Source organism: Prosopis cineraria, unplaced genomic scaffold (assembly GCF_029017545.1).
Source record: "Prosopis cineraria cultivar Desert tree isolate PC_DT_omini unplaced genomic scaffold, ASM2901754v1 PC6, whole genome shotgun sequence".
NCBI lineage: Eukaryota > Viridiplantae > Streptophyta > Magnoliopsida > Fabales > Fabaceae > Prosopis > Prosopis cineraria.
In genome coordinates this window covers 40,617,239-40,689,327 of record NW_026555337.1, presented here as the reverse complement: position 1 = coordinate 40,689,327, position 72,089 = coordinate 40,617,239, and the positions used below count along the sequence as shown (strand labels likewise).

General features: G+C 31.5%; 3 protein-coding genes across 5 annotated transcripts; 1 reads left to right on the top strand and 2 right to left on the bottom strand.

Moving 5' to 3' along the window:
* Window positions 1-25,547: 25,547 nt before the first annotated feature.
* On the bottom strand, window positions 25,548-32,298 carry LOC129312495 (uncharacterized). 3 transcript variants are annotated; one of them, XM_054955137.1, is made up of 13 exons: window positions 32,207-32,298; window positions 31,355-31,532; window positions 30,791-30,841; window positions 30,346-30,476; window positions 30,142-30,258; window positions 29,938-30,057; window positions 29,136-29,209; window positions 28,479-28,651; window positions 28,299-28,352; window positions 27,689-27,798; window positions 27,143-27,256; window positions 25,968-26,093; window positions 25,548-25,864 (listed from the first exon to the last, which is right to left on the bottom strand). In XM_054955137.1, the coding sequence occupies exons 2-13, from the start codon at window positions 31,529-31,531 to the stop codon at window positions 25,837-25,839; spliced, it is 1,275 nt and encodes a 424-aa protein (XP_054811112.1). In that variant the 5' UTR covers window position 31,532; window positions 32,207-32,298; the 3' UTR covers window positions 25,548-25,836. The 3 variants fall into 3 exon arrangements, with proteins under 3 accessions (XP_054811112.1, XP_054811113.1, XP_054811114.1); XM_054955138.1 differs by having other exon boundaries at window positions 31,355-31,550; window positions 32,207-32,262; XM_054955139.1 differs by lacking the exon at window positions 30,791-30,841.
* An 8,001-nt stretch (window positions 32,299-40,299) lies between these two features.
* LOC129314289 (glyceraldehyde-3-phosphate dehydrogenase GAPCP1, chloroplastic-like) lies at window positions 40,300-46,020 on the top strand. Its single transcript, XM_054957687.1, has 14 exons — window positions 40,300-40,538; window positions 41,258-41,352; window positions 41,481-41,548; window positions 41,631-41,669; window positions 42,191-42,291; window positions 43,158-43,270; window positions 43,395-43,494; window positions 43,621-43,767; window positions 44,041-44,101; window positions 44,203-44,300; window positions 44,402-44,544; window positions 44,658-44,741; window positions 45,121-45,210; window positions 45,627-46,020. Exons 1-14 carry the CDS (start codon window positions 40,476-40,478, stop codon window positions 45,679-45,681), a joined length of 1,257 nt encoding a protein of 418 aa, XP_054813662.1. The 5' UTR covers window positions 40,300-40,475; the 3' UTR covers window positions 45,682-46,020.
* Window positions 46,021-63,964: 17,944 nt separating this feature from the next.
* Window positions 63,965-71,062, bottom strand: LOC129313618 (uncharacterized). Its single transcript, XM_054956886.1, has 11 exons — window positions 70,823-71,062; window positions 69,980-70,041; window positions 69,458-69,594; window positions 68,507-68,565; window positions 68,272-68,295; window positions 67,745-67,827; window positions 67,592-67,656; window positions 67,398-67,447; window positions 66,352-66,453; window positions 66,191-66,250; window positions 63,965-64,395 (listed from the first exon to the last, which is right to left on the bottom strand). Exons 1-11 carry the CDS (start codon window positions 70,823-70,825, stop codon window positions 64,261-64,263), a joined length of 780 nt encoding a protein of 259 aa, XP_054812861.1. The 5' UTR covers window positions 70,826-71,062; the 3' UTR covers window positions 63,965-64,260.
* Between the last annotated feature and the right edge of the window lie 1,027 nt (window positions 71,063-72,089).

Below are 72,089 nucleotides of genomic sequence, written 5' to 3'. Positions count from 1 at the left end.
TTTAGATGCGAATGTTTTCCCTATCTGAAGCTTTACAACTCTCATAAGATGCAATTTCATACTAAGCACTGTATATTTCTTGGTTACAGTAGTAGTCATAAAGGTTTCAAATGCATGAATTCCAAGGGCTACATTTTTATCTCTTGTCATATGATTTTTAATGAAAATTCCTTCCCTTTTTCTATTAATTGTTCTATAGAAACTTCAATCACTCTTGTTGTTCAATCCATTAATAATCTAGCTGAGTCGTTTGAAATTTTAGAGTTTACTTAAACCCCATTATGCACTAATGATCTAGCTCCATCTTCATCCTCGAGGAGTGCCTTCTAGTTTCAACCCTTATTTCTTCTGATGTTATCTTGCCTAATCCCTCTCCATCTCCATCTTCATCTTTGCCTGCACCTCCTACACTTCTAACTCATTCTATGGTTATTCAGGCTAAAAATGGAATCTTCAAACTAAAACATCCATTTACTAGTGTTGCTATTCATAATGATAATGTAGAGCCTCGTTCTGTTAATGATGCTCTTCAGTGACCTTTTTGAAAACAAGAAATGTAAAAGGAATATGATGCTCTGCTTCGTAAGAATACATGGGTTCTAATTCCTCCCCAACCTCATTATAATATAGTGGGATGTAAATGGGTCTGGCATATGAAGTATAATCTAGATGGTTCTCTTCTCACTCACAAGGCCAGTTTAGTTGTAAAAGGATTTCATAAAGAACTGGGTATTGATTTTGGTGAAACATTTAGTCTAGTTGTCAACTTGATATTAATAATGCATTCCTCAATGGTATGCTTAATGAGACTATTTATATGACTCATTCAAAAGGTTTCATTGATCCTCTGTAACCTCATCATGTTTGCAAGCTAGTTAAGGCTCTTTACAGTTTAAAGCAAGCGCCACATGCTTGGTATGATAATCTCAAATCAACTTCACTTGACTGGGGGTTTTGACGTAGCAACAGTGACTCTTGACCTTTTATATTTCTTAATCAGTTTCAAATTTTATTCGTATTAGTTTATGTTAATGACATTCTTATTACAGGCAATAATGGTGATAGTATTTCTCAATTGGTGTCTCAGCTTCATTCTCTCTATTTTCTCAAGGATTTAGGCCTTGTTCATTATTGCCTTGCATTTGAAGCTTACAGAGACTCTACTGGGTTTTATCTCGCTCAATGCATGTATACTTTTAAGTTGCTTCAACACTTTGATATGCTTCACTATAAGCCTACTTTGTCTACAATGAGTTCTACATCCAGTTTGTCTACTTATAGTGGTTTTGCCTTATCTACTCCATCTCATTATCGATAAGTTGTTAGTACACTATAATACCTTTATTATACTCATCCTAACTTGAGTTTTACTGTTAATAAACTTAGTCAGTTTATGCAAGCTCCAATTAATGCTTATTGGCAAGCTCTCAAACATCTTTTCTGATATCTTAAGGGCACTCCTAATTATGGGATTCATCTTAAATGAGCTACTCCTTTGTCTCTCATAGCTTATTCTGATGTTGATTGGGCTTCTTGTCCTGATGATTGAGCTACTCCATTGTCCATCAATTGGTGCTTATCTTGTCTTCTTTGGTGATTCTCTTATTAGTTGGTCCTCAAAAAAGTCAAAATACTATTGCACAATTAAGTACAGAGTCTGAGTATCACTCTCTCTCTCTCTACTACTTCTGCTAAGCTTCTGTGGCTTCATTCTTTGCTGTCTAAAATGAAGATTTCCAGTCATTTACCTTTTGTTTTCTAGTGTGATAACACTAGTGCAACTGCTCTTGCCTCAAATGCTATCTTACATACTTAAACGAAGCATATCGAGATTGATGCCTACTTTATGTGTGATCATGTTCGTGCTAGCTAAATTGTTATTCATTATATTCCGTTTGTTGATCAGCTCACTAATTGTCTTACCAAGCTACTTGGTTTTGCTCGATTTATTGCTCTACATGACAAACTCAAGTTAGTTGTACCTCCCTCTCGTTTGAAGGGGGATGATAAGATAATAAACAAAGCTCAAGTGGATCTATCGACATCCAAAACCAAGCCTAATGTCAAGTCCAAATATTCTAAATCTAAGAAGTGCAGTTGAAGTTGTTATGCAACACAAGGGCTTGATAGTTTTTTAGTTAGAACTAATTAGTTGTATTATTATTAATATGTTATTTACGTGTATAAGCTGGCGGTCTCTCATTTGTTCATTGGCACTTATCTTTATCTATATAAGAAGAGTGCGTACTCTGATATGAATATGATCAGAATGTAATTCTCACTCACATTCTCTATGTTACTTTTCTCTCTCTCTCTCTCTCTCAGTTTTGATTATACAATATTCCACCTCGCTCCCTTTCTCATTTATTTTTCTCTCTTTTACTTTTCACTCGCCATACCATTTGAGGTAAATATGACTTTCCAAATGATTTATTTATAGTGGGAGAGAAAGTGCGCTTACTACTTAATCCTTGTGAGGTGAGCTTTTTCTATAGTTCTATTGGCTACTACTATGTGATGGTACTGGTTAGATTTTGATGTTTTATGTCTCAATATTTTGTGTGTTTTGATTTGTATATTGTATTTCTTTTATGGGAACTTTTGATATCTTGAAGTTTTATGTATTAATTTTTTTTTATTTTAATACAAGTTTGATTGATGTTTAAAAAAACTCAAGTTTTGGAAGCTTCATTTCCTTAACAAAAAAGGCATGCATTGTCTTAGGACTTATTTGTTTGTGTTTTCATTTAAAAAAAACTATTTTACAATATAATTTTTTAAAAATTTTTTAAAAAAATAAAAAAAAATCTTTTTGATGTATTAATTTAAAAGAATTTTAAGAATTGAAAAATTGTAGAACCAATAATTCAGGTCAGTCTGAACTTGCCTAAAAAATTATGGCCAAGCTTGATTATATGGACTTTTTAAAAAAAGTAAGATAGTTTAAATCTGATTTAAATAAGCTTGACTCGAATTGATCCCGACTGCCAAAATTACTAGCTCTATGTGTATGTAAAGTAGGTAATTTAGGCTAAACTTGACTCGCCAACCCAAACCCACTCGAAAAAAGTTAGAGCCAAGCTTGACTATACAGGCTTTTTAAAAGTTAGGATATTTTAAATCCAATCTGAATAAGCCCAACTCAAATTAATCCCGACCCGCCTGAATTGCCAACTCTAAAAAATTGGTGGATAATGATTGTCATCGGCAATTAATGATAATGGCTTATAATAGTGATTAGTTAAAGTAACTATAATTTTTAATAATAAAATGTAATATATTTTGATAACAAGAAGAATAAAACAAAAACAATTTTAAGATGTTTCTGTTTTTTTAAAAAAAATAAAAATAAAAACAATTTTAAAAACAATTAAATTCAAAAAAACTCCACCAAACAAGTTTTTTATTTTTTTGTTTTTAAAATAAAAATTATTCTTAAAAACAGAAACCAAACGGGACCTTGTGTAACACCTTAAATTTTCACATTTATTTTTCACAAATTAATTGTAACGACTCAGAAATTTAAATAAAAAATAAAAATTTACGGTCAGATATTTTAACTATATTTTTATATAATTTGGGGAAGCTTTACAAGAGTGAAATAATGTCCTAATGGTAATGGCTTTGGATCTTAGGAAAATGACAGTTAAGTTCTAAAGGGACTAATTAAATCCAATCAAGTCCCAAGTAATTTTAAAAGGCCAATTAAATCCCATGCTTTTTTTACAAATCTAAGTTATAGTAAAAATGATTAAAATACCCTTATGATTAAATATAACATCAACACTCATCATATCAACCCCAACATTTTCCTCCTGAGCAAACTCCTTGTAATAACCCTAACAAAATTTAAATAAATAAATAAATAAATAAATAAATATATATATATATAATATATATATATATATATATATAGGGTAACTTGCTTAAATATAACAAGTTAGAGACTTGGTCTAGTGGCAGCTGAGCAACCTCCCATACATAAGGTCCCAAGTTCGAATCTGGAAAAGACCAAAAGAAAGTTAAATTTTTTCTTTTTCTAGCTGTGCAAAATTACTAAACTGCCCTTAGCTTCATCAGATATTTTAACTCTTCCTTCTTTTCTCGGTCATTCTAGAGCAAAAGCTCCGTGAGAGAGAGAGAGTTTCATCGTTCCTTTTCCCTCTGTGTTCGTTGGCCGGTGACCATAGGTGTGCCTCTCGCCGTCATCGCTGGAGATTGAAGAGAAAAAGGAGATCTGAGGTTGGACGAATTTTTGCTTAGCCTTTCATGGGTCACTGCTTTCTTCCCTTTCCACTATAGCTGGTACTGCGTTCGTGTAACTTATCGTCGTCGGTGTGCTCGTGGCTGGTCCTTCCATTTTGGTTAGAATTCTCCCTGTTTCTGCGTCATTCTCCCTTGTACGAGCTCAGCGTTCCATCATGTTAACTCGTCAAAAAATGGGTGCTGCTGGTTTTGAGCTGAGGCGACGCTGACACTAGTTTCCTTTTCTTCTGAATAGTGCTACGTCTCCCTCTGTTTCTTGCATCAACTGGAGAGTTTCATTTTTCTCCCCTGTTTTGCTATAGATTCTGCCTTCTTTGCTGCCTTTGCCATTACTGGTGTTTAAGGTGAGAAATTTAAGGACTTTTCTTACTGAATTTATGCAGAGAGAGAGAGAGAGAGAGAGAGTTCTAATTGAGGACTGAAATTATAAAAATTTTTTATGGGTGTTTTGTTGTTGCCTTGACCGAAAAATATATATATATATATATATATCTGGACTGAAATCGAAAGAGACAAACTTAGATATATGGTTGCTACCTATAAGATGTCATTGAAGGGCTTGTATGAGGAAATAAAAAAAAATTATTCCTAAATATTGATGGAAATTATTGGTTTAGGGATTCACTTGTAGCTTTGTAAAGGAATTTAATTATGGGCTTGCACACAATCATGTGTATATTTGGAGTTTGATTGATTTTTGGTGAATGGTCAAAGGCTTAAAATTGAAGAGGTAGAAGTAATGCACATAAGGTAAGTGGTGCAAAGATTGGGAGAAAACTCCTATTCCAAGAAAATAGTATGGTATGGCTAAAGTTTTATGAAGGATGTTAGAGGAATAAATAATAATGCTTGAACTCCCTTTAAATCATAAATTTGGTTGTTGAAATTTAGATGGTGACTAATAAAAATTGTGTTATAAATTAAAAAGTTATTAAAATTATATATATTTATATTTTATAGGGTGTGTGGAAGAACAAGGCCCTGAAAAGATTTAAAAGAAGAATACTTCCGGGAATTTAGAACTTCAACAGGTAAGTGAATAGCATTTTCTTTAATTTATTTTTATTTTTATTGGTACTTTTATTTTTTTATAAATTTTCATTGAGATATTTTATTTTTGTGAATTACATTAGTTTTGAAATTTCGTAATATTGATGCGAGACGTTTAAAGGAGGATATATGCATTTATTTCCTTAGGGAATATGTTTTAAAGATTTATGGAATTATTTGGTTTATTAAACTCTTCAAATCCTTGATTATTTAGATAATGCAAGCTCGTATATTATTTTATGAAAGACTATTTTCAATAGGTTTTAAATTAAAATTTAAAGTGATACATGCGAGTTTGGCATTGGAAACGTTGACTATATTTCAAAAATAATTATTTTCTCGCATGTTTGAAACACAATTTTTGAGAGGACTCCAAACAGAACACTGTTGCTAACGGCAGTTCTGTTAGCCTGTAGCGCGCTGTGGTTAAATACTAGCTAGTTTGTTTCGTAAGTTTTATTCTCACGTTTGGTATTCGTGGGCTTCGTACCCACATTTGATTCTGTGGCCTGAGCCGTATTTGGTTACTTACCCTCATGGGCTGTGTGTCCATGTTTGTTTCGTAGCTTTGGCTGTATTTGGTTACTTACCCTCATGGACTGGTGTGTCCACGTTTGTTTTCATGGCATAAGCCACGTTTGGTTATTTACCCTCGTGGACTATGTGTCCACGTTTATAACATGTTCTGTTGAGTTCTCGAAATTTTAAATGTTGATTAATATATGTTTTCAAAATTTACCCGATTTTTTTAGTAAATTGTATCACTTCAAGTTTTATGAGAGCAGATTGTTTTTTTAAACATGATAACATAAAATGTTTTCAACTTATTTTATTTTCTAAATATGATTATGCCTTACGTGCATTATAAATCTTGGTAGAATTACTTCCAACTATCTGACACCATTATTATAAATTGTCAATTTAAATTTAAGAATTTTTCCATAGGAATGCTATTCACTGGAAAAATTATTTGGTCTCAGATTGATTATTGACGCCGATTTCACCAATGACCTTAAAAAGGGCAACTAACTACAGTGGGTGGACATTTTGATTGGTATTATTACTTTAATGTAAATATATACGTTGTATGTCTTTTTGATTTAAAAGAAAGATTAGATGTTCCACATAGGTTGTTGATGAAACTTATTTTTGTCTGAATATTGGTTGCTGGCTGGAAAGAGCTACGCTCTGATTTATGCTATTATTTGTAAAAAATTTGTTGTAGAATTTTTGAGAGATCCTAATTACAGGGGAGGTTCTGCCAAAATTTCTACAAAAACGTTGACACTTCCTTATAATAATGAATTTACAGAAGTTATTTAATTCTCATGTGATTTGATTGAATTTTGTTCTTTTTTTTCAAAAAAAAGAGAGAAATAAACATTCACTTGGAGGCTTATAGGAAGGTGAGAATGGTTTACACCCGTGCTGGTCACCCTCTATTTTGGGGCGTGACACTCCTTCCCGTCATTAATGAGACTTACATGTAAGTGGAGTAGAGACACAATGAAGAATACCTGACTAAGAATAAAGTTGCGCATGGAAGAGGTGGACTTGCCATAATTATTGACTCAAGTAAGCTCTAATTTTTTGTGTATGTGAGTTTTTTTGGCTAGTACATTCATATAGTTTTTTCTTTTTTGTAAATCCCTATAGTTTATTCCTCATTATAGCTTTCTTCTTGCAAAATGACAGTCATGAATAAAAAGATAGAATGGTTTTTTGCAACTGAACATGAAAGGTTTTTTACTTCACATTTCTAAAGATTTGGCATGACGATTTGACATTTTACAATTAAAAGTGTAAGAATTTATCATCGAGTGTCCACATTTTAAGATGGAACGTTGTCACTGTCTCACTGATGCAAAAATCACTAATGCCAGAAGTATCTTGTTTCTAAGTCATATATTATGACATTTTATTTTGCTTATTATAGGTTGATGTTAATAGGTATGATGAAAAGTAGTTGTTTAAAGATATTTTTTTTTATTTTCATTTCAATAAAAATATTGCAAAAGATATACATGGGATGATGTATTATGTTAGGAGGAGTTGTAATGGAAGAATGATCAAAGAAGAAATATCTCTTGAAGGATTAGATTGATTTCATCATGCTTGAATTGTGATTTAAATGGAATAAAGTTGAAGTTGTAATGCACTTTTAGACCTTAAAGATAATAAAGGGATAAATCAATTAATGAAGTTGAATGATAATTTTGCTCATGTATATTTCATTGGGAAGATATAGCAAAGTATAGAGGCAACAAGAGATCTAATTGATAGGTAAGTTTTGTTAATAGTTACTTAAATTTAATTATTATGCTGATATGAATATGAATGGTAGTAATAAACATGATCTGAATGGAAATGCAAAGTAGGAAGTTTGACTAAGAACTCATATGCTACACAGGATCTTGAAATTCTACCATGTGTAATATAAAGTATCCTGACACCAATACAAAGTTCTGTAGGGGAATGGGAAGGAACAACAAGGAAAAAGCACTAAAGTTGCTTGATCACATTGCTTATGCAAAGCATGAGCATGAATTTCATATAGCTATAGAAAATTTGAGGATATTCTCTCCATAATTAGCAAGATGGGTTGAAAATCAAGGCGATATTAATTGATGGACATTATCATTGTTCCCATTTTAAAGATGGGATAAGATAACAACTAACTTGGTCAAATCATTCAATGCATGAATTCTTAAGGAGATGAGGCATAATATATGTGTTCTTATATACGAACATAAAAACAAGTTGAGCAAGAAATTTTTTGCAAATAAGACAGCAATGAGTAAGTGAAAAAGCATAGTTGATCTAAATGTTAAAAGCAAAGCTGAAGGAAAATATTTTGAGGACATAAATTATGATAGTTAAGCTGCATGGCTTGCATATTACATTAGTTCAAACACCATGTGGAGATGTATGTGTGAATCTGGTACAAAGGGAATGTACATGCGAAGTTTGGCAAATGTCTGGCATTCTTACCCACATGCCTATGCAGCCATTAAAGAAGTACATGGTAATGTGTATAACTATGTTGAGGAATGCTATCTTCACAGCTCACAGAAGAAAATATACAGTAGCACTATGCATCCTGTTGAGACCTATGACATGCCAAAGCCAAATATGTTGACAATATCTGAGCTCATAAACTAAACCTTTTTACTGCCTCCTAGAACATCTTAATCATCTGGCAGACCTCATCATGTGAGGATCAAGTCTCAACATCAGCAAATAGTTTTAGGGGATTTTTTTGGCACATAGCAACCCCTCTTTTGTAAATCCAAGTTGATTCTTTTGTATACGTGAGCAACTGATATATGCAGATACATTAGATAAATTAATCCATGTAACTTATATGTACGAGCACCGATATCTTCTATGATCACTAAAAGTGTTTCCTCTTAAAATTTCAAACAGAGGTTGCAAATTATTTGTAATACAGTTGTAAAATTGGGTATTTAAGTTGCAAATTACTGGAGTGATGTCTTAGAATAATAAATGGGTGGCTTTGCAAGTTCAAGAATTAAACGTGTTTTCGATTAAAATTATGAAAAGGAGTTGCAAAGTATTTGTAAGGAACATGCAAAATTAGGTATTTCAGTTGCAAATTACAGGAGCAATATCCTAAAATAATAACTTGATTTCTTTGCAAGTTCAAGAATTCAATAGTTTTTCTACTCAAACTTTCAAAAAGGAGTTGCAAATTTGTCTAGAGGCATATGTAAATTTGGATATCTAAGTTGCAAATTACTGGAACTATCTCCAAGAATAACTTGGTTTCTTTGCAAATTCAAGAATTCAATACTTTTTTGACTCATAATATCGAGAAGGAGTGGTAATTGCAAAATTGAGTATTTCAGTTGCAAATTACTAAAGCGATGTCCGAGAATAATAACTTTTTCAAAAATAAATTAGTTTTTCTACTCAAAATTTCGAAAAGGAGTTGCAAATTATTTGTAAAAAAATTACAAAATTGGGTATTTTAATTGCAAATTATTGGAAGGATGTCCTAGAATAATGACTTTTTCGAGAACAAATTAGTTGTTTCACTTAAAATTTTGAGAAGGAGTTATAAATTATTTATAAAGTAGTTGCAAAATTAGGTATTTCAGTTGTAAATTACTAGAGCGATATCTTAGAATAATTACTTTTTCAAGAATTCAATGGTTTTTCTACTCAAAATATCAAGAAGGAGTTGCAAATTATTTATAAGAAAATTGCAAAATTGTGTATTTTCATTGCAAAGTAGTGGAGCAATGTCCTAGAATAATAACTTTTTCAAGAACAAAATAATTTTTCTACTCAAAATTTCAAGAACGAATTACAAATTATTTGCAATATAGTTGCAAAATTAGGTATTTTATTGTAAAGTACTGGAGCGATGTCCTAAAACTTTCTTTTTATCTTTTTCAAGTTGGAGTGACCTGTTGTATAATTAGTTAGTATGTATGAAAATAAAGCTTGCCAATCATTGTGATTTGAAAATGCCATATAATATTAAGATGTACCTTGATGCTTACCTTGCCTCATTCACACACTAATATTAACATTGACACAAATTTCTAAAAGCCTCTACCCTTGGATAAAGTTTCTATAATAAAAAAAGAAAAAAAAATGAGCTTGGGTACAAGGATGTATTAGTCTTCAATGCATACACAATAATAGTTGATAAGGCTAAGATGTTTGATGTCATTTTCTGCTTTTCTATTCAACTTGCGATATGCATTGAGAAGAAGCAGTAATGGAATAAAGATTTTCAAAATTGTCTTGGAAGTGAGGATCATTCAGACTCTATCATTAAGGTCTCAAACTTATTTTGTTCTTTTCTTTATTCATTACATTAATTATTGTGTAACTAGGAATTTTTATATTATTTTTTCCTCACGACTCTGGCATTAATTGAACTATAGGATGAAAGTATAGTTGGGAATCACTTGTACACTATGTAGAAACCTAGGGAAGATTTTTTTGAGAAAGTTGACAGGTGAACTTAACAAGTGAGGGCCAACTTGGTTAATTCTATCAGAGACGAAAGTTCTTGTCGCTAGGGCAAAGAAAGAAACTCATCGCAAAGAAGGGAACGAGCAAGCTTAACTTTCATCAGCCAAACTCATAAATTGAAGAAGGGTATTTTAATCTGTTCCTGTTATATTAAAATACAAACATCATTAGCCTTTTAGAATTAATTAAGACCTAACTGGCTTTAATTAGTCCCTTTGGCCTTGAATCTTTATGTATGGGTCTTGAGTTCGAATCTCTCATGCACAAAAAGGATAATTTTATATTTTTTCTTCAAGCTGGATAAGATTACCATATTAACTTTAATTAAAAAATAATGATAATAAAAGATTAGTCAGAAATCAAGCACGCACGCAGAGCTTTTTCTTCTTTCTTCTCTAGTCTGCAGCTCCGAAGAATCCAGGGAAGGGGGGAGAGAGAGAGAGAGAACGCCTGAAACTCACTCTTCTTCCTCTGCCTCTGTCTTCTTCCTCTTCTAATCGCTAGTCTTGTTGCTGTTCGAATGTGTCGCCGGTGTTGGAGCGGAGATGCGCCGTCACCGTTCGGTCAACTCACAGCCTCTCTTTCTTCTCTGTTTTGAACCGTCGAAACCCTCTCCCTCCTCTGTCTAAGTGATTGTGCTGGCAGCCAGGCCTTCCGCTCCCTTTACCTTCGACGTTTTCGTCCGCCGCTGGTGACTGTGGAAGCACTGTTGGTTTTCCTCCTCCCTGAACGTGTACCAGTGTCAAACTTTCCCCTGTTTCGTGTTGCCTTCTGCTTAGCCTCTCCAGCTGCCGTTTGGTTCGTCTGCCGTCAGAACTTACGGTGGCCGGAGTCCTTCTCTTTCGTTTCCAGCTGTCGTCAGTGAAGGAGGGTGCTTGTTGTCACCTTGCAACGTTCAGGTCCTCCACTGTTCTTCTCGTCTTCGCCTCTCGCCGCTCTCCTAATGATAAATTTTTAGATAAATCGAGTTGGCCGCATCATTTATTATTTGTTCAATTAATATATTCTAAATCATTTAAATAAAATCTTATATGATATTATTATAATTAATTTTATTTTTATAATAAAATACATATTTAATTTATTTTTTTTACTGTCATTAATATTAAAATTAATTTATATATAATACTATTTAAATATTATATTTTTATTAAATAAATTATAAATAATGTAGTGTAAGGATTCTTGAGCTGTAGATCAAAAGCTTCAATTTTTATTGTCTCCTTCATCTAATATACCCCCAAATTATCATAATCAATTTCACAGTTATCGTCACCTCTTTTTGTCTTCCCTGTTTAATGCTTCATCTATTAGGTAGTACTTTTGAAAAAGTAACACATTTTTTTTTCAGATAACAATAAAAAATCACATCCTTCGTCATTGCCCATCGAGAGACTTATTATAGTGCCTTTGAATCCTAGCTGCATCAAGATGCTGAGACCCCATGTTTTACTACCCTCGTCTTGTTTTTAGTTTTTTTTTTTTTTTTTTTGACCAAACGTCTTGTTTTTAGTTAGTTGATGAAAAAATCCACATCCTTCATCGTCGTCCATGGCTGCCTCAATTCATTTTTATTAGATACCAATAGGTTTTTCCTAGGGGCCCACTTGGGAGTACTTTAAAAATATCACTCTTCCTTCTTCCTTCCATTCTCTCTTTCAACCAGGAGGGTCTCTACCTTTACCAGTTCAAGCTCTCTCTTGACGACCCTGATGGCTCTCTCTCCTCCTGGAACCCCCGACACGTCACCCCATGTGCTTGGTCCGGCGTCACCTGCGATAACTCCAGCTCCTCCGTCACTCAACTCGACCTTTCCAATACCAACGTCGCCAGTCCATTCTCCCCTTCCATCCTCTGCCGCCTCCCCAACCTCTCCTTCGTTTCCCTCTTCAACAACTCTGTTAACCAGACACTCCCTTCAGAAATCTCCTCTTGTCGTTCCCTCGTTCACCTTGACCTCTCTCAGAACCTCCTCACCGGTGAACTCCCACACACTCTGTCCCTGCTTCCCAATCTCAGGTATCTCGCCTTGACCGGAAACAATTTCTCGGGTCCTATTCCTGACTCCTTCGGGAGCTTCCAGAAGCTTGAGGTTATTTCTCTCGTGTCTAATCTTTTTGAAGGTACCATTCCCGCTTCTCTGGGCAATATCACCACATTGAAGATGCTCAATCTTTCTTATAACCCGTTTTACCCGGGTCGGATCTCGCCGGAGATCGGGAATCTTACTAATCTGGAGGTGCTTTGGTTAACGCAATGTAACTTGGTTGGCACGATTCCTGACTCGCTCGGGTAGTTGATGGAGATGACGAGTTTGAACCAGATTGAACTGTATAATAACTCATTGTCCGGTGAGTTGCCTCGGGGATGGTCGAACGTGCGTGGGTGAAATTTATCAACATAATATCGTAATATCGTATGTGCGTGGGTGAGGACAAATTGCTAAAAAAAAAATTTATCATTTTTCTCTATTTCTACGGCCGGCCATGTGACTGTGTGGATGAGCTGGATTTACTAGATTATTGGTGTAGTTGAACTGTTGGAAGAAATTTAGTATTAAAACTTAAAAACTCACATATGCAAGGTATTTGATAAAATATTATTAAGAGAGCTTTGTTTGATTATACATTTCTTAATGAAATTTTATTAATTATGATGAGAAGAATGATTGACTCAAATGTTATTCAGCTGAGTTAGGTTGAAGGTGGTAAAAGAATTTGATTAAAAAAAATTTCTCTAAAAATATATGATTGTTGAGAAACTGTTGGTTAAAATTATGGATTTTTCCCTTCTTTTTTATCTACTATGAGTAATGTGAAGTTGGCAAATGATTTTCTTGAGTATTAAAGTTAATTTATGTTGAAAAAGAAGTTTGATTTGTTCAAATGTATGTTGACATTTAAAAATTTATGGAAAATGAATGAAAAAATTCATAATAAAAATTGTTTATTTTCTGCAAGAAAACTTAGTAACTTTGAGTATTGTTTATACAAGTATTATAGAGGTGTATTAATTAAACTCAACACATAATTTTATTGTGAATGGTGATAGACTAGAGACTTTATTTTCTATTCATCTAAATTATTTTAAAGACTACAAAATGTATAAAATAAATAACAATAATATCACTTGGACGTTAGAAAATTAAGAAGCGGACAATATTACAAAATCAACTGATTAGGAGTAATTTACATACTTAGAAATATCTTAGGTAAGTGGATGGCATCTCAACTGATTACATGAAATTTTTTTTTTTGAAAAATATTTTACATAGATCATTTAATAATAGTTATATTACGTATTTAATATTTTTTTAATTAAATTATTTTTATCTTGGAAAATTATAAAGAAATGTAGAAGGATATTTGAATTATGACGTGTATATGTTTTTCTTTATAAAAGATACTTCCATGATTGATGAAATTATTTTTATCATTTTCTTTATAAAAGATACTTCCAAGATTGATGAAATTATTTTTATTAGCTTTGCTAATTTTGGTTTCTTAATAAATGCAAGCATGGACATCAGTTATAAAATTTTATTCTGGTAATTTTTTAATGTTCAAAATTTGTCATGCGAGTTTGATTTTGAAAATGAAAACTATATTTTAATAATGATAACTTTCTCGCATGTTTAAAATAAATTTGGAGGGAATTTTATGTAGAACACTAGTTGTTAATAGTAGTTCCATTAGCCCTTAACACGCCATAATCAATGACTAGCTAATTTAATTTTTGTGAGCTTTATTCTCACGTTTGTTATTCGTAGGCTTGTGCATACGTTTGTTTTCATGACTTCAAGCCGCATTTAGTTAGCATTACCCTCATGGACTGTGTGTCCACATTTATTTTGTAGCTCAGGCTGCGTTTGATTACTTACCCATGTAGACTGTGTGTCCATATTTTTTTTTACGGCATAAGCCGCATTTGGTTATTTATCCTCATGAACTATGTGTCCACGTTTGTAAATTGTTCTAATAAATCTCTAAAAATATGAATTTTTAATTAATTGATGATTTCACACTCTAATAGTTTTTTTTTTAAGCTACCAAATGTTATTATTTTCAATTATGTATTTATTTAATTATTTTGACATGTCAAGATCAAATGTTAAAGCTGCTTTATCATTATAGATTTAAATTTTTTTTAATATTAAAGTTATATAGAACTTTTATTCTGTACTTACTTTGAATTGCTTTCTCTTAAATTTATGTAACTATTATATTTTATTCATTTTAATTTTGCAAAAATATTATGGTTGAGACGTTATTCATTAGAAAGTTATGTTGGCCTCTGATAATGTAGCTGATGCTATATGTCCTTCTTTTCAATTAGGGATTTTTGCTGAGCTTGGTGGAGATTTGTTCTATAACTATTTCCTATTGATATAAATATAAATTTATGAATTATGTCATAAAAATATGATCAGGTGCTCAACATAAACTATAATTAGGGTCCTGATTCTCTTTGTTATATTGCCTATCTGTTGCTAAAAAGTAGAGCTCCATATTATTGGGTATAAATTGTAAAATTTTTGTTGTGGAGATTTCGAGAGATTATACTCATAGGGGAGATGCTACCAAAATTTTTACAAAAAGTTTGATATTTTAATTATATAAAAGGTAAAATTAGATGTATATAACCAAGCTGATAGTAGTCAGATGTATTAATTCAAGACTTTCATTGATCGAGACTTAAAGGATGTGTACTTGTGCATATATCTCATGTCGATCATGTTATATTTTTAGGGCGTGACATTAATATTTTGATAAATTATTTTAATAATTTTGAACTCTTATCATGATAGAAAAATTATTTTTCTTATAATAAAAATATTTCATAAATAGTTTACCATGATAAAAAAGGTCTATCATTATAGATAGATTTGAACATAATAAATTTACTCTACCATGATAATTGAGAAAAACAATCATGAAATACTTCAAATGTACACCCTTGTTACAATTTCAAAGCCATAGTCAGTTAGACAACACTTCACAAACCATGCTTTTACTATAAATACCCAACTTAGGCCTAAATATTTTTTTTTAACCACTGATTACCACTCAAACAAAACTACCACATAAGGGTATACTTAAATCAAAATTTTATTTCACAAATACTCAATACTATGAGGGACAGACAGAATTCTCTTAGCATATAAAATACAATAATTTATAAATAAAGTCTACATGCTCAATATATATATACTCTTTTCGTTTAAAAATATAAGGCATTTTTTAAGAAGTTATATATTCAAAAAAAATAAGGCATTTTTAGTATTTCAAGATATAATTATCAATTTTTTTCAAAAGTGCCTTTATTGATGAATGACTTTTTTTTTTTTAGGGTATTTGATAGAAGTAAATATGAAAAGATATAGTTAGTTTAAAAATAGGTAACTACTTTATTAAGGGGTGAGATTTGGTTAAAAATGCCTTATATTTTTCAACAGATGGAGTATATATATCCATCCTAAGTTGGCATAGACATCATTAATAAATAAAGAGGCTAAATTAAAACACAATGTCTCATACACCGGGTTATGCCTCAAGTACTCTTTCGGCTAAACTCGCTTTTGAAAAAAAGATGTAATAATCACAGGGAATGAGACTTAAAAGTCCTAATAACTAAATATTAATATGTAACAATGCATGTGAGGCAGTTAATCATGTGATTGCTAAGTAGGAAAATGAAATAATTATCCAACAACAATTTCAACAATTATTTAATTAACAAGACTACACCTTATGACCCTCCTTACGCCATGGTCAGATACCAAGTTAGCCGGTTAAAAGTGAGTTGGACCAAGCTACAAGCCACACATGGGTTTCAATGAGGGTTTACCATGTGATAACTCAACCAAACAAAAATCCTTATCGAATAATTTTCAATATACTCCGACATTCATGCATTTAGACAACTGAACAAAAATCATGTGGCACATTCTTATATCAACAAGACAATTTATTTCATGTTTTTAGCAATGCCAATATTCACAAAGTATTCATAATTATAAATTTAACCCACTTGGTAATTATTTCTAAACAAAAATATACATATATATTATTTCTCAACAAAATTAAAATTTTTCAAATAACAAAACAAACACACAATTAATCACATACACATACACTACCATACATTAATAATGGTTACCTTCTATCTTGAATAACACGTTTTCCTATACAACACTTCTTTCACCACTCTCTTAGACAACACAATCTACACAACCATTTAATAATATATGTATAATATTAATTTCATAATACTAAATATTAATTTTATATTGAATTAATAAATAATTCTAATTTAAAGAATTAGAAAGTTTTAGGCCTAATTTCATATTAACATGATTTCGAAGTTAATGTCTCATTTAAATTTTTAAGTTTCTTTCTAAAATTCTCATACCTCAATAGCTTATACCTAAGTCTTAAATTAATCATAATATCACATTTTCATCAATTTATTTTTCCAAAAATTTGTCCAAAAATAATTTAAAAATTTAAAAATTATTCTCAAGCCTCAAATCACCGTTTTATAACCTTAGAAAATATTTATTCATACTCAAATGAATAGCTAATAATTAGAAATCCATCACAACATCTCATATCTAGCATAAACTCAATTATATAAGTCTAGAGTTTAATTCAAAAATTTTGAAATTTGAGTTTCAACCTTAAAAAAAAATTCTATAGCATTTATTATACCCCCAAGCAACCTCAACATTTATCTTTAAATCATCGTAACTTTAAATTAACTATCCTATAGGAAAATTCTAATCAAAAAATTTTCTCTATTCATCAAAATAATGTTACTATTAAACAGCTCTTAATAAGCGAAAAATATTTATGAAGAGACCTTGAAAAATGAAAGTCATTTTGTACACCTAAATGATCTGAAAATTTAGAACCTTATTTGAATAAAATGAACAATGCTGCATGTAATCTCCTCCCTATATAATCATAATTAACTATAAAATTGAGATAATAAAGAGTCTAAATCTAGTAAGAATTACCAAATTTTCACAAAACACAAATGGGAGAAACAATTTTAAACCATTTGCAATAGGATCTCTAGATTTTTAACATTTAAAACACTCTCATATGCTTTTGATAGTCTCAAATCAGAGTTGTAAAACAACACGAAATCTTGAGATTCAAATAGGACTCAAAAAATTTGATTTAAGGCTCAATACTATGAATTATACAAAAAAATGGCACATGCGCCACCTCGACTAATTGCCAGTGCGTTACAACTCAAAAGCTTTTATGCCATGCACCACGGTACATTGCATGATATTTGATAGCAAACTTCTGCTGTCATATGACAATTCTGGGAGAGAACTTTCAATAAGTCTCAAATCTCCGTCCGATATCCGATTGAGGTGATTTTAGTATCTATACAAAGCTTTCTTCTAGCTCTAGCTGATGGCACAAGTTACTTACTCAAATTCATTTTCTACAAAGAGTTAGATACTCAAACCTATTTTTACTCTTTTTTCACAAGAACTCATAACAATGGTGTTCAAACTCATAAAGCCTATACCAACCACTTGACCACACTCAATGAACCATATAGGACTCGTGCAATACATCATAACCACACAAATATACATATAACACAAACGTACAACTTAACCCTAAATTTCATAAAACATATGGGGGGAGGAAATCTTTACACCGATCCTTCATTTTCCTTTCAAAACATCCCAAAATACACACAACACTACTTGAACAAGTATTTTAGCCCTATACAAGGTTTACAATAAAAACTAACTAACTTAAGGCATAAAATACACAAGTTTCACACAATAATAATGCAAATAGATCAAAACAATCATATAAGTCCTAGTTGGCAAAGTAACAACAATAACACACATAAAACAACACAATGAGACATACTAAAAGGATTACTCTATAATCCTAAGCCTCGGCACATTTTCACTAATCTTAGTCTGATGAGCTAGGCCCTGATTGAAGGGTGAGTATAACTACTCAGTAACTAAGTTTCACCTAGTCTATACAGTTGCATATCAATTAAAAATAGATGCAATTAGCAAATAACACACATATGACAAATATAGTCATGGCCATAATAATAACAACCATATGATTGGGCATAAAATGCAATGTCTGTCATGACATTGTCAAACACAGAATACCGTTATGATAATCAAGATTAATTAAATCTTAGAAAAAGTAGTTATCATAAGACAAGGGTTATAAAAAGATTAAGAAGTTAGGATCTTAAGAAAATCTTTTTTAGATTTGGTTTAAGCTTAAATTATAATTTGAAAGTCAATTAAACAAGACAAAAGAAGCATAAAAGACAAAACAACACCTAAAACAATATTAAACAATCTAGAAAAATTTACCTAAAAAAGATACAGTGTGTTGCGACTGACTGCATAGAGGGAAATGTCCTTTTATGTGCCTCGTGTCGCGACATGTGCCTACTATCATGACAACACTTCCGATCAACTTTTAAAATGCGTGATTTCACCATCCAACATCTAATTCCAACAAATCAAGTGTTTATATATAACTCTTTGAGTCACCTAACTATTGATACTAGTTTCACAACCAAACACTTTACCGAATGAAATTTGGACATCCAAACTCAATGATACATTTTCTTTACAAAACCACCACTAAGGTGTCTAAACTCCCAAACTAAGTGCCAATAATAGTGGAACCACTTGAACTAACTCAAATGGACCATAAATCACCTGTGCATGCATTCAAATCACAACAACAACAACCTTCCAAACAAGATTTGACCATCAAAACCAAAACCCCATATTTAAAATAAATTACATAAGGGCAAGAAACACATAACAATCTTTCCAATAGCCAAACAAACATGTAATTCAACACAAAAAGATACTTCCACTAGTATATCGACCTCTCACAGCTATTACAACACAAATACAACATCACAGGCTGAGATACTCCATAATACAACATAATTCATGCAAGTACTCACAAGATGACATATGTTTTCCTAAGTTGGTATATGCATACATAATTCATTACAAAACCAAGTTAAGGAAGAGGGAATATACAAATGCTAGGTAATCCCCTCGGTGCTTGATTGCACCTTCTTTTCTCTTGCCCTTATGGCTTTTACTTATAAAATGTAACCATGGGGTGAGTCGAGGACTCAGTAACTAAATAGTCTAATCAAACTACTTGTGTGTGAGAACAAATAATGCATATGTGAAGTGGTATTATAAACATATAAAAAGTCATATCCATACATATTATTATAGTATGATATGCATAATCAACACACCACCTTATACCCTCCTTGTGTCTTCGGCTTGAATTTATGGGCTAACAACTCAACAAAACCAAGTCCATGTGACTGGACTAGCCCAACCTCACCATTAAAAGGAGGTATCCTCGGCCAAGAGAGCCTTCACCCACTGTAGACCATAGATTTTCCCTGTCCACAAATACTAAAGGTGTCAATGCCCAATCTACTTCACGTAATATTGAGACTTTCAAATAATATAATACTGAGCACTAGAGCCTCCATGGTGCCAGTATACCATATGAATTTTCAAACAATGTTCCCAACCACACATTAAGGTGAACTCCCACCTTCTCATAATAATCATGCCAAACATATGCTCAATGGTCCAACACACAATCATAATATATAATTTTTACAAAAATACTCATTTCTACTTAAACCGTAGAGTTTCACAAATAATTGTACTTAAAATAGCATTTAGCCTTCCAAAAACCAAAATACTAAAACATAAGCTGTCATTCCACTTCACATAGTTTCCAAATCATAAACGTTTTATATTAATACTGTACTAGTACAAAATAAGAACATTAGCTTTGAAAGCAATCACACAACCATTCAAACATGTAAATAGAAAGTCTAAACAATCTGATTACCTCAACCCTTTTAGTGCTAAAAGGGTTATTATGGTCAAACAATGAATCTACATATGTCTACTATCACCATGATGCTTGAGCAAAGGTTAATCTACAATATTAATCTCTTAATCATCAATCCACATATTAATTACCGTATTTATAACATAATTTTAGGTATCTATTACACCCAAAATCTTAATTTAGCCCCATCAATTCTTCCAATACACTCCAATAATTTTATTTAAAACTCTAACACTTAAACAATACTATTTTATTACCCATATTGCTCTTAATCTCTCAATTTCTACTTAGAGTTTGTCCAAACTCTAACCAAAAATTTTAAATCCATACAAAACCCATAAACCTAGGTTTAAAAGCTTGATTTAACTTTCTAAAACCTTATTTAGGCCCATGGGTTCAATCATTACCCAAGAACAACGAAATCACAGTTACACAAAACCCCAAACCTCAAAAAATTTCAATATAAGAGGAAAGAGGAGGATAAAAAACTTACCTAGCAATAACCAACCTCCCAAATGCTTCTAAAAAAGGACAAAAAGTTATTCCCTAGCAGGCATAAGTTCGTCCTCCATCGTCTCTCATTTTTACTCTATCCTACTTCTTAGTTTCATTTTAATTTCACAAACTAATAAGTATATATTTTTGCACATGCATCGCAGCGCATGGCACAAAGAGTCCCACACACGTATTGAACCTCTCTCCATGTCATGACCTACTCGAACTCTAATCTATCCCTCTTCTAAGGCTATCTAATAATTCATTAGCTATATTAGTCTTTTAAAAACATCATTGATCAAAAATTCACTTAATTTCTTACCAATATACCCTTCTAAATACTTAAAATTCCTAGATTTAAAATCCACAATGTTACATAAGACATGTATCATCATTATATTAGACATTATGCATAACTTGGGGTCACAAAACTAACAACCATGTGCCCTTAACAACATACCAAACCACAATAATAATAACCATATGGCATGAACTATATACATGACTAAATGCCAGCCTTATACTCTTCTATTATCTCTAACATAAAACTGGTAACTACTTAGTGGCTACATTTATTATAAAGTAACCCAGCCTTCCACTCGTGAGAAGTTACTGAGTCAAGGTCAACTCACTCATTTATGTATTGCAGTTTCTCCTAATACTAACAACCATGAAGTGTCTTACGCCTAATCTAGCCTCCTCATAAACCAGTGGAGATTAGTTAAGTTTGAGTCCCTCATAGAATAAATGGGATAGTCTTGAATTAACCATAGGACAAAGGCTACCTCTCAATTCCAACAATCAGTGCCAAGGCAAGCTTCCCATTCCAATGGTTGCTGCTAATATCATATGAATTTACTAAACTACTCCTCTCTCTAGGCGAACTCCCGCCAATGATTATGCTATGCATATGTTAACACATATTATGCACTTGTGACAAAATTCACAATCATATATCATATTCACATCGATTACTCTCCCAACAAACTCCACATCATTAATATCACATGTAGTACATTTTTATCATATCGCATTGTCAACAATCAACATTAAACACATTTATACATCATGCATAAAATTCTTCACTTTTCAAAGCAATTTCATGTTTCATACATCACATTGCCATAATTGCATCAATAATTTTCTAAACATTAAATAAGTTTCAATTCATTAATTTTAACAATTATCTAATTAACATACAACTGTATAAATTGGATTTTTCCAGGTTACCTCAAACCTTTAAAAGGTCAAAGGCTTACCCCTCACAATTCCAACTTTCAAAACTTCTTTCCAAGCTCGAATGGTGCCAAATAAGTTACTCTACAATCCTATCATAAGAATATCATCATTATCTCATTCTTGGGAAATTACCAACATTAAACTCCGCATTCTCCATTTTATCAACCTCATAAATTCACTACCCATCATACTCAATGGGTTTATTAGGTTCCATTGACCCACATTTTTATTAATAAGTCATTAAACCTTCGTTGTTGAGCATCAAATATCCTAACAACCTTATTTATTACAACATTTGGATATTAATGGCTTCCCCTAACTAACCACCCACAAAACCATTAATGTTGGGTTTAGATACCCTAAACAACTTCCATTACATTTATTTTAATTAATAGGTTTGGACTCATAACTCATATGAACTAAAAATCACCATTAACACTCAAACTCTAACTCAACTCCTCATAATACTGGAAGTAAAAGGAGGAAGGAAGCACATTACACTTACCATAGGTGTTAGAAAGCTTCAAGTTATCACTGACATGGCCTAGCAGAGCAATGGGCGTGCCTTTTATTTTTTATCTATTTTCTCTTTTGATTTTGCACACAGACATGAACTAATTAATGTAGATTTTTTATCGTACATCACGACGCAACAACCTTCTACAACAGCTCATGGCACAAAGAGCTCCAATTCTCGCTGATTGCCTTTGAGTATAATTGTATGTGTTAATCTTTCATCAACAAGTATCAATTTAGGTTTTGATAACAACTTATTTTAAATTAATAACAGTCTGTTCAAGCTTTAGCCTAGCCTAATTTATAATTGTCCTTGTCTAATTAACAAGTAACATTTGTAAAATAGCAAGTTCCGTTCAAAAAACAACACACCATTATGTTATGACATAAAAATAGTTAGAAGCTTGGTTTACTACTTATATATATATATATATATATATATTGTCACATATAATTAAAGGGCTTAGTAATCATTAGGTGGCTAAGAGTTATGGGATTAAACGCTCCCTTAGCCACCTAAACTAATTATTTCTTAAATAAAAATGTCACTGGCTCTGGAGCTCTAGTGACCAGTCGTGGGTAAAAGGGGGTCTGGTGACCTTACCACTAACGGTGGCCTGACGTAGAGCTGAGAAAATGGGTTGAGCCCGCGGGCTAACCCGTTTAACCCCCACAATTTGACGGGTTGGGTTGAAAAAATTGGCCCGTTTTTTAAAATAAGTTAGGTTAGCCCAACCTGCAAAAATAACGGGCTAAAACGGGCTAGCCCGTGGGCTAGCATATTTTAAAAAAAATTATTTTTAATTACATTATATCTTTTTATAAATATAAAATAATGATAATATTTCTTAAATATATAATTTATGACTTTCAAATATGTTTTTTACATTTGAAATATAGTGTAAATTCTTTTTACAATTTGCAAATAAAATTTTTATTATAGTTTGTGAAGATGATTTATTAGTTTTTATAGAAATGTTTTAAATATATATTATTGATTAATCTCATAAGATCTATTGATTAAAATTATAAATATAAATTTACTGAGAAAAATAATATAGGTTTATATTCAAATTTTTTTTCTTAGTGATAAAGATAGTACACCTAGGTGAGAAGATAATTGATAGTAAAAATCTAACAAAATGAATTTACTTGATTGAATTTTATGTTTATTTTATTTATTTACAAGTTTTTAAATTGCTAATTTGCTTTAAAATATGAAATAAATATATATATTTATATTATATAAATTTTAAATTATTAAAAAAATTGATAATTTTTTACGGGCCAACCGACAGGTTAGCTAGCCCGCTAGAAAATGAGTTAGGTTGGATTTTTCAGCATGTTTTATCTGGTGAGCTAGCCCAACCCAACCCATAAAAATGCCAACTCGCACGGACTAGCCTGCAAGCTGGCCCGTAATTCGTTTGCCCAGTACTAGTTTGACGACCAACAATGATGGGGGTTTCTTTTTTTTTTTAACTTAGTTTGGACTTTTAACTTTAAAAATTAATATCAGTCAAAGACCAAGGGACTGCAGTATAATTTTGAAGTTAATTGATCCTTGACTGATATTAATTTACTATTGAGGTCTTTGGATGCTATTTTTCCTTACGGTATTATTTACAAGGCATAACAATTTGGCTATATACAACCTTTTTATTTCCTTATTTAATATTATGATTGTTCTACTTCAAAAAAAAACCATTACAATATTATTTTCTCTATTTTATTAAATTATTCAATTTACAAAGTTCTATTACTTACTTACTGAATTTACTATTTAATCCTTTCAATTGATAATTGACAATATTAGTAAATATATCAACATAATAATGATGCTCAATTATCATAAAATCTTAATGTTGATAACATCAAATTATATCAGTATGAAAACCATCCATATCATTAATTTCAACAACTTGGCTATTATTAAAAAAACAGTAAATTTTTTTATAAAAACATCCTAACCATAATTTCTTAACTTTTAAATAAGTGATTTTATAGTAAATATCAAGCACATAACATTCAATATATCTTGAAATTTTTATTGTAATCTTAACAAAATTTATCATTAATAATTCTCATAACTTTTTTAATTGAATGTGAAAGATATTTTATAACAACTATATCTTCGAAAACTAAAGTTATATAATTGCATTATATGTGTAAAATACTAGATGTAGAATTGAAATAAGAACTCCCTTCTAGTGTCTACAAGCTTTTGTAATGCGCTAATTTACAAGATCGAAGATATATAATTCTTATATTTTATTAAGAAAAATTAAAAGTTAGGGGGCTATAACTCCCCTTATCTCAATTTTTCCATATATTTTCGATACCCGCAGCCCTTTGGCCTGATCCCTCCCCTTTATAATAAAATTCGAAGTACATAAATATTTTGGAAATATTTTAGAATGACTTATAAATTAATAAAAATATTTTATGATGTAAATGAAATCGAAATTAAATTTGTAATTTGAATTGAACACATGAAGTTTAACTTATTTTATACTTTTGTTGGTAACTTGTAACATACATTTATTTATTAGACCCTACCCAATAATAGTCCTTAATATGTACCATTACCAAGTTTGATAAAACATTTGTGACTCGTAAAAATTATGCCCTCTTGAGCCAATACAATGATAATTTTAAGAAGTTGTAAAATTTTTTATTTAATTAATTTTCCTTCTTAATCTCATGAAAGTAGTTAATATAACTTTATAAAAAGGATAGTACATTATGCAATGTTATACGCACTCTTCACAATTACCGCATTTCATATGTCATCCTAGTATTGTATATTGTAAGAATAAATATCGGTGATTCTTCCATACTACGACATTAATCATTCTGCAATAAGAATTCGAAGAACAAACTCGATATTGGCATTTAAACAAGCTGGTGCAGCTAAACAGGCATTAACATTTAGCTCAAGAACCAGAGATCGATAGCCTCTGAACTTTGGGCTTATAATCTGGAAAATAGTTGGTGGAGATCTTTGATAATGAAGCCAAGTGCAAATATATAATCATGCGTATTTATAACCTTTTTTTCCCATGTCATTAGCTGTGCGTCACTCTTTTGTTCTCAATGCTGTGTAAATATTCTTTCTGCTAAGATCCTTTACACCTGATGAATATAATGGAGGATAAATTTATTCGATGAAATACACACTCAACTAAGCTGAGCAATACCCACTCCGTCTAAAATTCTTCTCTAGCTCATTTCTTCTCTGCTCGCGAATGACAAATGACATACGAAGAAGAAAACAAAAGGGAAAGAAAGAAAAACTTGAGATGAGGCCTCGGAATTGATACTCTGGAAGGCAATTTTGAGCTTACATGACGGTGCAGCTCCCGTGATTTCTGCATGAAGAGCAGAGAACCATATGATGAGCCAAAAGATCAAGGCATTAAATATTAATTGTTAGTGTTGGATTTTAAATATCACTATGTCATGCTTTCATACCTCTTAATTTCTTCGTATTTACTAATAGCTTCCTCATATTTGAGACGGAGTGGACCAGTATCTTGAGGGTTCACATTCTTCGGTCCTACAAGATATGCTTGAACAACAAACTCTGGAGTTCTCTCCCTGAATTACAATCATCAAATCGAGCATGACTTGGTCAGAAAGGTAGCAACGGATAGTCAATTCTTTTGAGATGGCATATGGTCAACAAATAAGTAGACGGGTGAGGGTGGACAGCACAAAAAGCCCATCTTCCGGCTCCACAAAAAGCACTATTGTGTGCCACAACTAGCTAACAGCTCTCATAAGATCATGTGTGTTGTGTGTATGTGCGTGTAATCTGTGAGAAGTCGCGTTATTCATATCTTATAAGTATTATGACTCGCCTCAAATCCCATGCAAAGTACAAAGCCCATATCTAGTATAGGTAGACAATAAGCCAGTCAAACTACAGTAAACTATTTACAGGCTGGGTTGGACTTGTTCTTTGAGGTTAATACTAACATATTTTTATAGCTCTAAGTATATGCTACAAAATGTGTCACCATTTGGACTAGTGGCATGCACGCCTAGCTCACCCCATTTAAAGAGTGGGTTGGCTGGCCTTGTGGGCCTCTCCATCTTGACAGTTCCCCTTTTTGTGCCAGATTCAGCACAGGAGATTTAGAACAACTAGGCTGCACTTGCCACTTGGCATGAAAACAAAAGGAGGGAATGGTATCTCACGGAAAATGAGATCCCCTTTTAGGTGATATATACTAGTCTTGCATCATTATTCAATTCTCAACAGTAGGAATATCATCGAGAACTTGTAGCTCAAGTGGCATGATCCTTATTCCTTGATGCAAGGGGTTCCATGATCAATATGATGCATGTGTATGGAACCACCTCCCCTTAGATAGGATAGACCGGGGAAAAAAACAGCAGGAATAGTCATAGGCTATGTCTATTAAGTATTCAGTTGGATTTTGAACAATTCCGGTTTCAATTTTGTCATGATTTTTCAAGGTCACAATGGTCATTTTTTTACTTTCTTTTTTCAATTGCTGTTTAATTCCTATACCAAACGTGGCCATCATGTATTGCCATTTGAATAGCTGATGAAAGTCGAAAAAAAGAGTCAGTGAAAGTCGAAGTATGGTCGACAATTTTAGGGGTAGTCAGTGACATACCTCCCTTCGAATTCGGATAGCCATGCTACAAAGGCAGCGCCAAAATACATGGACACGAATGGCTTGGTTAGATCTTCGACAGATTCAAGTCTATAAGCCCTGTGGCCCATCTCCCTGAACAAAATAGAAGTTGCTAGAATATGTAAGCATTAACAACCACTTTTTTTCTTTTTTATCAGAACACAACATCTTACTGACTGTAATACCCATTTGTTCTGAATCTTCAGGAAAACAAAAGCCTCTCATTCATTGATATGACAAACAAAACATAGTTAAGAATATCTGAAAGCATTGTGAACTGAGAACATATTACTTTATGAAACAGAAAATTAAATTTTAGAACTAGGTTAAGTCAACCAGACAATGACCACTTCTACTTGTCTGAGAAGTAGTAGGTCATCACAGCATTAAAGAAACCGCTTTTTTTTTGAAAAAAAAAATGATTTACAGTAATCTTGTATCTTGATATGATTTCCCAGCACTCCCAAAAAGAATGCAGGCACGTATGCTTTTAGAATTTTAATCATGGATATGTCCAACACATACACGTAAAGCCAGAAAGCAGTGGAATAGTCAATCCCCATTATTCCTGGGCGTCCTCCAATGCCATGTAAAAAACGCATGCTAACAACCTCCGAAATAGCACAAAGTACTGTCTGTAAAATCAGTGAAAATTATTATTCAGTAGAAACATAATCTACCAAGCAGGACTGTGACAATTATAACCAAGATACTTGCTAAAGTGCAATATCTTCTCCCCTCTTCAGTCTTTAAAAATTCTCAAATTTCAATTTCATCAAAGAATATATGGGCCATTAAAGGGGCAAGAATTTCCTCGGTTCATTCCCTGATTCATGGTACATTATAGATACACGTTTTAACAGCCAAAGGTGTTTCTGAACTAGTAATATCTTTTGTAATGATATCTCATTAAATATTATGTTGCACTACTTCAGCAATTTCTTTGGATTACGTCTATAACATGCCCTGTGTTATTTGGACTGCTTTTCAGAGTCATTATCTTCATTTTCACATTTCATGTAAATACATATAGCAAATGTTGGCAACCAGCCAGAAAATGGAAGAAGGAAAAATCCGCATCACTGTGTTCAACGTTTGGCAGCATTAAACTCCTCTGGACAGACAAAATACTTACAGATTTTATTCCCTTCGTACTGAAGTATTTGAATAAAATTATATCCGCTACTGCCTGGAAGAAGAAAAATTTTGCCATGGGAACTCACGTGCTTCATATTTTTGTAAGTTTTATTTCTTCAAGACTACAAAGAAACGGTAACAATTGGCACATCTGTTATCTTAAAATTAATGACAATACCTTCACTTCCACCCGTGAAAGATATGGTCTGTTCTTTTCATCCAGAGAAAAGCGCACTTGTCCCCTTTTCTCTTTAGATTTAGTCCACTCTTTCTGCAATTCAGGATGATTCCACATCTCTTCCATGTCTTCAGGAGAAGCTCTAGAGTCCCAATATGTGTAAACATTTGTCCCTACATCAAAGACACAGTCAGATTCGCCAGCCTAAATAGCACCCAAGTACAATGTTTAAACCAGAAAAACGTCATCAATCATTGACTTTATGGCCGTCATCACACAATGATCAAAGTACAATTTGAAGGAGACCAATTTCATTTCTGTCACCAAAGTAATATATGATTTTTTATTAACAATTTGCACTGTAGGTAGCAATATTCACCTGACTTCTTTAACTAACTGCCCAGTTCTTTCCCTAGGTTTTTCCATTTATGTCAGGGGCCCCTCATTCTTTCAATTTATTAATATCACAAATAACACCACTAGCCATTGTTGCAAGTAAATTAGAAATACAGAATCAAGGAAATGATACCTGCAGGAATACACCCTGCCAAAAGTAACTAATTATCCATTCAAAATAAGTTTAGTGACAACCTTACATGATTAATCCAGCGCAGAAATAGAGGGAAAAAGTGTTTCAGAGAAGGTTAAGAAAATGACCTGAATTTTCTGATGCAGGTACAGGAGATACAACAGGAGCATTGCTCTGCAAAGGAATATCATCAACAGATTTTCTGCACAATTGCAAGGAAGACACAATGGTAATAACACGTCAACCTGAAAAACTCACTTATTCTGATCCAACAAATAGATACTAATTCATTTAATACACGATTATTATTTAGAAATGTCTCCCATGTTAGTACTGCCAGCATTTCACACTTTCGTTAGATTGTAATCACATGATTTTTTTTCCTTTGACTGGATTGCGATCACATGATTGGCACAGTCAAAATGCAAAACAATTTAAGTGGGAACCAAACCAACCAAAAGGCTATTTCTTTGTATGTTTGTATTATGTATTATCAGAGCAAGGAACCAAACAATTGCTGTTTTTATGGACACCGTGAAGTTGCATGTCAACTTTTGAATTGTCTGTCAGCACTTTCTAAGTGTACTGTGTTTATCTAGCCTCTACAGACCAGTCTTTAGCAATTTGATTACAGGTTTTGGTGGCACAAGGGAGCATAAAAATCATTTGTCAGTGAAATGTTTTTGCTGGATTGTGCTGATTATGGCTGGAATGATGAAAGAATTTTCAAACAAAGATTCTTTTGATTTTCAGGAGAAATTTATTTCTTGGCCGTTTGTTTCCTTGAACGTTTGTACTTTGAACTATTTTCTTTTCTCTTAATAATTTAATTTTGTATACTAAAACATTAACTGCTGTAAAAGTTAAAAAAAAAAAATGTTCAATTTCTTTACGTTAACTTCAACCTATCAAGAAGAAGGAAGCAGCCACCTTGATGGGAAACTTTCTTTGACTGCAAGATATCGTTTCCAATAGGGCAAAGTTGATTTGTGAGTTGCCTTCTTAGGACCACCTTTATATGCCCTTACTATAAACTCTTCACTTCTTTCTCTGCAGACAATGCTCCTCGAGAATAAACATTTCAAAAATATAGCATCATGGCAACCAGATGAAAATGAAGAACATGACACTTACGTATCCTCAAAATTTGACAACCACTTAATATAAGCAGCACCAAAGTATACATTTATAAATGGTCGGTATAGGACATCTGAATTCCCTTCTGCTAGATATGAAGAATAACCTAATTCACTGTAAGCTGCAGTCAACTTTACTTGAAAAAAACAGAATTAAGAAACTTTAGCATTATGAAAAAAGCAAACAACATCTACCCAGTACCTTATCAGCCACTCGGAGTCATTTGGCATAAGTTGCATGAGCCCAAATCTACGTTGCTTAGATTTACCCTCAGAGCGTGTAACCAGGAGGAGCCTATCACTTTCCAGTTCAGCAATTGCACAAACCATGGCCTGCACAAAACAACAAAAATATCAACCTTGAAAGCAAAAAGGACATCATTATCATCAACAACAAGAAGCCTTATCTTTCTAGGTGTGATTGGCTACATGAATTGCATGACATCATTGCACTCTATCAAAAAAAAAAAAAAACCTTGTTGACATTGTTGCTCTCAAAGGAAGTAACATCCAAAATATCTAACTATTTCTATTGTCCACTGCATTTAATCTAGTATTAGACTATTCGCCACTCTAACTCATAATATTATATCAATAGGAATAATGAAATTATATGATTTAAAATTTAAAAATAAAATAAGACATACAGGATCTATCTTTGAGGAGAAGTGTCTCCCAATAACAATCTCAGCTACAGCCTGAAAATACACACAGAATGATGCAAGGGTAAAAAAAAGATAAAGAAATCTACAAGCATTATCTGCTACTGTATTTTGCACCTATCAAACAAATGAATGCTATTTCAAAACTTTATTCACCCATTTTCTGAAATAATATTAAGATGAGCCAGATGCATAGAAGAAATAGAAACTTCATTTTATTCTTATAAAATAAAAGTTTGAGAGAAAAGAAAGAAAGAAGTAAAGGGCGGAGGAGAACATATCCCCTTAAAAGAAACCAAAATGGAAATGCAAATGATTCAACAAACAATAAATTTTTTAGATCTAATTTTTAGAAGATGCTTGGCTATTATTAAATTTTGAAAGACAGAAAGCACCAGTAGCATCTAAGCATATAGCAGAAAGCTTGAATTTTAAAACAATGTTTTATGTTTATCAATAACTTCATAAGCCCGGGGTAAGTAGAAGTTACAATAGTCAGTAAGCAATGTCAAGCTTAACCATTATTTTAAGTAGAGTAAATATGTTTACCCTCATTTCAGTCTGTGTCAAATATGGCTGTCCATCAGGATCTCTCGAGAGGTGAACCCTTTTTCCTTTTGACTCTCCAGCTTTTAACCATTCAGAGTTCACTTCTGGTATCTTCCACATGGCCTCCAAGTCCTGGCGTTCCGCACAGTCATCCCAAAACGTGAAGCTGACAGCCATTCTGCCATATGGAGTTAAACTAATCAAGTGTTAATGCACACCTAAGAGAAATTAATTCAAATTAAGAAGAAAGACAGCTGAAATAACAGCTTCTGGATTGTACTAAAATTGATGTGGCCCAACTTTATCCAGACATATAGCAGCAAAGGTTAATTCGAAAGAACATGAACTATCGTAAGCACAAACAAATACATAATAAACAAATAATTCATGACAAAGTCATCCAGAATAAATCTTTTAAGAATCCTTTTTTAACAACCAAATTGATAACAAAACACTGTAACAACAGAATAGGCACGGCTTTTTTATCAGGCATTAATAGAATAGTAAAAAATGCTGATGAACTAAACAGAGAGTAGTAAGAATAGCTGATCAACTAAACTCGATCGTTCTAAGCTTCTAAAATTTGGAATTCGAGACGCCAAATAGGAAATATTCTGAAAATACATCATTTGTACCGAACTCTTCATTCAAAGGCCCTTGTGTTAAGAACAGAACCAAAAAGAAATCCCGAATTATAATGAATAACCATGTGCCAACCAAAACCACAACCCTAAAGCAACATTCAATCAAGTTTGAAGTCGTTGATTGGACGACGTTGTGTAAAATCCAAGTGAAAAATGAAAATGTCAAGGGTTAAATCCTAGTTCACATTGGAAATAGTCAGGAACATACTTAGATGCAATCTCCAGAAAGGCTTTTGCAAGGAGATGATGGAAATTCTGCCCCGGGAGGCCTACACTGGAGGCGAAGGAATGTACGTAAGAGAAAATGGTCTATAATGCAAGAAATGGAAAGCGTTACCAGGGAAAAAGACAGCTATTTTTTGGTGCAAAAATTATATTTATTGCGAGAGTGACACTTGGCATGCCATATTGTCCCATCAAAAGCCCTTTCCAGTGTGGGTCCACTAGGGAAAATCACATTTTTTGGACTCGATGTGGGGGGAAAAAAAATCTCCTTAAAAAAATTAAGTTTGAAAGTTATTTTTTTCAATCCATCTCAACAACCTCACAAGTACCTTGAAAATACCACACATGCCAAGACTCGAGGATGATACGTCAAGGTATGTTTATTCAACTTCCTCAACAGCGCGTGTGAAGAAGTTTAGAGATCTAAAGCAAAATTATCATAAAAGTTTAGGATGCTATATAATTTATGAATTGTATAATTTTTATTAAGACCAGGTTAGTGGGTTTCATATTCATTTTAACAGTTGTTGATAAAAAAAATTATTTCATTTTTTTTTGGAATTTCAAAACATATGCAAAGCTATTTTTTCCCTGTAACTTTCCACGAGTGATAAGGTCTTAATAGAAAGACAAATAATATTTCATATATTCCTAATACTATAATTAAGATCATGATATTAATTAATTTCTTAAAAAAAAAAAAGAAAAGATCAATAGGTTCCTTATATACATATTTTTTTACGAGGCCAAAGGCCATTGCTTTAATGGCCTGGAAGCAAACATGGCTATGTCCTGGACCAGTTAAAGCAAATGATTGTCTGTTGAAAGTTATAATATTTGTAGAAACCAAAATTCAAAGTTATTGCCCTTTTTTTTTTATGACAAGTCCCTCTTTTATAGTTATTATATTCAAGTTTATTTGAAAAAAAAAACACTTAATGAACACAAAAACATATCAACTTTTTTACAAGTGATTTTGTTCTTGATATGGTGCATTGATGAGTTCCTTACAAATAGTATAGTTTATATATATATATATTAATGATACGATTATATTAACATGCCTTATTGAATTCAATCACAATATTAATACTTTTTTTGGTATAAAATATTTATGCTTAAAATAATTATGATATGTAATTTGTAATATATTTCAATATAAACTTTTTGAAAGTAGGACTTAGGAGCTTAAATGTAATTTAGTTTCTTCTTATTTTCCACGTTTGCCAATATATGTGTCGATTCCATTCAATCCAAAATTTACCAACTCATTCAACAAATTTCTTCTCTATTGAATTGAAATAAAAATGGAAAAAAATGCAAAAGAAGATAGTCTGATTATATCTATTCTAGGTACATATTAATTCGAAAATCAATGCTGATACCGCTTGAAATAATAATTTATTTCCTTCCATTTTCATAGTAATTTTATTTTCTATTATATTCAATAGTAATTAAAGTTAACTCAGACTTATATGTTTTCATTTTCGCCATTAATTTTATATGGCTTTGAAAGACGTATTTCTTAAAACTGGTTCTTCAAATTATTTACAATTTAAAAAGAAAAAGTAAATCTCAAAAGATAAGGTAAAAATCCTTATCCTATTTTTCTCTTGTAATGCAAATGTTATATATAATCATAAATAGAAACTTTCATGTGAAATTTAATCTTCATTTCATGGTGGTGATAATGAGTTATTAATATTAGATGGTAGCATTGCGTGTTTTTTAAGTTGTTAATTAAGTAATCAAGTACAACCATATTGATATAATTAGACGCATTTTTTTTTATATTACACAGAATCTGGAATGTAATACAGAGTGTTCGAAATTGTGATTTTCTATAATCTATCGATTTGATATTATATTATATATTATTAGACTGTGTACTTTCTACTTTGTCACATTAAAACTTCAGGAGGAAATGTTGTATGTATTTTTTTACCCCATGTCCATCAACAGTTTGGCTTATTGAATTTTTTCTTAACAATTTTGGGTAACTCTTTTTAAATAATGTTACTTCTCTGGCCATTAGGCCCAGAATGACAAGATTTTTCAGAAATCCTAGATTATAATGGGCTTGCCAAGCATTGTGATAAGCCAGAACAAATTTCAACGAGTGATAATTATTGAGATTATTTATAAAATATATACGTAAAGTAAATCTATTATATTATAAATTATAACTATTTACATAAGTAAATTAGACTTCGTGATGTATTTAAAAAAATATAACAGTGTCTTTAGATTAATGAAAATTTGGATTTGGATCAATTTTTTCATTTGAATACACTAAAAATTATATATTTAGATTTGATTCAAATTCAAATCCATTTCTCATTACATTTTTTTTATAATTTTAAATTTTTTATACATTTTAGTTATTTTAAATCTCTCATTATTTTCTTATTTTTATACTCTATGACTCTTGTATAGTTTTTTATCTCTCATTTTCATCTCTCATCAATTAAAAAAATACTAAAATATGGATAAATTTATCAATTTCGCTTTCAAATCTTAACTCATCTCTTCTTTATTTAAAATTTTTTAACTTTCTATATAAAATATTTTAAAAACATGAATTTTAAAAGTGATATTTTAAATTTAAAATTTAAATTCAAATCATTAATCCAAACTTACCTCAAATTCTAGTTGATGAAGGTGATTTTTCCCCTTCTTCCAACTTAACTAGTACTTTTAAGTCTCTTATTAATTCATACTTTGTAATTGAATTTATTATTGTGATTTGTGGTCAGATGTTGTTATTAATCAGATTAAAATTCATTGAGATTTGAGAAGTAAGAAAATCCAAATTGCATGGCAATAAAGTTATTTTTCTTATTAATTCTTGGATGACATGCGATAACTTCACATGATATTTGATCAAATCTGCGCATAGTTGCTGCTCTAGTATTTTAAAATATAACTGAAAAGTTCATATATATATATATATATATATATAATCCAATAATTTATTAAACAAATCTAAATTTGTACATAATAAATAGCACAAGATATAATAGATGAAGTTTTGGACGGAAAGCACACGGATAAACATAGGTCAATTTGAAATATGAATAGCAGTGAGAACTCACAAATCTTTCATCTTTTAATTCTTTTACTTCATTTAAGATTTCATTTTAATCTCATAATTTTATAAAGTATTTTTTTAATTTTTTAATTTGAGTTTCATCTAAAATTTTTTTATATTAAACTTCTAAATATTGACAAAATATTGTCAAATTAAATGTTACTCCCTCCATCCCTATATATAAGAAGTATTGTAGAATCTTTTTTGTCCCTAAATATAAAGGGGTTATTAGCATGTTTTTTAATGAATGGACCATTATATCCTTATTAAATTAGAAAAAAAAATTAAGCACTCTCATTAATTTACTTTGAAATTTTTTTTTTATTTACAATAATTAGAAGGCAAAATTAGAATGTTATTATGCTTTTAATTAAATAACTAATTTTTATTAGTTTGAGTGATTCAATTAAAAACATCTTATATGTAGGGACGGAGGGAGTAACATATTAAGTTTAAATTTTTTAAATAACAATGATTGATATATAAAATAATCATTTAAAATTAATGATTTTAGGATTACATGACTAAAAAAATACTTTATAAAATTAAGAGATTAAATTATAATATTATATATATAGTTAGTAGGATAAGAAATATAATTTAGCCGATAAATGCCTTGATAGTTTTTTAAAAGACAAAAAAATAATGCCCGTTAATAAGGGAGAATAACAAATAAATTCCATTAAAATAAACAAATAATAAATACGTATTATGAAATGTAATGATTATTTTGAAATCTCTAAGAACTTATTTGAAATAATTTTTTGCAGATTTACATTTTTGAACCAAGCTAAAATAATAAAAAAACATAGTTGTTAATATTTAAAAATAAAGTTGTTAACAGTTGTTTCTGGTGCTTTTTGTCCAGGCTTGTTAAAGAAGTGTGTCTTTAAAAGGAGTGATATTCTTGACTTTTAAAATCAAATAGTGAATTTTCAAGATCCTTTATCATAATTTTCTCAAATAGAAGTGTTTAAAAATAAAAGAAATGAAGAAATAAAGATAGAGAAACATGCAATACTTGCATAATGAGAGCAGCCATGATATAATGATAAAAAGGAAATGACCAAAAATGAAAGATGAAAAACTAAAGAAAAAAAAGTGACAACACACTATTACTATTATTTTGCTAAAAATTGACATTCTATTAATTGTTGAAAAACTTCAATACTTCTTGTTGAATGCATGGCACACTAAAACAGTATTATGTTGAATTTGCTAAAAGATAACAAGAATCGCATTGGGCAAAGTAAAAAATAATATAGGGTCAATATTTTGATAATGGGCAAATAAATATTAGGGTTGAATCATTGAAGTGTTCAAAGAGATTATATGTAATGTTGAAAAGTTCTTGAAAAGTTGTCTTTGCATATGTGTGGCTTCTTCCCTTATAGACACCAAGTAGTAGTTTTTTCATGACTCTGTGCTTTTTTAGAGCTACTAGCTATAATTTTTTCCATTACTTCCTCCAATTTGTGCCATTTCTAAATTAGTGCGTTAATTCATTTTCATAGAAAGCAGCAACCTTTTTTCTTAAAAAACTCATGTGGGCTATAAGCAGATGTGCACGGGGCAAAAATTATATTTTAGTCTAAACAACAGGGAGGTAAAATTATTAATCCAAATGAAAAATATACAATTTATTTTGTTGTTTATTTTAAACAAATCAATATTTGACGCGTCTAAACATGACGAGTTGGTTTGGGAGGGTGGCATAAATAGGTATACGGTAGGGTTCATCTTAGTGCCCTACAAATGCAAAGGGTTAGGTGGCTCTAAACTGGCTATTGCTCACGTGTGACGCTGGGAGTCAAGGTCAACTCACTTGCTCCACAACAACACAAAGCCACCATCACACCTGTTTTGACCAAAAAGAGACGACAAACCCAAAAAAAAAAAAAATCACCAACCCATATGCAATTACTTTACTATTACTATTATAGTATGTAAATCTCATATATAATTATAATTATAGTGATAATTTGTATTATTACTCTCTTTCAGTCTACTCCCACCAACCCATAGTTGACCAACCTACCCATCCAACACACACTGTAACTCTAAATGGCACTGTCCCTTTGAGGGAATAACAACAGGGAATTCGAAGTTATGAGAAAACTTCGTTTTTTAAATTAAATTTTTAAATAATTTTTCATGATTTAAATGTCAGCCTTGCCATCTCTCTTTAGAAAATTAGATGAAATGAAGAAGTGGTATACATCAAGGAAAGAGCTTGCCTCATTTTTATACTTGATTAAGAAAACAACCTTTCGTGCTTTTAAAGGGAAACATTGGCTCTTCCACTTCTCCAAATGATTGCCGCTTCTCAAGAGTGAAATTGAATCTCTCTCTCTCTCTCTCTCTCTCTCTCTCTCTCTCTCTCTCTCTCTCTCTCTCTCTCTCTCTCTCTCTCTCTTATTATATTTGTATTTACATCAAATTTAAGCATTAATAGTAGATTCATATTTATTTAAGAGCCTGTAGCTGTTTTTATTATGACTAATGTCTGTCAGTCAATCAAATCATTCTCTCCTACATATAATAAGCTAAAAAAATTAATCTTAATTTAGGTTTACATAATCATGCTATTAAATTTTGTAATAGATATTTTTTTAAAAAAAAATCATCCTTGATTTTTAGGACCAGCCATACGTGAAAATTTAAAAGCTTAGAAAACTGACAGGTAAAATATTTTTTAGGCAACGACAGGTAAAATATAAAATAATAAAAATGTGTTATTGTCGATCCTTGAAGAAGTTATGCTGTGTGTTGGTATCTTGAACGAATGTATGATATTGTCATAAAACAGCTAAAATTATATTTTTAGAGAGCATAAATGATAAATTATCATTTTCAGCGGTAACTTAGTTATACAGTTTTCTCAATTTTTTTATTTTTTAATATTATTAATTTTATATGTTTTGAATTTTTATAATTTCATATTTTATATATACATATTAGACTGTCGCTGATGAATCTGAATCTTTCATTTCAGCTGTGAACAACAAGGTGGGTGTGATGAGCTGATTTGTTCGTTCTGCTTTAGCTTTGTCTTCATTTACTCTCCATGTGTTGTTTTGCGATCTCTCAATGCTGTTCGTTCGTTTTGAAAAAAAAAAAAAATACAGTAATGATTCTAAATTTTTAAATTATTATTTATTATTTATTTTCTTGTGTATTGATTTTTTAAAATGATATTTAGTTAAGATTAAATTTTAATATTAAAAACAACTGATAATACCAAGAATGATGAGAGTGACCACCTCTTTTAGAGACATCATTGATTATGTCACACTTTGTTTGAATCATTATAATTTTTTTTTAAATTTTATGCACGCAAATCAAATTTTTTACTCATTTACGTATACAGAATGCATTAGATTTTATTTATAGTTTTGTGCTTTTAATCTAACTCTCACTTTTTTGTCAAAACATGATGGGTGATGAAAAGATTAGATCTAATTTTTTAAGTTAATATAACTTGTATCTATTTTTCGTATTAATAGTCTTGGTATTATTAAAAAAAAAAAAACAGCTGATGAAGTCCAAAACTAGTCCATCGTGAAATTGAGGTCACTACAGGGACAAGCAGTTCTCCGCCTAAAATGTCATAGCTACCATCACTCTCATACAACTTATATGGAACTCCAAATCTCCACCGTTCATCCACCGTCCCTTATCTCTCATTTTTATACAAGAAAATTACACTTGGTCATGAGATAGCCTTGTAAATCCTTACCAATTAAATTAAACTTTAATGGTTGGTATTACTAATTTTCCAATTTTATTGACTAATTAATTATTTATTACTAAATTGACCAAAAAAATTATTACTTGAGAAAATCTCTTGAAAAAAAATATCACACCACTTTAATAAATTCACATATTCAAATACAGTTTAAGGGTGTGATCGGTTTTTCAACTATTCATTTTTTGGAAGTGTAAAAGTACTTTCTAAAAATAAAAAGTTGTTTGGGTTTAAAAACTTTGCCAAACCAACTTTTCAAAAGCATATATCTAAAGTAGATAAAAGTGATGAAGTTGGTGGAAGTAAAATGTTAAAACTTTTGGAATGTGAATTGGGGTGTTGGGAGTTTATTTGACTATGCTACTTATGTTTAATTTATTATTTTTATTTAAAAATAATTCATTAAAAATATAATTGTTATTGAAATAATAATATTTTGAGATCCAAATTTTATCACTATAGACTGAATAATTAATCATATTAATTTTTAATATTAATGTATATTGAACTATTTATATAATTTTTGTCCACCATATCAACTTTTATATTTTATATTTTATTATCTAACAAATCAAATTTTATGTTATTTAAAATTTTTATCATATATAATTTGACAATGAAAATATAATGAACCTTGATGATGATAATACTAACCATGTAGATAGTAGTGATAGAGAGATGAATACAATTTGCAATTCAATTAAAAATCAAATTATATATTATAGATTAAATAATTAATCTAAATTGAATAATTAATCATATTAATGTTTATTGAATTATTTATTATATAATTTTTTCTAATAAATAATATTTTATATTTATTATTATTATTTCAAATATCAAATGTTGTGTTATTTAAAATTTCTGATATATTTTTTAAACATTTTTAATTCTCATATATTATATTTGTATAATAAAAATTATGAATTATCATAAATTAATATTTTTTTTAAAAATTATAAATTTTAAAAGCACATTTCATTATGTATAATTTAAATAACTTGTAGTTTATTAAATTAATTTTTTAAAAATATATTTAAATATAAATTTTATCTTAAACTTTTATTAAATTAATTTTTATTAAATAGATTTTTGACAAACTATCAAAGGAAATTCATGCACGCGCGTCTAAAATTGGGGTGTACACTCTTCTGCTCCCGCTCACCCGCAACAGATCGCTGCTCCTGCGCCAGCTTGGGTAGTTCTGTTAGGAATATGTATTTCATTTCGTCATAAGAAACTCCGAACTCCAAAGGTGCTGCGCAAATTGTATATAAAAAAAACCATATTCGCATTTTTCCTTGGTTGGTGCAAAAACAAGGAAGCTACTCCTGCTCAAGCCTTCGCTCGCCTACCGCCTCTCCTGCTCTCTTCCATTCTCCAAAGGCTAGGGTTTCTGCTTCAGCTTCTACTATGGCCGCCTCTTCTATGCTGAGATCTGCGCTTCTCTCTTCCTCGCCTTCTGATAGCTTCAAGGTGTGCTGTCATTTGGAATTACGTTACCGCGTGTTTTAATCTTGTTTTGTTTGGTGATGTTGCTTTTCGAGTCAGGATTAGGTTGTTTTTTTTTTTTTGGTTGCCTTTTATCTCTTTGGTAATGAAGAAAACGGGAAGAGAAAGGAAAACAGTGAACTTGTCTGTGACATGTTCCCTTGGTTAATAGCTAAAGAAAAAAAAAGTGCTAAGAACTATGCATTTTGGCAAAATAGTGTGTGTGGGAAACATGAAGAAGTTTCTGCTGCTAAATCCTCCGACATAAGGATTTTCTAGTGCTTCTTCGAAGTTTCTGAGCAGGAGAGATGATGAACATGTCTCTCTGACAATTTCAGGGTAATTAATTTTATGTTATCGCGTATTTTAATCTAGTATTGTTTGGTGGTGTTATTCGAGTCAGGATCAGGTGTTTTTCATTCCTTTTTCTTTTTCTTTGCCCTGTCTTCTTACCATGAAAAAAGAAGAATAGCATTTCTACCTTGTATGTGTGATGTTCTTCTAGTTAACTGTAAAAAGTGTGTTAAGCTAAGCCTTTCGAATGAAAACTGCATATGATATGTACGGAAAAAAGCTTCTGCTTCTAAATCCTTGTTTGTGAGGTTTTCCCAGTGGTTCCTCGTTGTTAAAGATGATGCACTAGTTTCTCTGATTATTGCCGAGTAATTAATTTTATAATTTTTTTACTTATTTGTATGATTCAGGTTTCGTGCAATGTCTCGAGTAGCAATCTTAAATCTTTGAAGTTACAATCTAACATATTTGGAACTTCTCTCCCAAGTGAATCATTAGTCATACAGTTAGTTGCTCGAACTTTTGAAGAATTGGCCTTTGCTCTTATTCTCCTTTTCCTATTTTCCTGTCACTTCTTTTAAAGCTCCAATCCTTCCAGTATTTTTTTATTCTGAAATTTCATAATTTGCTTAGAAACTGCAATGCCCGGAGTATGCAGCCTATAAAAGCCACAGCAACTGAAATTCCTCTCCCCGTACAGAGTAAGAATAAAACATCTGTAATGGTCAGAAAATACACGTTTAATATTTTAATTATGATTCATGATTGGTTTGGTCTGTTTAGAATCAAAGAGCGATGGGAAGACCAGACTTGGAATTAATGGTGAGTTTCTTGTTACTAAAGTTCTCTCAATTGTTACTTGTATTTCCTGGTGAAACTTTAATTTGATAACACTCTTCTTTTGATAGATATATATTTGCATTGTATATATTCTGCATTGACCTTGAAAGACCTATAAACTTTGCCTTGCTTCAACCTTCTTCTGTATCCTTTTTGCATTCCAGTCTTGAGTCTTGACTTTACAATATAGTGGTCACCTTGAAATTCATTTTGTGGGGTACTGGAGTTTATGACAATAGGCTTTCTTGAGAGCAGACAATTTCTTCTCCCAATGGGATTTTAATTTTATCCACAGGATCTCATTGTTGTTTAGGAGGATAAGCCACCCTTCTAAATGAAAAAAGAAGGAAAGTATCAAATGAGTTTTGTCATAAATTTTATGCATGAAAATTTTCTTTTATCAAGTCTGAAGAGAAATGATGTCTTATGATGAAAATGTATTCTGAAAATTAAGTCAGTCTGTTTCAAATTGAATACACATTCTGTCTGCTTTAATTGTGCAGGTTTTGGTAGAATTGGAAGGTTGGTGTTGCGTGTAGCTACTTCCAGGGATGATATTGACGTTGTAGCAATTAATGATCCTTTCATTAACACTAAATATATGGTATGTATGAGCAATCCCTTGTCTTTGCTTATAATATTTAATATTCATGGTTGTTTGTACAAATTCTAGTGATTGTTTCATCCATCTTGATGTAGTTTTATATGGGATTTGGAATATGCACATCTACCTGTAGAAAAATTTGTATCATGACAATGCATTTGATTTAATCTTGCGTTGGATCTTTTTCTGTTTGCTCAGCTGGGATGCTCTGCAGAATATTATTAATGCCTTTCACCTTTTGTAGAAGTTTATGCATTTCTGGATTGCTAATTTATATACAATTTCTTTGTTTTCCCATGCAAAAAGGACTTTAACATGCAAAGAGTACCCTGTGTGATCATTTGCAATTTATGCACATGGAAACTAGTGCTTTTCTGAGTCTGTGATGGTATTTACTTGTCTTTGTGCTCCTTTTCTCCTCATGCCTGCAATTGTCTGAACCTTAAACCGGAGAACTGTGCTGGAACTCTCTTCCTTCCTTTTATCTTTCTACCCTCTCTTCTGCTCGTATCTGTCTATATCTCACTCTATCATTCTTGTAGGCAGTCCTTGTTGCTGTGGAATTTTTCCATTTGGTGTTGATTATTGCTTCTTTTTTTCTTTGGGGATGATCAAGGTTCAAACGTCTAATAAAACTGAAAAAAAGATGTCTTTATAGATTGTAAGATAATAAGATATTCTTTGCAATCAGACCTTTTCATGTAAATCAAACCTTTTGGATAACCAAGGTTCCAAGGAAATTTAGATTCTCAGAGGGCAATGATTCTGCTTCTTCTTCTTCATGTTCATCTTTTTCGCATTATCTTCATTTTTAACCTTTCTTCATCCAATTTTGCTTTATCATCTGTAATTTCTCCCTCTTCCAGGCGTACATGTTTAAGTATGATTCCACTCATGGACCGTTCAAGGGATCCATTGAGGTTTTGGATGATTCCACCTTGGAGATTAATGGAAAGAAGATAAAAGTTGAGACCAAAAGGTACGTTCACCCTTTATTTTTCAAATGGATGTTTCTAGTGCGTTCATCACTAGTATTTTACAATATTAGTATAGATGTCGAAGTGCTTTAAAACTCGACTTAACAAACATATATTTGTATACAGGGACCCTGCAGAGATTCCATGGGGTGAATATGGAACTGATTTTGTTGTTGAGTCTTCAGGAGTTTTTACAACCATGGAGAAAGCCTCAGCACATTTGAAGGTTGCTTTGTTCAAATACTTGTTTTTTAAGAGTTCTCTCCTTCTCCCTTCTCTCTCTTTTCATTTACCCTCTGTATTCTTTCTCTTCACGTCTTAAGTCAAGGATTCTGTTAATATTATTTTGTAGGCTGGTGCCAAGAAAGTTGTAATCTCAGCTCCATCCGCTGATGCCCCAATGTTTGTGGTTGGAGTAAATGAGAAGACATACAAGCCAAACATGGATATTGTTTCCAATGCGAGCTGTACTACAAATTGTCTTGCCCCTCTTGCCAAGGTTTGATTGCTTCCTGTGTTACCAAACTTATTAATTATTAGTCACATTATTTCTTATGAGAATGTTTATGTTTTCACATGGCGCAAGTTTAACATGATGTCAGTTAGTGGGCACAGAAACCAGTTATAGGGTGAATTTGAGGGTTCAAAAGTCTGGGGCACTTCAATGAATTTTAAAGAAAAAGAATCTTCGAGTCATTCGATCCTTCCTCATATTTTTAGCTTGTATGAAAGGCTGAAAGCATCCGATTCTTCCTAAATTTTATATTTTCAGGTGGTTCATGAGGAGTTTGGTATTGTTGAAGGTTTGATGACAACTGTACATGCAACAACAGGTCTCTTTTGATCACATTGCCAATTACTGGTTCTTGTACTCATTTGTCATGTTTATGTGGGGCGTCCAATCCATGATATAATTGTGTTTTTCATTATTCAGCAACTCAGAAGACTGTAGATGGCCCTTCAATGAAGGATTGGAGAGGGGGACGAGGAGCTGGTCAAAACATAATTCCTAGTTCAACTGGTGCTGCTAAGGTAAAAGCTGAATAGCCCATAAGAGATGTAAGATGGTCAAAATATAATTCCTAGTTCAGTGTACGTTAGTGTGACTGGTTTAATTATTTATGAAATCTTAGGCTGTTGGGAAAGTTCTTCCAGAGCTTAATGGAAAGCTTACGGGGATGGCATTCCGTGTTCCTACACCCAATGTCTCTGTTGTGGACCTAACCTGTCGACTTCTAAAGAGTGCCTCCTATGAAGATGTCAAAGCAGCAATAAAGTGCGTCTGTTGCTTTTGGCCTTTTGCCTCACCATAATTTTCATTTGGGAGTGTTCTCTACTAATCATCTGCGTCTTTTTGGTATCTATTAATACACTACTCCTAAAATGAAGGTACGCCTCAGAGGGACCACTTAAAGGCATTCTTGGATACACAGAAGAGGATGTTGTCTCTAATGACTTCGTTGGTGATTCAAGGTAAAATCTCTCTTGCTGGCCTTGCACTTCGTGTTTGACATAAAACCATCATCAGCATCTTGGAGATTATTGATTTTCTTTTGTCTTTCTCAAATTTATGTGTGCTGAAAAGTGTTCTTTTGCTATAAAATGGGGGAATTGTTCATTCCCAGGTGGACATTGAGACACCATAAAACAAGATCTGCATAACTTTAGTTTAAACATTGCTCCCAAAAGTGCAAACAACAGATTTCATTTTTGCTAAATTAAAACTAAGAAACCTTCATTTTCCTATTTCCATTAGTTGTCAAATAATTTACAGAGCTGTGTATGTCTTGTATCTATCTTCATTTCTTGGATAAACGTCTCCCTCTAAATTATATGATTCTGATTTGAACAGGTCAAGTATTTTTGACGCTAAGGCTGGGATTGGTCTTAGTGCATCTTTCATGAAGCTAGTTTCTTGGTATGACAACGAGTGGGGATACAGGTATTGATATCTAGAACTCAGCATGACCTGGTATTTTACATGTGAACTTGTGTGCACAAGCACAAGCACTGAATTTGTTATAAGATAAAATATCGGTTTTAATCCACAAAAGAATGCAATTTTTAATTTAGTGCCCTCGATTATGTTGTCGTAGTGCATGAGAGGATGAGTTTTGTCCGGCTTCAATTATTTGATGTTTGATCCCTTAAGGAGTCTATAATATCAATTAGGACCTCTGGAGTTGGTAGAGCGAAATTGGAATGAGATCATTGTAATTTATACGCAAAAATTCTTGAACTTATGATGACGTTATTTTTTAGACAAGTAAGGCTTTTGTCTTCGAAATGTTTGGTAGTCTTTCTTATTTTTTTTTTAATAGCATCTTAATCATTTATGTTGAATGGTTTATTTTGCAGCACCCGAGTGTTGGACCTTGTAGAGCATATGGCATTCGTAGGGGCTCGCAGCTGAGCCCATGATAATTTTGTCCTGTCATTGATGCTGCAATTTTTTTAGCTTATATGCTAGGCTAATAGTTTCAAAAGATTTTGGTTCTGATCGGGTTTGGATAAAGATGTGAAGTTAATATCATCACATCGTGGACACTGGGAAATAAAGATGCGTGTTCATCGCTACAGGGTGCTTGGCATTTGATTTTGTAGACAACACACTCATAGTACCAGCATCCTTAATTTAAATCCTTTGACATTTAAAGGACGATTGATTCATCTTGCCTGGTCATTTAACACTCTTTCCAGACAATTTCAGACCCATTCTTTATTGATATATGGTGATAATGTAGTTATTCTATTTCTCTTGTTATCTCGTTAAAGTCCTCCTTTAGATTACATTTGAATATGCTCACATTTTTCCGGTAGAACGAGGTTTTGGTGGCGGAGGCATGATTTGATTTTGCTCGAGTTGGACTTTTGTTAGTTCGAACAGAAATTTTCAAGCAACATATTAATGAATAGAAACTTAAAAGTGATCTACAATACAATACATTTCCGTTCAATCCTTTTGCGGTTTACGGCTATGTAATGCGCCATACGTAGTTTTGAAAATACGTTTTTCTTTTGTTTTGTATGTTTTGGAGATGGCAGATTGATCTGGTAAAAAAATAAGTTTGCAGATTAAATCTAATAAGAATACGTTCTCTTCCAATATGAAAAAAGCTTATTTGCATTAATACTTTAAGTTGCTTGACGCATTTGTTGCATTTGATATGCGAGTTGATATTTCTTAAATACGTAGTTTAAAGTATTGAAAAATATTTTAATATTTTTGTTCTTGTGATCAATTCCTACCTTGTTATATGAAAAGTGGTGGATGATATCTAGAGACTTTAGTTTGTACTCCTTTTGAGTAATGTTATTGAGATTTTAATCAATACATATATACATATATATTTTATAAGAGATGTATTTTCTTTAAAAAAAATTATATGTAATTGATATTTCTAAAATATGATTGATACTTCTAGGTTGAACTTTGAAGGCAAATCTTTAAAAATTAAATTTTGTTCAATATTATGATGTTTTAAAGCTCTTATTGTTAGAATGATTTACTCTTTGAGTGGCTTTTGATTTATTTAAAAATTCTCACCAACAACATATTAAGACGTAAGACATCAAGGATATACTAAGATGTGAGGTATTGGTGGAGATACATGAGATTATTTTGAATTTTTGATGCTGCCAGAATTTTGAAAATGACAGACTTTTGATAAATCAAATATAAAAACTATCATCTTTGCAGGCAATATACAATTAGACATTCATAGCAGTAATAAAAAGTATGGTTGTGTTTTTACCCAAAAAAAAAACTGTTTCTTTGGTGTTCAGTACTATCAAACAACTATGTAATGGTGCTTCTAGTTTGGGTTTATTGAATTGGAATTGTATTTTTGGCATGTTTTATAGTTTACACACGTGTATTTTAGAAATACTGTACGTTATATTTTTCAAAAATAAGAATATTGATATCTTAGATACGTATTGTATTTCGATATTTCATTCATGAATTGTATAAATGCATGATGGCTTATAGCTGATCAAACAAATGCAAGGGGTATAGCTAATCATCCCTTTATTGTAAGAAGAGAAATGACAGATACAAAGCGACGAAGGCAACATCCGATATTCCCATGTGTTGGGAACATGTTTATTTAATGATTAATGCATATTATTATTAAGGGAAAGAAGTACGGTGAAGTGGAGTCAACGGTCAACCAACTCGGGGGAGGGCGGCAACCTTGTTGTCGGGACCCACGATGAGGTAGACTCGGTTGCAGCAGAAGTCAGTGAGCAAAGGTTGGCCTTGCGGGATCCTCACTACAGTCACCAATGGGTTCGTCTTATTGATTACGCTTATTGCCGCGTCAGCATCAGCCCCAACCATTTCTGGCCAGCTATCTCTGTATCCTTTCCATCCAGTCAACCCAAAAAAAGAATCAGAAAAATCTAATATTTACAATTAGTATTAAATTTATGTTCGAGTATTTTCAAGCTTAAATAAATAACACTTTCTTTTTTTCATTTACAAAGAAAAAAATACAACATTTTTTTTAAAACAGAGTTATCGTAATTTTCAAAGTTGATTTTGATGATCAGATGAGTTTGCTTTGGTTCACCATATTTTTGTTATTTTTTTAAAAAAATTATGATTTTTATAGATTTTTTTGTATATTGTTTATTGAAATAATTTATATCCAATTTATTTTTTATTCATTTCATTAAAAAATAAAAGAGTAAAATACACTGACATTTCCTCAATTTTATCTTAATTATAGAGATCTCCTTTTTTGAAAATATATGTAAACTTCGCTTAAAATTATTTCAATTAAAAAAATATTTTAAATAAATAAAAAATAGTAACATAATAAATCTTTAAAAATGTTGAGTATGAATAACAAATAAAAAAGGAGCAAAAAGGGGAAAAAAATAGGAGAGCTGTATTAATAAACTTTACCCGGATTTCTTTACCACGAATAAGACAGTTGCTTCTGGTTAAAGAGATCTTCAAAGTTAAAATATGATTTCCAAAAGAAATTATAAATAATGTAAAACCAAACAAAGTCATAACTTTTCTTGTTTCAAAATGAAATTTTAAATCTTCAAACATTAAACTAAACAGGTTTTTCACTTCAGAAAACTAATATGTTTGAATCCTGACAAGTCGTACGTAATTAATGTTATGTTGATTGATCATTTTACATGAATATTAATAAATATAAAGCAATGAAGAATATAGTTAGAGAAAGAGAGGTGATATATACCTTGAGCACAACATGCTCGATCACTGCAACCACCGGAGAAGCAAGGAGGATAGAAATGCGACATGGCTCTTAGCTTGTTTTCTTCTTCTTCTTCTCCTCTCTGTGTCTTGTTCACTTCTTTCAAACTTGCTTATTGTCCTTTCTTATTTATAGGCTTCACATGCATCCATATTTATTACGTTTGTATCCCTTTTTAATATCATTTCCATATTTTTTTCTGGCCAAATGAAGACACTGTAATGATTGTTCTCAAGATTCATAGATTAATACATGAATGTCATAATATTTTAATAGTATCTAAAAAAATATGTAGTATTATTTACGACTTATGAATGATACAGTTTATTTCTTATATTCTTTACCATTATTTAACATTCTCAGGAGAAATATTCTTGCATGAACATGTGGCACTATGTCATTTGTAAACTATCCAATAAAATTATGCTATTTGAATCAAATAAAATATTATATGTCATTATTTTTAAAGACTTTATTTTTAGTTTAATTTCTTATTTTTTTTCTATCTATAATCACCCATGTGGAATCAATTTATATTTGCAATTACTTGATATGACATATTTTTATTGAATAGTCAACAAATGAGGTAGCACACTACATTTGTGCAAGTTAATTTCTCCTTTTTTAGGATATTAGACGTGGAAGTGTATGGTGTTTTATACTTTTTTTGGTGCAATATTTTTATTCAACAATTAAAAACTAAAAATGGTATAATGTTACCCTTATTTTAGCAAATATTACATTAACTTTGGTCGTTAGTTAACCAAAAATGTTATATAAAAAGATTTTAAAAATTATAGAAAATGATCTAAAAATATAAATAAGTATCCTATAAATATTAATATTAATTAAGTTTCCTAAATTACAAACAAATACCAAGAGATACATGTTACTTCTTGTGCAAAATACTAAAATATGATTTTGATTGACTACCGGGTGAATATCAAGTGTGAGATGTATCATGTATGTTTAAGGTACAGAGAATAATGCAAAGTTCATGTATCTCTTTCATATTAGGAAAATAATGATATGCTAATATATTTCACAATTTTAAAAGTTGTAGTGGATCATCATATATATAACAAAAAAAAGTTCATGCACATATAGATAGAAGGTAAATACGTTTTCCTTGAACAAGTATATAGCTTAAATACTTATTCATGTATATATATATATATATATCCATTAATTGTCATCAAGTGAGATGTATCATGAATGTTTAATTAAGGTACAAAGAATAATGCAAAGTTCATGTATATATTTCACATTAATTAGGAAAATATTCATATGTTAACTTTTTTTGAACAATTTTAAAAGTTGTGATGGATCATAATACGTTTCTCTTCCTTGATCCAGTGAATAACTCAAATATTCATTAATGTATATCCATTAATTGGTTGTATCATGTATGTTTAAGGTACAAAGAGTGATGCAAAGTGTGAATGCATCTCTTCATAATTTCACATTTTCAATCAACAAGTCTTAAATACAAGGGGATCCTCATTGGTTACTCTGTGTACTCATTACAAGGATGAGTATTTAGTATTGTGACGAGATTTGAACCATTTAAATAGATTTGAATGATCAAGATATATGTATTTTTTAAATTTGTGTGTTTTTTAAATGAAAAATTTGTTTATTAGAAGTTGCATTTAAGACTATTTTTATTGTTGATTTTGTACTTAACTATTGAAACAAGAAATTATTTAAAATAAAACTTGAATTAAATCTGGCCACTATAAAATTAATTTGGACGGTTCAGATTTAAAATTAACACACCATGATTATCATGTTAATAAGCATGAAATGTGCTTCTCAACACTTCAGAGTTAACTGGCTAATTTGATTAATTTATGCCGCGTTTGATATTTTTTCATGAGAAAAGGTTCTTTTTTATGATAATAAATTATTATTTTTTTAACCAAACAATGATAATAAATTATGTTAAAGGAGTGATCTCCGTTAAATTGGTGGTCATTATGTTAAATGAGTTACCTCTATTAAATTGGTGCATCCGTGAGTAAAATATATATATATATATATATATATATATAACGGTTAAAGTCGAGACGACATGGTGTTGATTTTGAAAGAAGGACGACATTTTTCCAACAAAAGTTTAAGAATATAAACCACTTTTGGCAAAATAAAATAAAATAAAATTCTGGGACATATTTTCTCTTTAACCCTTAAATTTTCAGACAAAGTAATTGTGTTCTAAGATTTTTCATAATTATGATAAAACATATTAAAAATTATTTATAAATAAAATTAAAAAATAATATATAATTCCCTGATTATAGAAGGAGCTCATGCAAATGTTGAATGACTGGTAGCATGGAGAGGCAGAATCAAGAAATGAAAGGACATTTATTATTATTATTATTATTACTATTATTATTAGAGAAAGCATAACTATTGGAATCTACAATTTTAACGTGTTTTGATAGAGATCTTTATAATTTTTTTTGTTACTCTAAATTTTTTTAGTTTATCTCATCTGTAACATTAGTTTTTTTTTTTAATATGTCTAGAAAAATGATGAGATGACTATATCAATGTCAAATATGTTGATACGTGACTAATATAGTTAATCTGTGTTGAATTGAAATTATGATTTAACAGTTCAATAGCATTGTCCACCTCATTCTATTTTATATTTCATCTTTCAATCTATTAAATTATAATTCCAACCCAGCATAAATTGACAGTGTTAGTCATAGGGTAAGCATATTTAACATTATTTAGTGTCATTATAATTTCACCTCAACAAAAATTAACATTGTATACATAATTAACTAGATGGGCCTAAGGTATTATTTGATTGGGAGGAAGGAGATGGGAGGGGAGGAATTTTGCTACCCTCTCCTTACTTGGTTTGAAAAAGTAGAGAGGAAAGAAAGGAAAATTTTACAGGAGTTCACATCAATTTAAATATGTACTTAAAAAAATTTATAAGTTAATCAAATAAAATTAATAGCAAATGACTCGTAAATAACAAGAAAAGCTAATGGCCCCCGCTTGGAGCATGACCCACCGAAAGAGCAAGGAGGAGTGGAGAGCTTGAAGATCTATGAAGGAAATGTATTAAGCAGTCAAGGAGTTTAAGTTTAATGTGTCCAAGGATTCATTACAAAGGATACGAGGCTCTATGATTCAGAGTCCATGCCAAAGCAATGAAGGAGTTCCTCAATTGTCTGCACCTAATTAGGATCTTGACTTTTGTTGATTTTAGTTTCCAATACTGTTTAAACTTGATTTGCAAGACTACTTATTTTCGTTTTTTTTTTAGCTTCCTTTTATACTAAGCTTTTATAAGGAGATATTATTTGGGATTTAAGTATTTGGGTTTAGGAAATAGTTTAGAAGGTCTTCAATTTCATCATTATTGCTAAATGGGTTGACTATTATTTTTGCTCAATTTGAATTCATTTCTACCCTCAACATAAAAGATTCCTCCTTTTAACGCCCTGATGTTAAATGAGTTTGACATCCATTAATGTGGGTTTCACTTTTCGAATTTTTTATATTTTTATTATAAAATGTGAGCCCCACATTATTTTATTCTATCCTCTCTCTTACCTCCTTCTCTCTGCGTGCAACTCGATCACCCCTCATCATCTTCTTCTGTCTCACCCTCTCTCTACTCCCTACCTTCTCTCTATCCTCTCGACCTCTCTCTCTCTCTCTCTCTCTCTCTCTCATCTCTCCTTCACGTCCTATCTGCATAAACTTCCCTTTCATATATCCCTGTCGAACTATCTCCAAGTTCATCATCGTTTTGATTGCTGCTTGCCTTCTAGGACAGAATTGGAGAGAGATGAAGGTAGCCTGCGATGGTGTGGTGTAAACGAAGAAGCCATTGATGATGAAGCGTATGTCGAGGTAGAGAAAGACATGACGTACATGGTGTTCATGGAGGTAGAGAAGGACATGACGTACAGTGGCCATCAACATGGGGTTCAAGAACTCACTTAATCACTTCTAAAGTTTCTCGTTCTATGTCTATTTGCATTCAATTCATGCTTGTGATGGTTAGCACAAGCCCATGTACATGTGGCTTCAAAGAACAGAGGATGAGTCGAGCCTCTAAGTCCAACATAGTACGCAGAGAATGGAGAACGGTGCTGGCATTAGCATCCATCTCTGCCCAATTTTTTGAATATCATGAAAAACAGTTTCATGCAGCATGCTTAAATGACTCCACATGCAGTGTCTCCTACTTTCATCTACCACTGCCTTCAACTGAGCTTGGATTTGTTGCAACTACTACTAGAATTTCTTTGCGTTCACGGCCTTCCAAGAAAAGGACACATGCTCTGTTTTGTTCTTCTAAAACAGAGCTTGCTCTTTGTTATGGTTTTGATGGGGCTTTAGCCAAAAAACCTCGGCTACATGAATGACTCTCTTGGAGATCTTTATCGGATGTAGCGTCATGAAGGTCCAGCTTTCAATGCTACATCTTTTTAGAAGCTATTCTTTAGTTGTTTCATATTTTAGTTTTTGTGCTCTTTTTCAATATTTTACATTTTTGTTAGGTTGTGTTTGCTAATATAGAATTTCAGCAAATCAATGGAAGCTGTGTTTTTTGTTTCGTGTTTGGTCGTCTCTTGGGGCTTTTATTTTTGGTCTTAAGCCGTTTTACTAATAATGATATTTGGCTAAATTTCAAAAAAGGAGTGAGGCTTGAAGAAAAGAGAGAAGGAGACGCATGGGGAGAGAAAGGGTTTTTTTTTTATATTATAAAAAATGGTAGAATTCACTCAAAATGTTAAAAAATTTAATGTAAGACCCACATAACTGCATATTGGGAGAGTTAAACTCAGGGGCATGGCAACAATGAATTTGTAAGTTAAGGATGAATTAACCTCAAGTTGAGTTTAGAATTTCTATTAACATTTTGTTTACAGTTGAGTGATGAAAATGACTCTTAACTTATTACTAAATCTTCATGATTTAAAAAACTTTCTTAAAATATACAAGAGGAGGCACCAACTTTGACTAGTCTTTTAGGTTTAGGGTTTATTTCGTGTCTTCAATTCCTTTGCCTATAAATAGGCCTTTTTTATGTACTCTTTGAATTAAGTTATAAATGAAATTTTTTTTTTTAAATTTGGTAAAACTCAATTGCGAACTGTGATTGCTTGTGGGAATTTTGAGTTGAATACAAACGTGATCAATATTTTGATCAACTCTTATGGTGTTTTTGAAGATAAATATTGCTAGAACTAAGTTCTCTAATCATCATCACCTTGATCATTATCCTTGCTTTTCAATTCTTTTACCTTTGTTTATTCTATTCTTCTTTTCAATTCTTTTTCTCTTTGTTTCTTTTTTAGATTTTGTCTTGAACTATCATGATTTCATTTCTACATCCGCATATCATTTTTTGGGGTAAGATGCAACCTCATATCATTTGATACCAAAGCTAGGGTTGTTACTTGGTTGGGTTGTCTTATCCTTTCTTCTTTGTGATTTAGAAATTCTTCTTGTTCTCCATTATTCCCCAATTTCATTCTCTACTCCTTTTCTTCATGTTGTTTCATTTGTTTCCTATTTTATGATTCTTCTCTTGTGACCATCTTCTTCTTCTATCACCACTCTTCTCTATTTTTGTGACTTGTTTGTTTCTTTGTGTTTGTGTTAGCAATGAAAAAATAATAATAGAAAGTTCATTCAATCAAAATAAAAAACAAGAGTGCAGTTGGGTTGAAAAAAGTGTTTTAGTGTGCTGAAAAAAAGGCAAAAAAAATTGTGTTGATTGAAAGCTGCAAGTTGAAGGTTCCTTTATCTCCAAGAGTCACATAAAGTTTCCAAATCTATTAAACTTAAGTGGTAAGAAAATCATCTTCCTATCTTTTGATCGCTTTCTTATTCTTATTACTTTCCTAATTTTATTACCTTCCTTCTCTCTCTCTCTCTCTCTCTCTCTCTCTCTCTCTACTTACCTATTTTGATTTCTTTCCTTTCTCTTACTTTCTTGTTTTCTTTGTTTCCTATTTTCATATCTTTCTTAATTTTTGCATTTGGCTTTCCTTACAAGTTACTCACTTTCCTATTTTCCTTCTTGAGGTAGCACTTTTCCATTTTCTTTATCGTCCTATTTTCTTTAGTGTTCTATTTGTGCTACTTTCTGATTTTGCATCTTTTCCTTCTTCACACCATCTTCTTCCTCTTCCTTTCTTATTGATTTTTGTCCATTTGTGCCCCTTTAGCGTCCTTTGAGTTTATTTCATTTTACTTCTTGTTTCTTGCAATTTTAGTTTCCAAGATTCCCACTATGTTGTTTTGATTTATTGATTTGCATTCTTGTTTCACTTACAGATTTTCATAAAGTGAGCTCTAAGTGGTAAAAGGCTAAAGTGATATTTCATTATTGAAAAGGCCAAATTTTGAGTAAAACATGAGTGATTATTTACATCATTTGAGTGTAAATATGTGAGGTTATGTGTGTGAGGTTTCCCTTTTATATCTCTATTTTTATTATTTATGGCTTCTTTTGCATATGTAAACATTAGTGAAAAGGAAAAATCTCCTACTCTTGATGTAAAATCTTTTATTGAATACATCGATGAAAAGTTTCGACAAATCCAATTAAAACTTAATAGCAGAAACAAAATGGGTCATGAAAACTATGATGAACATGATTTGGGCAAGGCCTCAGATTCCAAGTTCAAAAAGATGGCCCGTGTCCTCTCTAGTGATAATGATGGGGATGAGGACTCCCCTCCTCCTAAGAGCAAAAAGGCCTTAAGGCATCTAATCAGAAATATCAAACACCACAATTACTCTGTCTTCATTTCTTTTCAAGCAATAAGATTTTAAACATAAAAATTCTTCATTCATATTAATTACATGTACTTCTTCAATCATTAGCAATATTAAAGTACTAGTATTTATTAATTTCAAAGGCATTTAAGAAGGCAAATCCTAACAATAAGAAATAAAAGATTCTAAAAATTCAGAGAATTTAACAAAATTCACTTGACTTTCATTAGTAAGAGTCAACATTTTAATAGGAAGGTCATATGTAATAAGTCTTGAGATTTCCTCATCAAGTTTAACATCAAAATTACATAGATTAGACTCCACAGTTGAAAACTCTTTTAAACACCCACTACTCTCCCACAAGTTGGTTTCAAGTCCATTATCACCTTCTACAATATATATGTGTGTGTGTGTGATTGCTTATCCTCAACTTTCTCATAATAATCTTCATCAAAGATTAAAGGGAAAATATGATGACAAGTATTTTGTTGTTTTATCTTTTAAATGCTTTCTAATATTTGGCTTACATGGACTCCAATATTTTGAGCACTTGACTTAACACTAGTGACAAAGCCTTTTTGTGTATTTGTAAGTTTCTTTGATGCATAATGTCCTCAAATAATCTCTTTAATTGTGTGTTTAGATTAGCTAAATAATAAATTTTTTAAGTTAAAAAATTGATTTTCTAAAAAATTACCCAAACATCAGTTTAAGTAGGTAATCGATTATTGAGAGAAAAATTAATTTTTTGATTAAGCTTCTTGTTGAGCTTCTGAAATCAATTTTTACCTCGGATAATAAATAACAAAGTTGATGGCACCTTTGATTGGTACATATCTCAGCCACGTGGTCAATAATGTTGGCGTGTGATCAACGGGTCGGTGAAAAAACTCTTGTCAAGACCCGTGCTAGTACTATGCCTATTGAATTGAATATAAATAAATGTGTATTCTTTCTTTCTTTTATTTTTCAGTTTCTATTTTAGAGGGATGCCCACATGAAATTAAACATCTTTTATATTATATTTATTAAATATAGCTCATATTCATAATATCATTATTAGAGATTAATTTATATATTATTATCTTCATTAGTTATTGTAAAATTAATATTTAGTATTTAAGAATTAAATCTTTATCTTTTATTAAATTTATTTGAACTAAGATATATTGAGTTATTTATTTAAATAAATTAAATTTTTATATTAATATAATTTAAATTTTTATAATTAATCAGTTATACAATTTAAATAATATATTTTGCTTCTTAAATAAAATTTAAAAATGTATTAATATTATATATAAATTTATCAATAATTTAATTTTGAAAAGTAATGTCCTTTATGATAACTTGTACGACTAAAATTAATTCTGACTAAATTATCCAAACATTTTCAATTTTATTAAAACTAATTTTAGAAAAATAGTATCTAAATACATTGCATTATAACATAATTAATTATAATCAAAATCAATCATATTAATTAATTATTTTTATAATTAATTATACCCCATTAAAATTCAAACGGGCTCTAAGCAAGACTCTTTCTTATACTCTTAGGCATTTTCCTCAACATGTGGATAAAAGTGAAAAGGTGGGGTCATTTCATTTGAATGATAATCTAAATGAAAATTCCAAGAATTATGTTTCTCTAGACTCCAACTAGGACTAAAAGAATTATCAAAATAAGTTTTACTCCTAGTGAAATTATCTTCCATATAGTTAGAGGCTTTGGTAAATTGACAATATTCATAAGAATGATTTTGTCCACAATAAGCACAAGAAAAGCCATAATATTAAAAAGAATCAACACATAGAATATAACTAACATTCAAATGCATATTATATTGCCTCCTTCCATTTAAACAATTCATACAAGCAATCAATTTATCTTGTAATGAAGATAAGGAATTCATTTCTTTCTTGGTATTAAAGCCACTTGAGTCGTACTTGAAATCTATTTTTTTTCAATTTTTTTCTTCTATTTAAACATGAAGAACACTATCACAAATCAACAGAGAAATAAGAACACAAACAAGCAAGTTGAACATAATATTTACGAGACCTAAACTTAAGCTACTAATTCTCAATCAATTAGAACCAATAAAATCAAAACAAACTAACCAAAACAACAACTTAAAAGAAAAGGACGAGAAAGGAAAAAAAATGCTTAATCGAAAACTATTAAAAGTCTTTTAATGCTAATCACCAATTGCTTTAATTCCTTGGCAATAGTGCTAAAAACTTGATACACACAAAATATTTCACAAGTGTACAAGTCAATTTGCAATATAATAGTGTATCAAGGTTGATCTCACAAAAAATTAAACAAAATAGCAATTAGGCAATAAAGTTTCTATTTTTATTTATGTTAGGCAAAAACAATTAGAATTGATTAATTAACTAAAATAAAAGTAAAATAAAATGAGTAAAATGCAATGAGATTCCAAATCTAATAACTGTAAATGTCTAAGATAACTTAGAGTCATTAATCCCTTGCTAGCTTTGTAAATTTTGCTTTTACCCAATTAACTAATTTTAATGCCAATTTTATTAATTTAGAGTATTTGTGGCTATAAGAACCTTAAAAACCAAAAATAGCCCTTTCTCAAATTAATTATGTTGTTTCTAGTAAAATATCCAACAGGCAAATTCAATTCCTACTCACTTTAATTTGATCATATGAGGCATTTAGGTATATTTCTATCCTAATTACAAATTATATAATAATCTAATCCTATATTATTCAATCTAAAGGTCTAAATGAGATTCTCCTTTGTTAAGAAAAAAAACCTCAACACCCATATTCATATTTAATGGTGGCCAAACATCAAATAGACAATAAAATGCAAAATTGAGCAATCAAAATCAACAATAAGCATAACTAAGGGATAAAAACAAGCTTTAATCCTCCAACAAGTTCATAATTATTCTAAGTCAAGAAAAATCAGCCACTAACAGCCATTAAACTAGTATAAATAAGCAATACTCAACAAAAGATACATCAAAGGATATAGAAAAGGAAGAAGAAAGCTTAGGATGGATGATTTCTATCACAAATTGTAAGACCCAAGTGTTTCCCAAGCTTTTCCAACTCTTTGTCCACCTTAGAATGCCCCCTGGATGTGTAGCTGTTATCAAAAGATGAACTGGAATGAAAATGATAGCCAGAAACCCTTAAAACATGATTTTAAGTAAAGATATACATTTTGCTGAAAACTTGTCTGATGTCGTGACATCCAAATTGGTGTTACAACATCACTTGATAGAATTCAAATTTGATATGGGCTTTAAAATTATCAACTTTGGGCCTATAAATCGGGCCTCTCTATATGAATAAAACCCAGATTTAATGCCATAATTGATTCAATAATTTTTACAATTGTTTTAAACTTTATCCACCTCCAATCTTACAATTATCCAATTAATCATATATCTGCTAATTAATTCCACAAGAGGACTTTCAATTGCATTAAAAAATTCATTAGATTTATTAAAATATTAGAAGTTATTTGGAGCTCAAGTTTGACCATATCTTTAGGGTAAATGATTGGCTTGAGGTAAAGAAGGTTACATTTGCTTCCATGTATTTCACTAACCATGTTATTGTTTAGTAGGAGGATTTGCAATATAAAAGGGAGCTCAAGGATAAAGGACCTCCTAAGACGTGGTCCAAATTAAAGAAGTTGATGAGAAAGAAGTATGTGCCCAGTTACTATTGCACTAAGTTAAATAGAAAGCTCAGAATGTTCACTCAAGATTCCATAACTGTGGAGGAATATGTACACAAGCTAGATTTATTGAAGATGCATGTTGGCATCCAAGAGAATGAGAGAGATGCCATGAATAGGCTCGTTATTGCGCTTAGACTTGAGTTACATGATAAGCTTGATTTGTATACTATAACATCCTAAGAAGATAGACTTAAGTGATAACCATAATTCTGAGGGTTAAGGGGTTAGTTTGGGGTTTGAGTGTCCTTTAAGATAGGGTACTAACCTCAGGTTTGGAGCTACATGAGAGGGAAAGCCTCGAGCAGGGGAGCTTCATTATGTTACTCACCTAGGCAAGTGGGGTACTTGTGAGGGAAATTGGGGTAGCTTGCCCAATGCATTTTGAGAAAAATTATAAATCATGATTTAGCCAAAAGTAAAAGTTAAAACTCATTTTAAACTTTCTAAAAGTGCAGTTCTCTATAGAGCTCTACTAAAGTTTGTCGCCTATGACCTAAGGAGCCTTAAAAGAGCTAGATCCCTTTGAGGTAAGTCCCCTGGGATCCAAACTCTTTTACCTCTCTATTCTCTAGATTTGATGACTAAGATCTTGGCTTAGACTTGTATCTCATATTAGAATTCTTAAGGTTTATTCATCTGAGTCTTAAATAGAGTACTAACTAGTTTAATTATTCATATAAAACTAATCTATAGATTGATATAACCTTAGAATTTTCTAGGTATGTGTACAATAGAACTCAAGGATTGAGAGGTTGAACCTTTGATCTTTCAAAGGTTTAAGGTAACTGAAAGCTTATTATGTTATATATTATAGTCTATGACATTTCCTAGTAAATTAATTATGTTGTTTTACTTATCAAAATGATATTTACATGTGAGTTATGAAATATGATCTAAGTTATGATATACTATTCTGTATGATTCTAGGAGTATGATCTGAATGTTTGAAGTATGTTTATGTGTTACCAGGAATTGTCTTATTATATGTTTTGTGTCAAGGAAAACCTATAATTGAGTAATGTTAGAAATTATGTATACATGAACCTTGGAATATGATTCTGCTTTAAGAATACTATTCATGTGCATATATATACTTGATTATCTAAATGCAAGCATAAAGGTGGGAGTTCACCTGCAAAAGAGAAGTTATTATCATGAAAACCTATGGTAAGCCCTATTGAGGTTGTGCTCCAGTAGTGATGAAAATGTTAAATGTGTGCTTATTTCACTACTCAGATTAGTAATATTGGTCAAGCACTTGTCCAGTTTCACTACTTGGATTGGCAATGTTGGTCGGGCACATCATGGCAACTTAAAATTTGAGTAAGGGGAACCTATAGTCTAGTCTTGAGTGTAGAAGCCTTGGCTGGGTAACCCCTCCTATTTTGGGGAGCGGATCTGGCTTAGTTGTATGGACTAGAGCTATAGTTAATTGGCCATAGGTTCAGTAAGAGGAAATAAGGAGGTTATAAGGGAGGATTTAGCATGCATCACTATAAAAATAATTATCTATAAGTTATTATGGAAATAAGAGTTTGATAGGTATACTCAAATAAATTACTTGTGTATGGTTTTAAGCTAAAATATGTGTTATGTAAATTGCTTACTACCACTATTTTATATGCCATATTAAATATCTTAGTCATTGAGATTTTGTATGAAATCTCATCTTATTACATTTACTTGTTTTCAAGAGAAGAAAAGGGCAAGGAGAAGGTTGAAACCTTTGAAACCAAACATTAGAGATCTTTAGACTCTCGTGATTATTGTAATGTATTATTATTTTGAGATTTTGCCAACTATAGGGAATTTTAGTTGTATGTTTAATCCACATTAAACTTGGCATTTTGGTATTTGAATTACTTAGGCCTATACTGGTTTTAGAGGCCTTAGTTTATATTTGTTTATGTAAGAGATTTTAGTTGGGTTTTAGCTACATTTTACCTATTAAACTCTGATTTAAATTGAAAGCATGCTTAGGGAAAGATTCTTGAATATTATGGTTGTGTAAATGATCTTGATGAGTATACGTATGAATTTATTGTCTTGATATACTATGAATGAATGAATCTAGACGGGTGATACGTGCTGGCTGCTGAGGTAGTGAGTACAGGCCTAGGATAAAAAGTAAATTCTCATTGAGATGAGTGATATGCAAGCTGAGACGAGTAGGGTTTGGCTTGCTAAGGCGAGGTGCTGCATTAGTTGGGATGAGTGATGCCTCAGTGTGCAGGCTAAGGCAAGTCATGCCACTAGCCAGGGCAAGTGTGCCCTATGGCTAAAACAGGAAAGTATCTTCTATAAGCCGTGATTATATGATTATTTTGATTTGATGGTGAACATATATGGAATTTATTTGTCTTATTAAAGGATAGTAAGTCTTAAAGGCCAGCCTAATTTATTAAATTTATTAAAATAACTATGTGGTGTGTTGGGAGTAGTGACTTGAGTTATTACATATACCTTTGTGGATAAAGAAAAATTGGTGTATAAGGCCATCAAACTGGAGTTGAGGTATAAAAATAAGCATGCCAAAGATGGATGGAAGGACTCCAAATCTACCTTTAAGTGGAAGGATTCTAAAGCTAAGAAGGAAAAATTCATGCCTAAAGCCAACGAGAAATCCAAGCCAAAATTTGATGGTAAAAAGTTTGAAGTCAAATCTTCTTCTATTCAATGTTTTAAGTGTAAAGGAGTAGAGCATATGACAAAAGATTGTGGACATGAAAAGCCATAATCATTAAAGATGATGGAAGCTATGAAAGCATCCATGAGAGTGATAATGAAGCTGATGATGATGATTGTACATTCATGCCTTCCCTTGTGACTAATTGTAAGTTTGAGGAGGCTAGAGCTATTAGTGGTTCGAGTTTGGTGGTGAGAAGAGCCCGCAACATTCAACCTAAAGAGGATGATGATAAAAAGTAACATGAGCACATCTTTCACACGAAGTGCTTTATTAAAGGCAAAGTTTGTAGTATGATAATTGATAGTAGTAGTTGTATTAATATAGCTAGCACTTTGTTAGTTGGTAAATTTAAATTATCTTTACCTGTTACTAGTCATCCTAGGCCATATAACTATATTTGCGTAATTGTGCTAAAATTAGGGTTAGCAAACAATCTTGATTTCTTTTAAATTGGAAATTATTCTTTTGATGTATTGTTTACAACAAAAATTTTGTTTATTTACAAGAGTTCATTTGGGTTTATGGAGAAAATTTACAAGTTAAAAAAAAACAAAAGGTTCATAAATTAACATGAAAATTCAATTATTTACAACAATAAGTCTATTTATTTCACAAGTCAATGTGATATTACACTTAAGGCATTCCCACTCATTAAGGGTAAATTGATCATTTCAATAAGGAAAATAATTGCATATGAGGCCTTTGGACCTACAAAAAAATATTAAAATTCATTAGGCTTGTGGAGTAATTATATTTCTTGGGTTGGCCTTATATGTTATTCTCACAAATATTTACTTCCTCCAATCCTATATATTAGTCATCTTTTAAAAGAAATTTATGATTTTTCTTGTGTTACTTTGTGTAAAAAGGTGGATAATTAATTATTTTCTTTGAATTTTATCCTTTCACAATTTTTTTATGAATAGAAAGTGAAAATTAATAAGTTATAGATAAAGCATTTTTCAAGATAATACATTTAATAAGAATAAATAAAAAAAATTTCTTCTTTTTAGATAATATTAATAATTTAACTATTAGAATTAAAAAATGAGCCAGCTTAATGCTTATAGACTAAGCTCTTATGGACTTAGTCCATTAAGGCTTGAGCTTGAAAGGCTTGCTCCCTTTAAAGTTGAAAAAAAAAAAAAAAGCAATTGAGAAGGGGGGAAAGATAGGTGGTGACAGATAGAATCAACTTAAAAAATAAAAATTAGATGAGAGAAAGAGTTCTTGAAATTTAAAAGTGATGAAGTGTTTTTGTTTTAGAAAAAAATTAATTTTTTAGCCCTTCAATTTTTAATTCACTAATAACTTAATCTTTTAATTATGATTCACTGTAACTTAATCCCTCAACTTTTAATTCACCTATAACCTAATTTCTCAACTTTTGACTTGTCTACAATTCAATTTTTCAACTTTCGTTAATTTTATTTTTTATGTTAGCTTGAATTTCACATCAAAGAGCAAAATAAGAGTTTTAAAACAAAATATGAACATTTTTTTATTTTTCTTATTTGATAAGGATAATTTAAAAAAATTAAAAAATAAGAACCGAATTATTAATAAATTAAAAGTTAAAAGATTAAATTACAGCGAGTCACAGTTGACAGGCTAAATTATAACAAGTTATAATTAAAAAACTCAGTAATAAGTGAGTTAAAAGTTGAAAAGTTAAAAATTAATTTTTTCTTTTTCCTTGATCAAAAGAAAGAGATGCTTGCACGAAGCCCTATGCATATGCTATAATCACTGTAAAAGCCAATACTACTCTTGTGAACAAGGATTTGCAGGAGCCGTCAAGAAATCGTGAAAAGCATTGATTTAAATTTTATTATATGATATATTGACTACTGTTAGTTTCCATCTTGGGTACCTTGACAGAATATGGACAATTTTTAAATGTACTTACCTAAATAATTAAAAAATACTAACAACTTTGAGATTTGAAGATGATTATTATATCATTGCAAGCTTAATCTTTTGAATTTACAATAATCAGTGAAACAGTTAACAAGTGAAGCCTTACCAGGATCGCTATATTTAAACATGATAAACTCAATCTTTTTTAAGTTAATTGACGACTTCGTTCACTCAGTAGCAACCCCCTAATGGAATTAAAAAAAACAGGGCCGACATAATCGGTTTCCGTCTCTTCTAAGTTCTAACCACTTTCTTTCCATTCTCATGATCATTAATACCTTAACAGTTTCAGACGCCCAACACGCGCGCGCGCGCACAACACGCCCCCAAGACATCAAAGCCGAAATATTAATTAAAATGGAAAAGATTAAAAAAAATCCAGAAGATCAGTAGGCTTACATGCTTGATAACACAATTTAAGAAAATTCACAAAATTATATCATCAATCTGAAGAAAATGGTGTTATTACTAATTGTCAGCAACAATGAGTTCAAGCTAGATGCCACAACCCCTTTTCCTTCTTGGATTGGATAAATTCTCCTTAAAGACAAATAGATTTTCAACCACAGGAGTGTACAACTCATATCACACCCAGAAGCCAGAGCATATACATACACTCTTCAATGGACACCTCAGAACATGCATCATAGTTTCAGACTACTATCAGCTTCCTCACCTTTTTGGATGATGCCGTTCTCATGCAGATACTCAACAAAATCGTCAATAAGATATGGCCAAGCACCTTCAGCATCATAATTAGATAAATTTTCGTCGACAGTCTGCAAAGTAGAGCATTAATAATGTATGGTCTCATGACTACTACACAAAATCAAAACCCAAAAAGCATAAAACTTCAGATAAAGTCCTTTAGGTTTTGCCATCACATGCACGGATAAAAAACGTATACAAAAACTTTATTTAAAAAAAATAATTTATGAAGTCTTGAGTTCTGAAGGAAATATCCAAATGTGATGTTTTTAATAAACTAAATAAAATAAGTGTAAGATGCTAAAATCAAGTTTTGTCCCAAAACAGAATGTCAAAAGAATGACCGGCAAGACTACTTCAGCTTGATTTGTGATGGCCCAATCAAGGTTGAAAATACCTGGGTTTCCAACGAAAACAATAGACACCAAACTCAACTGACGGACTTTTCTGGGTTGGAGACCTGTCTGGTGATTTTTTCTTTTTTTATTGTCCCTGCCCCCTTCTCATTTCCAAGGGTTGGAGGCCTATCATTAACACCCCCCCTTTTTTCCCCAGGTCATAAACAAGCAGGAACTTAAGGTTTGGTTCCCTTTTCAAGTGGAAGTGGAAGGGGACAACATGCTTAGTTCACAGCATTAATGAAAACATGTTTTGCCAAGACCAGCAATGTCCTGGCACAGTTTAGGCATTAAAAAGGAAAGTAATCATGCATAAATTTTCTAATTATTTTCCTTGCCAAGCCTAGGTGGGATTGGCTTGGTGCTGCTGTTGTTTCCTTGCCAACCCAAAGAACAAAGAATGTGTAAATATCGTCTATAATCGTAGCGTTGCTAAAGGGGCTGCCATGGGTGTGGCACTCATTGATGGGTAGAGTCGGGAATAAGGGCCGGGCCTGGAGGGCCGGGCCTGAAAGCCCTGTTTAAATAAAGGTTCGGGCTTTGAAAATAAATTTTTTTAAAGTAATCGGGCTTGAGGACTTGGCCCTGATAAGCCCTGTAAAATAGGGCTCGGGCCCGGGCTGCCCTTCAAGCCCTGTTATATTATTTTTATTATTATTTTTTTTTAGTAAAATATGTGTTTAAAATCAATGACCTGCTCACCTGATCCTACACACATTATATTATTATTAATTTTAATTTATTCTAAAATTAATTTAATCTAATTTAATAAATATCAGTGTATAGTATAAAATTTATGATATTTTTTATTTTTCTATAATTATTATGTTTGTATATTTATAAAAAAAATGAACTATTTTTTAAATGAAGATTTAAATTTTATTACTAGACTTCTAATGTATGTTATTTAATTTTTAAAAAATTATGATGATTTTAATTTTTTTAATTTTAAAATATTTTAATTTATTTATAATATTTAATTTTATTTTGATTTTTTTATTTTTTTAAGAAAGGGCTTACGGGCCTGGCCCTGAGCCCTGAGTATGAGGGCCGGGCTTGAGAAATGGGGGTCAAAATGGGAAACCGGGCTTTAGGGCTCAGGCCCTAAAGGGCCGAGCCCATAAGGGCCAGGCCCTTTAGGGCCGGGCCCGCCCGTATTCCCAGCTCTATTGATGGGCAGCTGTCACAGAAAGTGGCAGATTTTTACATTAACAGCCAATGGGCTGGTATTCTGCGGGGTATATCAGCCATTCAGCTCTATCTGACTAAATATAACACAAGGAAAATCTAAGAAAAGGGTTAAAACCCTTATTCCTCAGGTTCCCCCATGCCAATAATAGCCACCATTAGCAAGTTGGTCAGACATAGGCATCAAAGAGAACAACAAATAAGAATACGAGATTTCTTTTTCTTTACTTCCAACAAAGCAACACCAGCTGAGTTGTCTTCTAATGCCTTAAAAGCTTACCCTAGCAAATTCCAACAGCTGAGACCATGTGTCCCTAGAGATTGCTTTGTTATGACGAGCCTGAGCAAGTTGCACAAAAAAGTTTCAACAGAGACCAAATTAACAACCCTTAAGAGATGCAAAATTAAAAAGGTGTATCAGTATGATAATTAGCAAATTACCTGTAAGAACTGGCACCAGTGATCAACCAATGGCCACTGCTTTTCCGCAAACAATAGTTGCCACATTCCAATAGCTGTATCCAAAGCCAGAGATTTCTGACCCTGAAATAAGCAAATCAAATTTGTATAGCATTTATCTTTAAATACATACACAACCACACTATAACTGCATACATGCCCAAAACTTACTCAATGTTATAGGCTGCCATCTAAGTTACAGAAAGCCGTTCATGTTTTATGCCCAAGCTAGTGGTTTAAGACTGAAGTTGATATGGCATTTGCCAGGATATAATATACCCGGACTAATTAGTATTGAACCATTCACAGGAAATATACTACAAGCATCCAATTTACTATTACTGCCTGATCCTTGGAACCTTTACTCATAATAGGAGCAGTGAATGTTTTTTCTTTTCACCTTATGTCTCCCCCAAATTTTTTAAAATAAAGACTTACATCATTATGCTAACAATATCACCACTTTGAGATTATTTTTTCATTTCTTTAATGGATCCTGATAACAATGTAGTCAATAAGACACTGAATCATAGCAAGTGATTTTCAGGGACCTAAGACTTGAAAGATTATGACACCAAAAAAAAGAAAAAAAGTTCAAACTAAAGTGAAATCACAAGTCATTAACCATCCTGTATGTTAGAATAATTCAATTGAGTTTTGAACACTAGAGAAGGACATGAAGCAACTCTAGAGAATCCAGAAGATGCCACATACCCACAAGAAGAATTCGGTAGATCATCATCACTAGAAAAGAAGGTTCTGCATATGGATAGGATGATAATAACTAATTATAATTCCCAGTGATTGAAAAAAAAGGAAGAGCTCAAAATACTATATGGAGTTATGGACAGAAAAATCCAGTGAAAAAAAAAAAGGAGAAATCAGCAGAAAAAAACTGAGTTGGCTAGCATAGAAACAGAGCGCAGATTAATGAACCTCAGAACTCAGAAGAACAAGATAGCGAACATCCAACAGATACTGCGTCCAACACAAACTGAAGTTAAGGTAACAATGGGAGCATAACATACCTTCTCTTTCGCCCAGCCAAAAGAGAAGTTATATATCTCACGGAACTTCTCTGGACAATCCAAAAACGTGAATATATTTCAGGGAACTTCTTCAATGCTCATTGAAGATAATTTCTAAAAGACAGATGAGATATAACAAGTATATAGTTTGGATTTTGAATCTGGGAACTGTGTATTTGTACTATCATACATACGTTCATCCTTCAGCTCAGATCGCATATATGGTATCCTTTCACGAAACTTCTCCAAGGAATCTATCCTGAAATATTTGTACATATATCAACTGAGTATCAGACACTGACGAGTCAGAAACGAAGTTATTTTGACAAAAACATGTAAAAATTTACCCGAGAGATTGTAAACCACCAATAAACTCCTGCTTGGAAAATTCACACATGGTGCCAGCCTTCATGTGCCATGAAAGAACTAACTGCAAGGATGTAAATATCCCAAGTTACCAAAAGCACTCCCGCATCATCATAAACTTTAAACAGAGAGATACATTCCATAAGAAAATCTAAATTCATCACGCATCAGCATTTATGAGTGAGAACATTATCATTCCTGTTTACATGTTTCCTCTAGAAAACAATGATGTTACCTTTGCTACTTTCAATATCTTTTAGACATGACAACTTTCATGAAGCATGAAATAGCAGATTGTGAACATAAAATTTATCACTGTATATATAATTCTTCAATACATTATTGAATTGTCAGTTATCATGTATTGTCACTTCTGTGGACCACTATTTAAACAAAATTGGTTTTCCATAGTCATACTTCATACACTTAATTAAAGGAGAAAATAAATAAACCTAACTAATTATGCATAATCTAGATGAATAAATACTTTTACAAAGCACAGTCATACCATCACTATATCTTGAGGATCCACCTGCACGAAAAAAATAAAAAATATATCATAGTACGAATTAAAATGATTTTACAAACCTTTAAAATGAATCAAAAGCATTGAAAGAAGAAAATGTCAAAACACCCAGATGGTGTGCCCTGTACATGATACATAAAATTAATCAAGTTCCTCAGAACTGAAATGCTCCAACAGACATCAAGGAGGAAAAAAAATTGCATTTTCAAATAGCAACCTGGAGGTCATTGCAAAGAAGAGTGATTCCATCGGCCAATATCATGTCAACATATGGATCTGCATGGAAATTAGTGCAAAACATTTAATACAAGCACTGTTTGCCATCTTTGCATAAGCAAAAGTCACACATCAAAAATGGAAAACTAAAAGGTAAATAACTAGAAACAAGTCTTAAACCCACAAAATCATCCACATCCTATATTCTCATTCAAATAATGGGCTGGTTTCATTCAGTAAAATTTGTCAACTTAGAACAACCAATGCATGTTGAGATTCAGAATATCAAGATTTGAAGTTCACAAAAACTGTTGAGCCCAGAAGGCAGAAAGCAATTCTTGCATCAAAAGAAGACTAAATAAAATTTTATCTGATGTTTTCTCAAAACTAAATACAACCAATGTATTAATCAATAATTCCTGTTGCTTTATCATATGAGTAGAATTTTTTAGTTGAGAAATATGTCTGGTTCAAGTAGACAAGAGAGAAGAAATTGGGGATGGGAATGTTTAGCTCCATTGCTCTCTTAAAACAACCAAAAAAAAAATTGAGGTTATAACTTATAGATAAATACTTGAAAATGGGGGAAAAGGAGCAATCTAGTATAGCATGTGAGTAAGCATCATGAAGATCCAGTACGCTAAAATAGTCAGAATAAACATATCATCAATCTATATAATAAAATCTATAGCAAGTCATGCTATTCGCAATCCATAAAGTGCAGCTCCTTTCTTAAACTCCATGCAATACATGGGAAAATGTGTCTAGTCAAAATAGAAAACAGCAAAGATGGTACAAGACAAGTACAGATAAAAGAAGCGAATGCACCATATGATCCAAGTTCTTTATAGCCACTAAATTTAAAAACAAAGACATAATTAAGCAAGGCATTTATGCTCAATTTGCTGCTGAAATTAAAGTAATTCACTGACAACTTTGCTTCATTGCTAACCTTTATATCTATTGTAAAGCTTCTCCAAGTGTCTGGAATCAGCAACTGTTTTAAGCTGGGGCTGGCTGTAAAACACATCAAAAGCTCCTTCAAGATGCCATTCACTAGCTTTCAAAGCCTGAAGAGCCACTTTCTCACTACAAATACAACATTAGATTTCTTTCAGTGATGAAAGAGAAAAAGAAGTGTGATAAAGGCAATTCTTATGAACATATACATTATTCCCACTGTTTTATATGAAAATTCTAGAGCGTATCCTAAGTATATCGCTGTCGTCGTCATTATTCAAATTATGCAATTCCCTGACTTGCATCAGATGGAGCAATCAAACCAATAAATTTGTAATTTTAAAGTCTAAAGAACAGAAAATATACATCCCCAACATATTGTCTGCAATCACCAAACCCCCAACCCGCACACACATGAACAATATGCAATAAATCACGAGGCTTGAAGGAATAAAGGTAAATGATAGATTTGAAGCAAACCACATGCAGTCAAAAGTCATAGGTGATATATTACCTAGCTCCAGTTATGGTCATGAACTGCTGGAGTTTATCACGGTGGCCTCTTCCCAATTTGTGCTATCAAAAGTAGAACAAGTAATCAGTAGTCATAAATTTTCATTTATGTCAGTTATCTATGTAATTTTGATAAAGGAACATAAGTAATGTAGTTGTTTGACAAAACAAAACCGCAAGCAAACTGATAAAAATGGAAGAAAACCATAATCGAAAAGTGTTTATTAGCACATATAAACATCGCAACCCTCTAACAAAGGAGAAAAGGTAAAACAAATTCAGTGGGTTGAATTTTGATCAATCCAATAATCTCCCTAGCCTTGAAAATTGATAAACTAGGAGAAAATTTTATTTCAGCAGTCGGTAAAAGATGCTACTTCATATAGAAAGTTGACAAGAGCGAACTGGATTTCCTTCGTGTAATTGCCAGGCACGAAGAGGACGCGAACCAATAACATATGCAGCACACTGAAATTTAATGATTTTATGATTTCCTTTATCTTGGAACTCACACAACAAATTCAGAGAAAACACTTCACTTCAATTGTCATTAAAGGAAGCTACTTGACCACAAAGAGGGGAAAAAATTGAAAGGAGGAAGATTAAATAAATAAAAATTCGATTGCCAACAAGATAAATTCCCGAACCTCTGAACTTACCCAGAAAATTCAGAAAGAAAAGTTTACCTGTTCTATCAGTAAAATATATTAATTAAAAAACAGGTCTCAAATGATAAACACATGATCAAAACGAACGGGAGTCCCGTCATATGACTAACGGGAATAAAACCGCTACAAAATTGGGAATTTTTGACGCTTTATCATCAATTACAAAAAAAAAATACCATTGTTGAGCTCGAGACAAAAACCCTAAAACCTCAGGGAAGCCGAAGATCTTCTCCAGCAAAACCGTGGCGGGGAGAGTAAATCAGGGATTATTGAAACGATGGTTTCCGCAAGCGGATTCAGCTCAAAGAGAGAATTGATGCCTGAAGATGGTGTGTTGTCTTCGATTCCTCTGGCCTGCTTTCGTAGTCCCTTCGTTTTGGCTCTGTAGACTGGAACCTGAAGACAAGAGAGTGACGTGTTGGCAACTTGGCATTTCTCTTTTAAAACAAAATTATATGCTTTGTCTTATTAATGTAATATTATTTTTTTTTTTTCACAATTTTCATTTTCATTAACTGTCTTCCCATTCTTACTTAATTTAACTAGACAGTAAGTATAGTTTTGTTTTAAATGTGTCAAGATTTGAGGATAAAAAAAATTATAATTAAATAATAGTTTGGAAATTTATAAAAAAACTATAAAATAATTTAAAAAGATAAATGTTTTGAAATAAAGGTAAAAAGATTATACAATGCAGACCATTCAGGGAAGATAAAATAAAAAAATAATTTTTTTCATGTGTTAATAAAGATTATAATATGAATTTTATTGTATATAATGATTTGTTTGATGAAAAAGATTTATATATTTAAGGTACTTATTTTTAATTAAATTAAAATATTTGCATTTTTATATACATTTTTATTATATAACAAACTCTTGTTATTAGTATATTAACATATTAAAGTCCATTTATCTTGATTTGATTAAATAAAAGTATATTAAATATATAAGATTAAGTACCTAAATTTTTTTCCTTGTTTCATTACTTTTTCTTTATCTTTCTTTTTTGGATAAACCTTGTCTCATAATTAATATCTTTTTAAAACTAGTTTTAGATTAAGTTAAAATCTTAATCACTAAATTTGTTCCAACAAAAAAATACCTTTGTCATTATAACCAAGCAAAACAATAACAGATGATATGAAAATCATTAAGACTAGGAAGTTTTTATAGTCTTATGACACTTAGCTCACTTTTAATGATGCAGATTACAAGTTGGATCTCATCTAGCAAATATTTTGCTTGCCCACTTAAAAAAAAAAAGTAAAAAATTACAAGGAGCATATTTGTTATCCAATTTTCACACTTTTCATAGCCATATATAAAAAAGTAATAATTTTTCTCAACCATTCCTTCAAGGTGAATGATGACAATTAGGTCTCAATACATCAATTTAATAATAATTATATTTCTGACCATTATTTAAGGACAATTAATATT

Bases quoted from the DNA above. Each gene is read 5' to 3' on its own strand.
- LOC129312495 (XM_054955137.1), bottom strand. From the start codon at position 31,531: ATGGCTGTCAGCTTCACGTTTTGGGATGACTGTGCGGAACGCCAGGAC. The intron at 28,353-28,478 runs GTATTGTCATTA...TTCTTCTTCCAG, and splicing joins TTTCACGGGTGGAAGTGAAG to GCAGTAGCGGATATAATTTT. The intron at 27,799-28,298 runs GTAAGTATTTTG...CTGATTTTACAG, and splicing joins GTACGAAGGGAATAAAATCT to ACAGTACTTTGTGCTATTTC.
- LOC129314289 (XM_054957687.1), top strand. From the start codon at position 40,476: ATGGCCGCCTCTTCTATGCTGAGATCTGCGCTTCTCTCTTCCTCGCCT. The intron at 42,292-43,157 runs GTATGTATGAGC...TCCCTCTTCCAG, and splicing joins TCATTAACACTAAATATATG to GCGTACATGTTTAAGTATGA. The intron at 45,211-45,626 runs GTATTGATATCT...TTTATTTTGCAG, and splicing joins GACAACGAGTGGGGATACAG to CACCCGAGTGTTGGACCTTG.
- LOC129313618 (XM_054956886.1), bottom strand. The intron at 67,657-67,744 runs GTAAATTTTTAC...CAAATATTTCAG, and splicing joins GGTGGTTTACAATCTCTCGG to GATAGATTCCTTGGAGAAGT. The intron at 66,251-66,351 runs GTAATTTGCTAA...CAACTTGCTCAG, and splicing joins ACTGGTGCCAGTTCTTACAG to GCTCGTCATAACAAAGCAAT.